Raw genomic sequence first — 72,089 nt, 5'->3', positions numbered from 1 at the left:
CACTTGAGATATGTTTTGGCACTCAACTCACGGATTCCCGAGGTGACATTGGGGTAATCTATGCATAGGGGTTGATGCACGTTCTCGTCTTTGTTTCTCCGGTAGAAATCTTGGGGCACTCTTTGAGGTTCTTTGTGTTGGATTAAGTATTATGAATCTGAAATTGCTTGATGCAAATCGTATAATCAACTCACGGATACTCGCAGTGACATTGGAGTATCCAGGTGACATTAGAGTTGGTTGATGTGTATCATATGGTGTTATTTTAGTACGAACTCTTGGATAGATCGATCAGAAAGAATAGCTTGGTGTTATTTTAGTACGAACTCTAGGATAGATTGATCAGAAAGAATAACTTTGAGGTGGTTTCGTACCCTACAAACAATTTCTTCTTATGTTCTCCGCTAGATAGGAACTTTGGAGTGATTCTTCATCGCACGTTGAGGGATGGTTATATGATTCAGTTATATTAGCATTGTTGAGAGATTGCACTAGCGAAAGTACGGACCCTAGGCCTCATTTTCAAGCATTGCAATACAATTTGTGCTCCATTTCATCAATTGCTACCTTGCTGTTTTTATGGTTCCTATTACAAAAATCAATATCTACTATCATTACTACGCTTTTATTACCATCTCTTTGCCGAACTAGTGCACCTATACAAATTACCATTGTATTTGGTGTGTTGGGGACACAAGAGACTTTTTTTTATTTGGTTGCAGGGTTGTTTGAGAGAGACCATCTTCATCCTACGCCTCCCACGGATTTATAAACCTTAGGTCATCCACTTGAGGGAAAATTGCTACTGTCCTACAAAACTCTGCGCTTGGAGGCCCAACACGAGTCTACCAGAATAAAGTTGCGTAGTAGACATCACTAGTTCACCATAGACCTATGGGTTCGTAGCATGTAGCTAGATGGTTTCTTCTCTCTTTTTGATCCTCAATACAGTGGTCTCTTGGAGATCTATTTGATTTAATGACTTTTTGCGGTGTGTTTGTTGGGATCCGATGAAGTTCGAGTTTATGATCAGATCTATATCCATGAATATTATTTGAGTCTTCTTTGATCTCTTATATGCATGCTTATTTATAGCCTCGTATTTCTTCTCTGAATCTTTGGTTTAGTTAGGCCAACTCGATTGATTTTACTTGCAATGGGAAGAGGTGCTTTGTGATGGGTTCGATATTACGGTGTCCTCACCCAGTGACAGAAGGGGTAGCGAGGCACGTATGTATCGTTTCTATTAAGGATAAAAAGATGGGGTCTATTCGTACATGAATAGATCTTGTCTACATCATGTCATCGTTCTTATTGCATTACTCCATTTCTCCATGAACTTAATACACTAGATGCGTGTTGGATAGCGGTCGACGTGTGGAGTAATAGTAGTAGATGCAGAATCATTTCGGTCTACTAATCTTGGACGTGATGCCTATATACATGATCATTGCCTTGGATATCATCATAATTATTTGTTCTTCTATCAATTGCCCAATAGTAATTTGTTTACCAACCATGTGCTATTTTCTCGAGAGAAGCCACTAGTGAAATCTACGGCCCCCGGGTCTATCTTTTATCGCATTTGCTTTCCGGTCTATCTTTTGCCGTATTTGTTTTCAGATCTATTACTCCAAAAACCCAAAAATACCTTGCCGCACTTTTTCTTTACTTATTTTATTTCGTGTTTTATTCAGTTCTATTTATCCAAACTACCACAAACCAATCTATCTTTTTACCATGGAGGGATTGACAACCCTTCTTACGCGTTAGGTTGCAAGTATTTGTTCTTTGTGTGCAGGTACCGTTTACATAGTGTTGCTTGGTTCTCCTACTGGATTGATACCTTGGTTTCACAACTGAGGGAAATACCTACCATAGTTGTACCGCATCATCCCTTCCTCTTTGGGGAAATACCGACGCAGTTTCAAGCCGCACAAAAGGAATTTCTGGCGCCATTGCTGAGGAGACATCATCAACATTTATTAGGTTCCTAATCACAAATCTCATCTCCTTGCAATTTAAATTATTTGCCATTTGCCTCTTGTTTTCATCTCCCCCACTTCACAAAAAATTGCCTTTTTATTCGCCATCTTTTTCGTTTGCCTTTTTCTCGTCAGATATATCTTTTTGCTTGCAATCTTGTTTGCGTAGTCATGATGTCTCAAGAAAATACCAAATTGTGTGATTTTTACAATACCAACAATAATGATTTTATTAGCACTCTGATTGCTCCTCCCGCCACTAGTGCAGAGTCTTGTGATATCAATGCCGCTTTGTTGAATCTTGTCATGAAAGATCAATTTTTCGGTACTCCTAATGAGGATGTCGTGTCCCATATAAACACAACCATAGAATTTTGTGATATGCAAAAGAAAAAAGATGTGGACAATGATATCGTGAGATTAAAATTGTTTCCTTTCTCTTTGAGGGATCGTACAAAAATTTGGTTTTCTTCTTTACCTCGCAATAGTATTGATTCTTGGGATAAGTGCAAAGATGCTTTTATTACTAAGTATTTACCGCCCGCAAAAATTATTTCCCTTAGAACTAAACTCATGAATTTTAAGAAACTTGAGCATGAACATGTTACACAATCTTGGGAAAGAATGAAATTGATGCTAAGAAATTGTCCTACTCATGGTTTAAATCTTTGGATGATTATACAATTTTTTTATGCGGGGTTGTATTTTCTTTCTAGAAATCTTTTCGATTCCACCGCAGGTGGTACTTTTATGGAAATTACTTTGGGTGAGGCTACTAAATTGCTTGATAATATTATGGCAAATTATTCACAATAGCATACCGAAAGGGCACCTACTAGTAAAAAAGTTAATTCAGTGAAGAAATTAGTACTTTGAGTGAAAAAGTTGATGCTCTTATGAATTTGGTTGCTTGTAAAAATGCTCCTATTGATCTCAATGATGTTCCTTTGTCTACTTTGATTGAGAAAAATAGTGATCCCATAAATGTGAATTTTGTCTCGCAAAACAATTTTAATAACAATGCTTATAGAGGTAAATTTAATCCTAGGCTTTTTCCTGGAAATTCCTCTAATAATTATGGCAATTCCTATGGTAATTCTTCTTACAATAATAATAGGAACCCCACTGATCTTGAGAATAATATTAAAGAATTTATCAATGCTCAAAAAATTTTCAATACTATATATGATAGAAGAAAAGTTGAATAAGATTGATGATATGTCTACAAGCATTGATATAATTTCCCATGATGTAAAAAATCTCAAGATTAATTTTTTCCACCTAAGGTTGTTATCAATGAATCAACTAGAGCTTTATATGTTTCTATGGATGAAAGTAAGAAAATAACCGCTATGCTTAGAGCTAAAAGAGAACTTTTAGAAAGAGTGTTTTCTACCGATTGCTTTCATAAAAATGATGATGATCTTAAAGTGATTGGTGTTTCTTCTATTGATTCCTTGTTTAGTAAGATTAAAATTGATGATAAAGGGACTGAAGAAGAGTCAACTTTAGCTAGAGGGCGTCCCGATGATTCGGAGGGTGAAAATCTTGATGAGAAAATTGATAAAAGTGGGTTTGGAGAGGTCAAAACTTTAGCTAGTGATGTGCCCACTCTTTTGGATTGCAAAGGCTTTCATTATGATAGTTTCACTTTGATTGTATGTATTTCTTTGTTTTAATCCATGATAAATTCACCCCATGCCTATGAACACAATAAAGCTTTTACTAAACATATCATAGATGCCATGATGAAAGCTTTAGAAGAAAAGTTGGAATTAGATATCTCAATTCCTAGAAAATTATATGATGAGTGGGAACCTACCATTAAAGTCAAGATTAAAAATTATGAGTGTTTTGCTTTATGTGATTTGGGTGCTAGTGTTTCCACAATTCCGAAATCTTTATGTGATGTGCTTGGTCTTACCAACATTGAAGAATGTTCTCTTAATTTGCACTTGGCAGAGTCTACTATTAAAAAGCCTTTGGGAAGAATTAATGATGTTCTTATTCTTGCAAATAGGAATTATGTGCCCATAGACTTTATTGTTCTTGATATTGATTGCAATCCGTCTTGTCCCATTATACTTGGTAGACCGTTTTTACTCACTATAGGTGCCGTGATTGATATGAAAGAAGGGAATATTAAATTTCAGTTTCCACTAAGAAAGGGTATGGAACATTTCCCTAGAACAAGAATTAAGACACCATATAAATCAATCATGAGGGCATCCTATGGGGCGAAAATTAAAGATGACAACACTTGAATCTATGCATTATGCCTAGCTAGGGGCATAAAACGATAGCGCTTGTTGGGAGGCAACCCAATGAATAAAATTTATTTTTGCCTTTTTCTTTCTGTCCTTGAGTGTTTTCACAATTATGCTACTGTTATGATTGTGTTTGTATGTTTTAATTAGTGTTTGTGCCAAGTAAAGCCTTTGGGATCATGTTTGGTGATAGTTGATTTGATCTTGTTGAAAAACAGAAACTTTAGCGCCCAGTAGCAGAATTGTTAAAAATCAAAGAAGCATTCTAAAATTCTGAATTTTTTACACCATACACTACAAAAAAAGACACATCCGTGACATTTTGGGCCGAACGAATTTTTTTTCTGTCATACATATGACACTTCTATGACGATAATTGTGACAAAACCCGGTATCACCATAGATGTGGTGGGCTCCTACTTCTATGACAAAAAATCATGACAGAAAATGGGCTTTTCGTCCTTGGCGGGCCGGAGACGCAGCTGCATGACATTCTTTGGGCCGTCCATGACGGAAAAAACCATGGTAGAAGCGAGGGCGAGGAAAATTTCAGGGAGTTCCCGGTTACGGTGGGAGGTCGGGGGCCGAGCGATGCGCATTTCTCTCGTACACGTACGTGCGTGTGTGCGAGGCGTTGGCTCTAACTGAACCCGAGCGAGGCATTGGGCTCTAACTGAACCCGAGCGATTGCACTGCAGGCTATGCGTTACTGAACCCGAGCGATCGATCGATGGCTGTTAACTGAACCCGATCGAGCGATTCCTTCGCTACTGCTGCTAACTGAAGCCGATCGATGCTGCCTCTGGATGAACAGTGAGCGTTGCTGGGGGGTTTGGATGAACAGTTCCCGGTGGGGGTGGATGAACAGGACCCCGTGGTGTTGCCTCTGGATGAACAGGACCCGATCGATCGAGCCGGTTGGGGCTGGATGAACAGGACCCCGTGGAGGGCAGGATGAACAGGACCACCCCGTGGAGGGCAGAATGAACAGTAGACGGTGGAGGGCTGGATGAACAGTAGCCCGTGGAGGGGTGGTTGAACAGGAGCCCGTGGAGAGGGCTGGTTGAACAGTAGCCGATGGAGTAGCGCGTGGTGGAGGCTGGATGAACAGGAGCCCGTGGATGAACAGTCGCAGGTGGAGGCTGGAGGAGGTCGACGGTGGATGAACAGTAGCCCGTGGAGGCTGGCGGGGGTCGACGGTGGAGATGAACAGTGTCCCGTGGAGTCACGTTTTGCGGTACGCCACACCCCTCCCGATGAACAAGACCCCCGTTTCGACCGTAGCGCTCCAACACAAGTCCGTTTCCTCCGTTTTGCGGTACGCCACACCCCTCCCAATCAACATGACCCCCGTTTCAACCGTAGGAGGTCCGTTTCCTCCGTTTTGTGGTACGCCAGACCCCTCCCGATGAACAGGATCCCGTTTCAAACGTGGCCGGTCAAACAGAAGGCCGTTTCCTCCGTTCTGCAGTACGCCAGGCTTCGTTTCCATCGGCTGTTCCGTCCAAGCCCTCCCGATGAACACGACGACGCATTCCGTTCCGACCCAGCCGGTTGGCTCCCACGCGTTCCGTTGCCTCCCAATGAACACGACGCATTCCGTTGCCTCCCCATGAACACGACGACGACGCTGTTTCTCCGTTCCGACCCAGCCATGTACACGAGCCCTGGCCGTACGTATGCGCGAGTAGGCGTTCGAGACCCCGCCCGTATGTACACATACGTGGCCGTATTTTCTTTCTTGCACCCTGGCCGCTGTACGTACATGTACATGCTACGTGCGCGCCTCTACTACGACACGTACGCGCCTCTACTACGACACGTGCGCGCCTCTACATCCACCAGTATATATGTGCGTACACGTTCGCGACCAGAATGACAACGCTACGTACCCTTCGACCAGGTGGGTCCCGACTGTCAGGCACTTCCTTGCCTGCGAAGATGTAGCTGGTGGGTCCCAGCAGTCAGGGGGGCGAATCGTTTTTTTTTGCCCGGACGCACTTCCTTGCGTGCGAAGATGTAGCTGGTGGGTCCCAACAGTCAGGGGCAAACGTTTTTTTCGCAAAATACGGTGGCCCGTCCGGTGGGTCCCAGCTGTCAGGTGGAGGAATAATTATTTTGCACGTAATAAGGAGGCACTTCCTTGTTGCGGCCGTGGACCCAGCTGTCAGCCTCTCCACGTACAGTCCATGTCCGATGGAAGCCGTTCCTTGACCACGTTGACCACGCCGCGGCCGAGAACACCAGGGCGGTGGATGACGGCGAGGCCTAGGAAGGGGACGACGCGGAGTCGGGGAAGACGCGGCAGTGGATGCCCACGCGTAGAGGAGTACGAGGGTTCACTGGTTCGCTGTGGTGTGAGGCTGCCGTCGCCGCAGAATAACAGGGGGTGTGGGTGAGTAGAAAGATGGCCTGGCCAGCGGTGGGAGTAGTAGGGGGCGGTGAGGCCTCCGTCGCATCGCAGCCGGCCACGGGAGGCAGGAGCACGAGGCACGACCGGCGCTGGTTTGGGCGGCTGGAGCAAGAAGACCAGAGGTTGAAGAAGCACTACGGCCGTTGGCTGGACATCGTATGGTCACTGGAGCTAGAATCGTGCATATTGACTAAGTTGACAAAGCCCCCCGTCCCCGTCAACTTAGTAGGCCCACAAGTCAGCCTGCCACTATACTGGGTCCCAGCTAACAGGGGGTGTATTCATTTTTTTTGTGCGTAATAAGGAGGCACTTCCTTGCGTGCGAAGATATAGCTGGTGGGTCCGAGCTGTCAGCAGCGGTAACGTTTTTTTCGCGAAATACAGAGGCCCTTTCGGTGGGTCCCTGATGTCAGGTGGAGGAATCATTATTTTGCGCGTAATAAGGAGGCATTTCCTTGCGTGCGGCCGTGGACCCAGCTGTCGGCCTCTCCACGTACAGCCCACTTCAGATGCATGTCAGTCGTTGACCACGTTGACCAGGCCACGCCGAGAGCACCAAGGAGGTGGACGACGGCGAGGCCTAGGAAGGGAACGACACGGAGGCATGGAAGACTCGGCAGTTGTTTCCCACGCGGAGGGGAGTACGACTGTACGAGGGTTTTCTGGTTCGTCTGCCGTCGCCGGAGAATAACAGCAGGTGTGGGTGAGTAGAGGGATGGCTAGGCCAGCGATGGGAGTACGGTGGGGCGGTGAGGCCTGTGCGGCAGCACAGCCAACCGCGGGGAGGAGGGAGCAGGCAGTCCCACCGGCGCTTGTTTGAGCGGCTGGAGCAGGAAGAGCAGAGATTGAAGAAGCACGACGGCCGTTCGATGGACATCCAACAGTCACTGCTTGTGCGTCAACCTTTTTTTAGGAAAGCCTCAAATCTGTGGAAAATAGCATACGGCCCATCTGCCATTATTTCTAATAATTTACAGCCCATTTGCTAATTCTTAAGGCTTTTTTGGAGCCCATATTATTTTTGTTAGCATTACAGCCCATATTGTGGCCACGGTTAAAAAATTATACGAAATTTTGCATATTTCGGTGCGGTCCGAACTGTTTTTAATCCCAAAATTTTGACTCACATTCAAACTGATTTTAAAAATAAATGTATATCAATATAAAATCCAACAAATTCTCCACGCATAAAAATTAATGTAATTTAAAATCTCGAAATGAAAAAAAAAGATATTTGAAACTAATTGCTGGTTTGATGTGTTTTAAAAATGTACAACCCATTTCTCATTACTGATAGGCCATTTTCTCGGCCAGCCGAATGAAGCTCTCCTCGTCTTGAAAGATTTGCAGCCCAACGGGCCTGACAAAGCGACTTACTTGGCAAATCACAAAAAACTGGGCTGTGGCCGTGGACCCAGCTATCAGCCTCTCCACGTACAGTACTCTTCCGATGGAAGTCGGTCGTTGACCACATTGACCATGCCGCGCCGAGAGCACCAAGGCAGTGGACGACGGCGAGGCCTAGGAAGGGGACGACGCGGAGCCGGGGAAGACGCGGCAGTGGATGCCCACGCGGAGAGGAGTACGAGGGTTCACTGGTTCGGCTGCGGCGTGAGGCTGCCGTCGCCGCAGAATAACAGGGGGTGTGGGTGAGTAGAGGGATACCCTGGGCCAGCGGTGGGAGTAGTAGGGGGCGGTGAGGCCTCCGCGACATCATAGCTGGCCACGAGAGGCAGGAGCACGCGGCACGACCGACACTGCTTTGGGCGGCTGGAGCAAGAAGACCAGAGGTTGAAGAAGCACTATGGCCGTTGGATGGACATCGTATGGTCACTGGAGCTAGAATCGTTCATATTGACTAAGTTGACAAAGCCCTCCGTCCTCGTCAACTTAGTAGGCCCGCAAGTCAGCCACCCACTATGGTGGGTCCCAGCTAGCAGGGGGTATTCATTTTTTGGTGCGTAATAAGGAGGCACTTCCTTGCGTGCGAAGATATAGCTGGTGGGTCCGACCTGTCAGTGGGGGGGGGGAACGGTTTTTTCGCGAAATACAGAAGCCCTTCCCACGTACAGTGCACGTACAGTGCGTAATAAGGAGGAACTTTCCTTGCGTGTGACCATGGACCTCGTGGGTCCCAGCCGTCAGGCTCTCCACGTACAGTCCTCTTCCGATGACTCTCGTATGTTGACCACGCCGCGCCGAGCACACCGAGGCGGTGGACGACGGCGAGGCCCCAGACTGGAACGACCCGGAGATGGGGAAGACACGGCAGTGGAGTCGCAGACGGAGAGGAGTGGGAAACTTGACTGGTTCGGGTGCGGGGTGGGCCTACACTCGGCAGAGAATAACAGGAGGTGCGGAGTGGAGGGATGGCCTGGCCGTCGGCGGGGTAGTGTTTCGCTGAGGAGCGCAAAACAACGCCGCTGGACGCCGAAGGCTGGAGCAGGCGGTTCCGGCAGCGCTGGGGGAAGAAGACGAGAGATTGAAGAAGAATGCCGGCCGTTGGATGTAAATCCAACGCCTTCTTAGGCTTCGACCTACTGGCCCACATGTCAGCCAGTCCATTTGTTTTTTAGTCCATTTGGTGGGCTGGGTGAAACAATGATGTAGCATCTATGCAGCTCGTTTAAATCCCATTTGCATTTTTCTCGAAATCCGCGGACTTGCTGGGCTGGGTGAAAATATCATGTTGGGCTAGACGAAGAAATGTTATAAAAACATAAACACATGATTGCACGTCAGTAAAATCTCTGCAAGCTTATGTACGCAATCACTAGGAGTTAACTTGCCAAGTTATATATAAACAATTATTATTATTATTTTGTAAGAACTTTCAACTTACGAAATAAAATATCATTTTAATTTGATGAGTTAATAGTACGTGGGGTATTATTATTTTTTAGGCTAGACGTGGGACAGTTGAGTTGGTTCTAGGGGGAAGTACTGGGAGAAAACTTAGTTTACATCGGAAAAGAAAGTGGGAGAAAATTCAGAGACCTGCTGGGTCCACCTGAGGAGGGGAATATGTTGGGAGGAAGGATATTCAAAGCACGGCAACCGAGTGAACTAGATTTTTTTACAGACAAGTGAACTAGTTTACATACATAAGCAAATAGCCACTAAAAAAAGCAATCAGGTTAATGGGTTCTTAAATGAAATATTTCGGACAAAACAGATAATTACGACACATAGGCTAATGCATGAAACACTCAGATGATAAAGGTGCTTATAAACAGATAAAGTACAACATCTAGACCTTCCTGGCACGCTTGATCATGACGCTGCAGCTGTCCGTGTACTCGTCAGTTACGGGAAGCAGACACGCCCTCATGTCCAAGATCTGCCTGTACATGTCGTAGCATGCGTGTGCGTCCTTGGCCGCGTAGGTTATGTAGGCTAGATTCAGAGGTACCTCCCACGTGTTCAGGTCGTCTTCTTTCATGTTGGCGTATCAGGGGTCGATGATGGTCTCAGCGAGGTCAACCACAGAGTCCTTCTCCTGCCCATTGTTGTTGATCTTGTATTGCTTCTGGATGTCGACAAGCTTGTTGCACCAGATGGCCGAATCGTCGCGTTCTTCCTTCTCTCCACCGTCGCGAAGGTGCAGTCGGCGCTGCCGATGAAACGGGCGAATGCTCCAGAACCTGGTGCAGCCATAGGACTGAGGCGAGGCGGAGCTTCACCGAGTCCGTATCGTTGGTGTACATCACATTCAACTTGGTGCAGCCATAGGACTGAACGGCGAACTCAAAGGGGAACTCCTTGCTAAAGTCCATATCCAGAAGGCTCACCCCTCGCATCGCCATTGGAGTCTCTTCGAGTGAACGAGTGTGTAGGCAGCGGCAGCAGTTTGTTTTTCAGCTCTTGGGGAACTGGATTCAACAGTAAGCTGAGTGTGTACAGGCGACAACAGTTACTACCCCTCCCTCGTCCGCTGCACGCCCGGCAGAAGATGCACCCTCGGCCACACGTCGGTTCATGAGCGGGTCTGTATTGGTACTGTAATAACAGGAGTTAGTGGTCACTTTACTTAAATTTAATTAGCTTTAATAGAAATTTATACTTAAAACAAGCAATGCATTCGCTCGTTCTATCAGTGCCACAGGATCAACATGCACAACAATTAGAATTATTATTCTCAGGACGCTCACGATCAGCACATTTGTCGCACTTTCACAAAGATAATACTACCAAGTTTGAACTGTTCGTTATGGTTGTTGTCCTCTGCATCATCATGCCGTGTTTCCCAGCTTGCAAGATTCAAAACCAACAAATAAGATCCAAATAATAAGTACAACAAAGATGCCTACACATCTCATTGATTCCCAGCTTGCAAGATTCAGAACCAACAAATAAGATCCAAATAATAAGTACAACAAAGATGCCTACACATCTCATTGATTCCCAGCTTGCAAGATTCAGAACCAACAAATAAGATTCAAATAATAAGTACAACAAAGATGCCTACACATCTCACTGATTCCCAGCTTGCAAGATTCAAAACCAACCCATTAGAGCCTTTTGATAAAGTGAATATTGGGATTAAATCCATCTTGGCTAGCCATGTCATACAATCGAAGAACTTGGCGAATGCTCTTGACCGTCACAACATCTGTAGTTGAGTATTCCTGTTTGCATAGCGCAGATAATAAAGAGCATGATTACTATAATAGTGGCACTAGTGGAAGTCAACCTGCAGCTCCACCCGATGATTCAATTCATGCCACTTTTTCTGCAGTTCGCCTGAAATGAAGCAAAGATTGCATCATTCAGCTACGACTCATCTTGCAAAGGCTAATAAAATGTTGCATGAGATTACCAGCAGAATTTGACGGAGATTTTGGAAACTCCAATCACCATTTTGTGCAGTTCCACCAAAATTGAGAGATGTTGCCCATGTAAGATTTTAGTTGAACTGCACAAGACACTCATTCCAAATAAGTGTTTTGTGCAGTTCACCAAAAGGTCACAATAGCAACAAGGTGAAATGGATATCCCTATCTGCACAAAAAGATAGAAAGTAAACAGTTGCTGGTCAATAAGAATATACGAAACATATACAAAATGAAAAGAAGCATCTTAATTATGTTCACGGCAATCACGCAAGGACAGTAGAAATTTTAAAATGTCAGCAATGCTTCATGTTACCAGAAGCATTACGATCAACAGTGAGATTCCTCAAATATGGGATTACTTTAATGGTGGCATTGCTTGTTTACCAGACACAGTAAATCAACAACAGCTAAAGAGTTGGTTTAAGGGCATGGGACCGTGGGGACACCAGGACACTCAGCAGCATAAAGGAGCAACTTACTTATCATACTGGGGAAAACAGCAGGAGTGCCATTTGTAACACAGTTTAATTGCATCTTATCACTGAAGGCATTAGATTAACAATAACACTGGTTAGACATGTCCCTAAGGTAACAGTGTGATCGCTTCATTTTACATGCGCCCTTACATTAACAACAGCAAAAGGTTGGTATAAGGACATGCGACAGTGGACGCATCAGCACAATGTACCTACAAGGAGGCATAAAGTGGTGATGCCGAGTTTGTTCATGCTATGTGAGGGCACCAAACCTAATCCTGGAGACCTTGTACTATGTGAGGGCAGCAAATCTAATCCTGGAGACCTTTTACTATGTGAGGGCAGCAAATCTAATCCTGGAGACCTTTTACTATGTGAGGGCAGCAAATCTAATCCTGGAGACCTTTTACTATGTGAGGGCAGCAAATCTAATCCTAAGACCTTTTACTATGTGAGGGCAGCAAATCTAATCCTGAGACCTTTTACTATGTGAGGGCAGCAAATCTAATCCTAGAGACCTTTTACTATGTGATGGCAGAAAATCTAATCCTGGACATACTCTGTTGACTTGTCCACCAGCCGCCACTTTCTATCCTTTTTTCAACCAATAATAGATCTGTTCCTTATCCAGTTTGTACTGCGTTTTCCCATTATTTCCCTTTTCAAGCAAGAGACCGGTTGGGTATCCGGTCTCTACTACTTTCACCATATTATTTCCTCTTTGAATCAAGTCCTAGATTCATGCTACAACTTTCCCCCCTTTCTTCGTTGTTTGAACAAAGCCCTAGATTCGAATGCATGAAGTAGCTTTACCTCTAATAATACTAAAAATTTAGGTGGCTTTGGAAGAGCTGATGGGAGTAGAAAAAGATGCACATGCAGACACGTGGGGAGCTGGGGCAGTAGAGCAAGGCCGCTTTCGAATAACTTATACCTGAGGGTCGCCGGGATGTCGACGGCGGCAGGTCGGATCTGCGGACAATACAGCAGGCAGGAAGAAGGGTCGGAGGACCTCCCGAGCCAGCGCTGTGTCGGAGCGAATGGCACGGGCAGAGGATCGGGCCCCTCCGGCAGCTGTGGGTTTCCTCCCTCAGCGGCGATGACCGCGTGAACGATGCACCTTTTAGTCCTCTACACACACCGGCCGAAGGGATCCGGCCGGATCTGTGACCAGCGGTGAGCAGAGAGAAAATGTCGCTACCGCTGTCTTCTTTATATCTGGAGAGGATGAGAGAATGAAGAGAGCAACCCTAGTAAAGCAAGCGCTCAGGCCCCTGCGTCCATATATAGTGGAGTGATTATCTTTTCTCTCTCCACAACAAGCGTTTCAATTTGTGTACGTGGCATTAAAGAAAAGAAACTCTCTATTTAAGGTGACTACTGTACGACTCCTACTTACAACTAGTAGTACTACAGTATTGTTCACTTGTGCTCCCCGCCCCTCCATTCATTGAACAACCCCACGGGTGAATAAACATACAGTAAGTATTGTATTTATATAGAACGAACAAGCTCGAACTATTTTCGCGTAGTTAAAAGTTGAGGGCGGGGCTTTTCCCGGGCAGTACGCGCGGCAGTTTTCGGGTAGGCGGTTTGACAGAGAGGCGAGGAGGGTGAGCGAGTGGGTCTGTGCGATTTGACGGCGCGTTACTGCTGGAAAGACTTGTGATATGACCACTCACTATAGTCATGCATTACTGGCGCTCCGACCGGGGTGATGCCCCCCTTCCGTTCCGCGCTCTAATCTGGTGCATGACATGTCGACCCGGATGCTGGCTCTCCCACATGTCGGAGTAGTAAGAAGGAGCAAAGAATGATGCGGTATATACTAGTACTATACTAGAGTACTACTCAGGTCGGAGGAGTGTGAACCACGGCAGCCCAGTGAACCAGCAGTGCGAACCACGGTAGCCCAGTGAACCAGAAGTAGAAAACAATGTGGTGATATGGCCATAAAAAACAATGTGCTACGGTCCACACTGTAGCATGTACAGTAACACTCCTCTTTGTTTGGATCCCTGAGTTAGAGCTAGTTTGGGTTGAAATAGCCTCAAATTATCGAAACAAGAGGGGTTAGTTTGAGCTAGTTTGCTCTAACCCAGCTAAAAAAACTAGCCCGGTGGAGAGGTTCTAATTGGGTTAGTTATCCTCGGGCCCACTAAAAGAGAACTAAAAAAATCTCCCATGCCCGCACCAGATCGCTCCCCCCCTCTCGCACGACTCCTCTCTGTTCCCCATAGGGCCGCTCGCCCTCTCTCTCCTCCGGCCGCCTCTCCTTCTGGCCTCCGCCGCCCTACTCCGGCCGCCCTCTCCCTCCGGCCTTCGAAGGTCGCCCCGCTCCCCCTTCACTAGTCGTTTTTCTCCCTCTGTCGTGCACGACAGCGGCGCATCTACCAGGGAGGTCGCGAGAGGGGTGAGTTTGTTCGTTCCTTCTCTGTCTCACAGCCATATCATTGATCTTGCTTGCTCTAGCGCTAATTTTGATTTGGAAAAGTAGATCCTGATCAAACTTGGTATAGATTTGTGGTGCACGCATGGAATTGTTTGATGCTGCTTGAGGAGGTAATAAATCTTTCTAGAGGCCCAAAGATTCAGGTCACCTTTCTAGGTATTTCAATTTCAGGCTTGCATTATTTCTAGAGGCCCAAAGATTCAGTTCACCTTTCTAGGTATTTCAATTTCAGGCTTGCATTCTTTCTAGAGGCCCAAAGATTCAGTTCAACTTTCTAGGTATTTCAGTTTCAGGCTTGCATTGTTTCTAGAGCCCAAAGATTCAGTTCACCTTTCTAGGTATTTCACTTTCAGGCTTGCATTATTTCTAGAGGCCCAAAGATTCAGTTCACCTTTCTAGGTATTTCAGTTTTAGGCTTGCATTATTTCTAGAGGCCCAAAGATTCAGTTCACCTTTCTAGGTATTTTAGTTACAGGCTTGCATTATTTCTAGAGGCCCAAAGATTAAGTTCCCAGTCGGCGGCAAGCGGCCCTGCTACCCATGCCGGTGTCAACCTCAACTCGCAAGGGCCGGCGTCGGAGGGGTTCCCGGGGCTTGGGCTCTACAGAGCCTTCCTCCAGAGCGACGATGGCGAGCTCCTCCCTCGGTGCGTGAGGGGCTCCGGGCTCCCTCCCTATCGTGAATGACTTCCATGATGAGTTAGCTCATTCTTTGTTTCATGAAGTGTTTTTTATTTTGTGAAGCTTGATTGACGACTTGTATGTTTAAGTGGGATATATCATTTGTATGGACAAACTAAAAATTATCATGTTTGGCATGCTTGATTTGTATAGATGGTTCGTTTATGTCAATTGTGAGAGGGAGGAGGCCACAGAAGAGCCGGCCCCACCAAGAGGGTGCTTGGATCCATGGGACTTATTTTAGTCTGAATAAAAATAGTCTATTTAAGAGGCTAAAGTTCCAAGCACCCCTGACTAAAGAGGGGCTAAAACTAGTCTTGAGACTAAAAATTTTTAGTCAGGGGTACCCCTACTCAAATGTGGACTAGTCCTCTCTCTCCACATTTAACTCCTCTCCTTTAACACATGCGAGTTCTGGATTGGAGGGTTTGGAGGATAATAAATGCTCATTAACTTGATTTTAGTCTCTTTAGTATTTGGATCCAAGCATGGGTGAGGCTAGCAAGTTTTAGTCCCACTACTTTTAGTCAAGGAACTAAAACGTATCCAAGCACCCTCCAAATCCGGCAGGAAATAGGGTCCAAAGTAGTCAAATGATTGAGATAGAGCATTTATTGTCAATCTAACCCTGCCATCCATACACCTCTTTGGTTTAGAGTTAGTTCAGGGTTAGAATCTAAGTCTAACCTCTAACCGAGTTAGAGTTCTCCTCGTCTCGGTTCATCGCCATCATACTTTCCCCATTCCTGTGTTTTCAGTATCCTGCGAATCAAAGAGGCCCTTTTTTTGGGAAAAATCAAAGAGGCCCTTAGACTGGTTTCGGTCCGGTCATTTTTTATAAACGTGTTATGTTCAAAATTTAATGAACGTGCTCCGGTTTCCACGAAAATAATCCGGTTTCATGTAGTAATTCATTCATTTATTTATTCTTCTGCGAGGGGTTTGCATGTAATTCGTGAGGTCTGAAATGTAAAGTACCCCGGCATATGCTCCGAGTCGTGCATGCACTACGACCCAGATGCTCTATGTCCCACATGTTGGCGAATGGGAGCACGTGGAAATAGCCTAGGAGTACATATAGGAGGATAAATGCGTGAAATAATATGTACTGTGAAGCATAGCCGCGGTTCGAAAAGGAGACCTAAAGTGATGACAGCTATAGTTCGCACGCACCCAACTAGTGGTACTAGACATACGACTAATTTTTCCCTCAAAAAAAGAGAGGCACGAGTGCTCAGTACTACTATTCTATAAACACGAGTCCCATCTGACAACAGCGTCTGTGCTACAGCTAGCTCTCCTCCCTCGTTTCTCTCTTCTAATTCTAAACTCGGCCGACGCCCGGTGGGCGGGGTGGGTTTGCTCAACTGCGGCCCCACCTCACAGTGAAAATGTTACGACTAGAATAAAAATGCCATATACTCCCTCCGTTCATAAATATAAGCCTTTTTAGATACTATTTCAAATGGAATACATCATACAGATGTATGTAGACATAGTTTAGAGTGTAGATTCACTCATTTTGCTCTGTATGTAGTAGTCACTTGCTGGAATCTTTAGAAAGACTTATATTTGGGAACGGAGGGAGTACTATACTAATAAAACATTAAGGCCACGAGGCGATGCAGTGCTGATTACAGGAGGCAAGAAATGCATCCATCGACGACGTCCACCTCCTCGACTCAGGGCGCCGGCCCACCGAACGGCGCCTAAGTAGCAGCGGCTTTCGTGGCCAGGTCGACGTGCTTCTGAACAATGGCGTCCAAAGATTCCAGCCGCTGGAAGAAGGCCAACGTCTTTCTGTCCTCGCTTGCCTTGTAGTGGCCTATGTAGACGATTTCCTCGTAGACGTGGATGTGCAGGTCGACGGTTTCTTGCATGGCGAGGCGCTGCGCGGCGAGCGCGGCCTCGAGGTGCACATTCTTCATCGTGACCTCTAGCACCAGCAGGGCCACCAGGGCTTGAAAGAATTCGTCACCATGGAGGCCGATGAGGGTGGCAGGCAATGAGGAGCCTGGGCGCGCGGGCTGGAGCAGTACGGCAAGGTCGTCCGCGCGCTTCTTGACGGCGGTGAACTTGCGGATGGAGTTGACCATCATGTCGTCCATGCGAGAGGCGAAGCCGGTGTCGGCGAGGGCTACGATGCCTGCGGTCGCCAGCACCGTCTGGAAACGCTGCGCGGTGCGGGGCCGCAGGCCGGCGCCTTGGATGATTTGGCACAGCCGACTGCCGCTCGCGTCCATCGCCTCCATAGGTGCTTGTGGCTTCTGGTCACCTGGTCTTGGATTGGAGTGAGCAGTGTTGCGCAGAGATTTGGGAGTAGATGGATTGGAGTGGTGGGGCGCCTTTATTATATGAGAGTCCAAAATGTGTTGCATTCACATCGTGCTGGCTCTATTCTGCTTCTCCAATTAATTCCCTCTGCATGTAATTGAGGATGCATCATTGACCGTTCAACGTCTCGGGAACCGCTACCCTCTCCCTCCTTGGCATTCAAGCACCTATGGACCCGTCGACGATGAGGTGCCTATGGTGACTTCGTAAATTTCAAGATGATAGTGACGTGCGTGTGTGCGTTCATAGGGGTGAGTGTATGCGCGTGTATATGAGCGCTTGCGTCTGTACTGTGTAAAAAAACGTAAATGCGTGTCAAAAAGAGACTAGTCAGTATACTCAATATTGTGCACCTCGGAGAGGAAAACGATAGAACTAGTACGTATTTATTTACGGTGCAGATTCACTCATTTTACTCAATATGTACTCCATCTCGGTGTAGTCTAGTCACTTGTTGAAATCGCTAGAAGGGCAAATACTCCTTTCTGGTTTACAGGGCTATACTAGCAAGTAGTTATACGTACTAGTACAATAGTGGGCTCACATAGCAATTTTGTCTCATGCAAGAGCCTGGCTATATGTGTGCTCCAATGTTCGCAACTGCAACGTTCGGTTTGCGCTTGGCTCTTCGCCTCTTCGAGAAGACGAACAATGATGTTACTACTACTGCTTCTATAGTGTCGAATCCACTGCTGCATGTCCGTCCACCGCGAGCGGGACGGATAGCTTGTTGTAGAAGTACTACTAAGACAAAGCCTGTCCTCGTTTGCGAGCAACCGCGGGCATGGGTGAGGGAGAAGGCGTGTAGTAAATCAAGCTTCTCCTCGTTGTATGAGTTGACGCGACACATCATAGCACTGGCCCCACATGCTTGCCTCTAAACTTGGCTGAAAGACCCGCAGTGTACAATATATTTGCTGCAACCTCTAACATTTACCCACCACAAATTAAAATATATGTGGTCGTATGCATCGTTCTGATGCAAAGGCCGGGGAGTCCCCCTTTTTTGAAAAAAAAAACAAATTAAAATATATATTCCTGTCTTGACCAGATGAGTGTGCAAACTACAATCACCAGGGTGTCAGGTAGGGCCAGAAGACTATTTTTTTTAAAAAAAAAAAAAACTTCGAGACGGCCACATAGAATGGAGCCGACCCCAACGATTTTAAGCTTACAGGCACGGTACACGCTATCCTAGACTACTCTACACATGAAACTTCCACACGACCGTCCGGGCTGCGCTTGGCTCTTCGCCTCTTCGGGAAGTCGAACAATGATGGAGTACTACTGCACTGGAGGAGTACTACAGTACGCTTCTGTCCATCTGACACCGATTGAACTGCTGCATGTCCACCGCGTGCGGGAGGGAGAGCGTGTAGCGAAAGCTTCTCCTAGTCTTGCCAGCCACCACGCTCATGGGCGAGGGAGGGACGCTCCTGCCTTTGTGTGTATGACAGGTGGGCCTGACAGGTGTGTGGCCAACCTGTCATACAGCCAAAGGCAGGTGCAATTAAGTCCGCGAGGGAGAGGATAATCAAACTTCTCATTGATGTACGAGTTGACGCGACACATCAAAGCACTGCACTCGATATATTTCAATAATTTGTGTTTACTGATGCATTAATTACAACGCATGCATGCATGCCGTGACTCTCCTTTTGATACTTGCATGTGTTGATTTAATGCACCTTGATGTAGTATAAAATATGTGACGGTAAAGCTTTGTAATACCCCGGCCCAAGTCGAGAGATGGTTGTGCACGAGGAGGGCGAGATCATGCAGACCGAACAGGACCCGACGATGGAGCTCTCTAAGGTCTCGATGGACCTCACCGTGCTCCACTACCCCTTGTGCCTCCGTCCCTTGACGCCTCCAGTGTATGAGGTTCAAATACACCTCATACATTCGGCTGATTGAGCAAGGTGCAGGTTTCTTGATTGATGTGTTGTTCGATTGATTTCTGCAGTGCAAGGGAGGGCACCTGGCCTGCGCGGACTGCCGCGTCGAGCGCCCCGGGAACCAGCGGCAGTGCCAGAAGTGCGAGCGCGGCGGTGGCTTCGACGTGCGGAAGACGGCGGTGGACTCCGTCCTTTCGTCGGTGAGGGTGTAGTGCCCGCACGAAGGCTGTGGGCTCTACGTCACTTACCACAAGCTCGCCGATCACCAGAGCATGTGTCTGCTCGCGCCCTGCAAATGCCCCGTGCCCGTCTGCGGTTACGAAGGCCCGCCGCCGGCGCTCTACCACCACATCAGCACCGCGCATCCCATGCCCGTGCACAGGATCCAGTATGGCAAGGTGCTCCAGCTGCAAGTGCCACTGTCGGAGCCACGGATCTTGCTGTTCGCGGAGGAGGACCGCCGCGCGTTTTTCTTGGTCGGCGGCGTGCTCGACATCGGCGCGCCTATCGCCGTGTCGGTCGTCTGCATCAGAGCGGGGGCGTCCCCACTGCCGCACTACGTGGCCAAGCTGTGGGCGAACGGCCCGCCGGGGGAGCCCAAAGGCACGACCGACGCCGTCAAGGTGGAAATGGAGGTGACAAGCAGCAAGGATCCCGGCGACGTCGACGTGCAGGAGCTGACCTTCTTGACAGTTCCGCCCAAGCTGCTGGCCGGGGCTAAGCTTGTGTCCCTCCACATTCAGTTTGACAAGCTCACGTCCTAAATGTTTCTACAATGCCTTCTGTTTATCTTAGTAATATGCTAATATAGGGATTACCTTGGTCTACTTTAGCTTAAGAAATGGTGGGTTTTGGTGGCGATGCAGCAATTACTTCGACATCAGATCAGTAATTTCCAACAGTCGAACGGATATTTTGTGTCTGTTGGATATAAAGTTCCTTTGGGTAAGAAGTACTACTTGTCATCAAAATGGATAAAAGGAGATGTATGTAGACGTATTTTAGTTCTAGATACGTCCCTTTTTATCCATTTTGATGACAAGCACTCCCTCCGTTCCACAATACATGCCTTCCATTTGTCAAAATATAGATGTATCTAGACATGTTTTAGTATATAGGTACATCCATGATAGAGCCAATCGGATGGTTGAGAACACTACAATTCGTAGCTACAGATGCGTGTGTGACTCCCAGATGCAGAGGCCGGGGGTCATCATCCTCCTTTTCGAGAAAAACAGACGCGTGTGTGAGAGCTCGCCACGCGGCTATTCCTGTCGAACGCCCCATTAACCGTAAGATATGTATACGACGGTGCCAGTTATTGCACGTACACAGCAGTACTCCCTCCTTTCCGGTTTATAGGGCTTAATTCAAAAATCTCACCAACCAAGATGGTGAGTGGTGGAATATTTTTTGTAGTTTGCAAAAGCACCTAATTAATGCTCTTGTTTTTCTCAAAAAGTTATGTTTATCAATGCATTAATTGCAATGCATGCATGCATAAAGTACATGCATTGGTCAATTTTCTCTTAATACTTGCATGCAATGATTTAATGCACCTTGGAATCTGAACATGTGTTGGGGAACAACCAAATTGAGCCTTATAAAATGGAAAAACTAAAATTTTGAGATAAGCCCTATAAAACCGGAAAGGAGGGAGTAGAAAAAGAAGTACTCCATCCGGGAATAGTGCCGCACTTCGAAACTAGAACCGTCAATAAATTTTGAGCTTGCGTCTCGTCACATTCCAAATTACTCCACGCTATATTGAATTGCAAACCTGTTCACACCGATCACAACCTAAACGGTTTCCCACTTAGGAGCGTATTAGTACCACGCTATATTGAATTGCAAACCTGTTCACACCGATCACAACCTAAACGGTTTCCCACTTAGGAGCGTATTAGTACTCGGTTATAAATACTAGTATGCCAAGATGACTGCACATTCCTCCTCAACTCCTCATCCACAAAAACAAACAAGTCATTCAACATCCTTCCCTTGCGTCTGCCATGGCCAGCGTGAGTTCTGGGTCGAGAGATTGCCACCAGGGAGAGGCGAGCATGGAAGCGGAAGCACGAGAGATGTCCCGCCTCGCTGCGAGAGCAGCCGACATGTCCCGCCGCGCGGAAGTAGCAGCACAGAGGTCCCGCCGCGCCGCTGAAGCAGCACGGAGGTCCCGCCGCGCCGTCGATGCAGCAGACTGGTCCGGCCGCGCCGCGGAAGCAGCAGAGATGTCCCGCCGCGCCACGAATGCAGCAGAGATGTCCCGCCGCGCCGCGGCGGCCTGGGAAAATTTCTCGCGGGCAGGCGACGACTGTTACAGGTGCATGCATGCGATCGTCCATAGCCAGATGGATCAGATCTCCGGCTGGGCGAGGTTGCAGGATGACATGAAAGCCTCGTTTGAACAGGCTACCGGCGTCATCCGGCAACTAAGGGAGGGCAATGAGAGGCTCTGGGCCGAGCGCGACCTGCTGAGGGAGAAGATCGTCCGAAGTGCAGACCAGCAGGAGGAGACCAGTGCCTTGTTGAAGAGGACCGGCGTCATCGTCAAGAAACTTATGGACGAGAATGACATGCTCCGCAACGAGTGCCAAAGGCTGGTGGAGGAATCCGTGGATGTTCTCAAGCAGCGTCTTGAGGACACGAAAGAGCTCATCGCCGCTCGCCGCGGAGACTAGTTCCCGCGGCCTGCAGCAACGCATCAAGAAAGTAGAGATCAGCGAGCCAGATCCTTGTCTTCCTTCTTCTTTTGCCCTTGTGTATTTCGGGCGTAGCCGCATGTGGCTTTTTAATTATCTTTCTAATTATGTAAGACAATTAATCGTCCTTATCTTTCTGTGGAAGATCAATGTTGCGAGGCTGGAATGAAGAAAACTCTTGCTGTGGCGACCCTGGCGTTGCTGTTCTTCTAGTTGCTGCTGGGCTTCCTTCAGTTTCCTGGTTTCTTTTGATGTAATAATCGGTTTAGGATGTGGATTGTGTCGTCGGTTGTGAAATGTTGGGTTCTAGCGCGGATGTTTGGCCTTTGTTGGCCTCTTGGGATGTTGCGATTTCAATCTGGTAGCTTTTAGTCCTTCGTGTTAGGCTGGAGTTGTGCTGAACTTCTTGTGAATTGTGGTGGTTTTCAGTAATGAAAATCGGAAGGGGCAAGCCCTTCTTTGATCAAAAAAAATTAATCGTCCTTATATATTCATCAGTCTTGCTATAAGTCGCAGTAGATGCTATATAGGTCCGTCGGATCTTACATCAAGATCCGTGCTTTCAGATTTTCTTTTTTCTCTCTTAAATCTCAGTCGAGTGAGACATAGCCACGCCATTAAACAGAGGCTCGGGCGCCATTAATGGAGACCTTGGGAGAGAGGTGGACGGCAGATGGAGGTCAAAGGGCTCTCCTCCCGATAAGCACGCGCAGGGGTCTGATCGCACGCCTCTCGTACTCAAATAGCTACCCTGCACGGCGCCTCCTAGCTAATAAAAAATGGGGACGCGTGGCGGCACGTAAATGGTACTAGTAAGTAGAACGCCCACGGTTTCAATAATACTTGTGTTTCCGATTGTAACGTGACAGCACTTGTTCCAAAATGACTTTGTTGATTGTTAATGTGTGCGCCTTCGCAAATCGGACTGCAAATTTACCACAGCATGTTGGTGCCATGTCATGGCACCAAGCCAAGTTTCATTATTTTCATGCGTGTTTTGGATTTACAGGAATTAAAAAACTAAGTTTCTCAATGTTTCCAACCCAGCCACGACGCCCAGAATTTTGAATTTCATTCCCATTTCTTGCATGGAACCTAGAAATTTACCCGAGGACACACATGTGATTTTTCAACCAACTTTGGTGCACTGGAACATGTGCTTGTATTTCAAATTTGAATTATGCACACAAAGGTGACACGTTCCCTCCCAGAACCACGAGCCTTCTTGAGAGAAGCTCCGATTTGCAAGAAGCTTATACCAAAATTTGTTCCTATTCGGCCAATTTTTTTACCACGGCATGGTACTACCATGACATGACACCATGCCAAGTTTCATGATTTTAAAACCAAGTTTCTCAATGTTCTCGACCGAGCCACGATGCCCAGATGTTTGAATTTTATTCTCATTTTTTGCATGGGACCTACTCCCTCCTTCCATCTATATAGGGCCTAATGTGTTTTTCAAGACAGCCTTTGACTATTGACAAGATTAATAGCACATGAGATGTATACTATGAAAATTATATTATTGGAAGCTCCTTTGACATACAAATTTGAAGGTATGCTTTGTGTAAGTTGCATGTCATATATTATTGCTCTAACGTTTGGTCAAAGTTAGCCTCGAAAAACGCATTAGGACCTATATAGATGGAAGGAGGGAGTAGAAATTCACCCGAGGACACAAATGTGATTTTTCAACCAACTTTGGTGCACGGGAGCATGTGCTTGTAGTTCAAATTTGAATTATGCACATTAAATGACCAAAAACTCAATTAATGTGTAAATAAGGCCAAACGAAGCCGGAATAATTCCAAAATTTAACAGGGCACTCATGTAGTTCTATGTTGCCTTTGTAAATAAACTCAAGGGGGACAACGTATATCGTTTCGCACTCAAAGGTGGCACGTTCCCTCTCAGAACCACGAGCCTTCTTGAGAGAAGCTTCGGTTTGCAAGAAGCTTATACCAAAATCTGTTCCTATTCGGCCAATTTTTTTACCACAACATGGTAGTACCATGACATGACATCCATGCCAAGTTTCATGATTTTCAGACGTGTTTTGGATTTACAAGAATTTTAAAACCAAGTTTCTCAATGTTCTCGGCCGAGCCACGATGCCCAGATGTTTTAATTTTATTCTCATTTCTTGCATGGGACCTAGAAATTCACCCGAGGACACAAATGTGATTTTTCAACCAACTTTGGTGCACGAGAGCATGTGCTTGTAGTTCAAATTTGACTTATGCACATTAAATGACCAGAAACTCAATTAATGTATAAAAACGACAAACGAACCCGGAATAATTCCAAAATTTAACAGGGCACTAATGTAGTTCTATGTTGCCTTTGTTAAGAAACTCAAGGGGGGGCAGCGTATATCGTTTCACACTCAAAGGTGGCACGTTCCCTCTTAGAACCACGAGCTTCCAAATCGGCCCAATTTTTTTACCACACATGTTAGTGCCATGACATGACACCATGCCAAGTTTCATGATTTCCAGGCGAGTTTTGGATTTACATGAATTTAAAATCAAAGTTTCTCGATGTTCTCGGCCGAGTCATGACGCCCAGATGTTTGAATTTCATTCTCATTTCTTCCATGGGACCTAGAAATTCAACCAAGGACACACCTGTGATTTTTCAACCCACTTTGGTGCACCGGAGCATGTGCATGCAATTCATATTTTGATTATGCACATTAAAAGTCCAGAAACTCAATTAATATTTTAGTCATTTTTTGTGTTCTAAAATGCCTGCCGGCTCGCGGAAGGACGTGTTGCCGGCACACGCGCGGATTCAATGAAGGCAGGCGGGGCAGTCTTAAGCTGGTTGCATGCGGCGAGGAGGCGTGCTCACCCGGGCCTGCAGCGAGTGCGGCCCTCTTGGTCGGCGCGCCGGTTCAATGCCTGCGCTATGAGAGGTCGCGTCCGTGTCAGAGCAATCACTCCCTCCAGTCCTTTTTTGTTTGGGTATAACAAAATCTCGTTTTCCATTCACATTTTACAAGTAAAATTCATGGACAAACTTTGACCCAAAGTAGGATGGGACTAGTAAACCAGAATGGAGGTAGTAGTTTTTTTTAATCAAAGAAGGGTTTCCCCTTCCAATTTTCATTACTGAAAACCAGCATCTAAATCTAAACCATAGTATTTGCCCTAGAACTACCAGGTTCAACATCTCGCAACATAAACCCATACAACCTCCATCGCCAAAAAAACATACAACCATACGCCAAGGAGGTACGTAGTACTATGAATTCCATTTTCGCTCCATACCAATCGTTCTAAAAACTACTTACTACTTATAACGCGCCATTGAAAATCGGAACTCTTAACCCCGCTAAAAAACAATATTTTAAACGTGGCTACTCGATCTGTGGCAACTGGTGAGCCACCGCGCTCCAAGTCGTTCACCTGTGGTCCCGACCATCAACTCCTAAGGATCAAATTATCACGCGAGCTGACTATTCCTACAAAGGTGCTCCACCACGTACCCGGTACCCGCGATGCAGCAATCGTGCACCTAGGGTTTTAGGGTTTATTTGTTAACGTCGCCTTTACGTAACACTCATGTGTGCGAGACAGCGAGAGGCCGACTACGTGCGTGCGCCTCTTCTCTTCGTATATGTACTCCACCGTTTGTCTGGTGTCCAAAAAATTATAATAACTACTAGCAATGTGCCAATGCGTTGCCACACGATCAAAGTAGATTAATACATATTCACCGATTTGATAGAAAAAAGTCTAGTTTTGAAATACGTATATCACTAAAAATATGTTATGTTTCACTCAAAATATATTCCTTTGGCGGTTTTGATGAGATAAGGGAGGAATGTTGTTGGTTTCAAGATTCGAGAAGTGGTATATGTCTAATTTCTACTCTTACTAGCAAGATGCCCGTGCGTTGCACGGAACATCAAGATCTTGTGGGAGAAAAGGATGAACGAGGGAAGGCCTTATCTGCAAATGTGGTGAAGAGTGCGGGTAAATTGCCATATTTTCCTTCCTATCCGTCAGATATAAATTGGACGACCTACATTGCAGGATGGCAGGCCCACCATCATCACCAACTCTATTTTTTATCCCTACTCTTATAAAAAGCATCGTCGGTGATGATCGTGTGCCTTCCATCCTGCAATATTGGCCGTCCGATCTATATCTGACGGATAGGAAGGAAACTATGGCAATTTTGCAAAAAGATACCCACACCCCTCTCCACATTTGCAAATAAGGCCTTCCCTCATTCATCCTTTTCCCCACAAAGATAAACTACTCATACAAATGCATCTTGATGTTCCGTGCAACGCATGGGCATCTTGCTAGTTGTTGCAAAAAGCCCATGTGTGTGAGAGAGAGAGGGAGAGTGGAGGAGGACGAAGTGCATGTGTGACAAAGACACAAGGAGTGTGTGTGCGATAGGTATCAGCTTAAAATGAGGCGATAGTGTGTGTGTGCACGATCGAGACTGAAGATGAGCAGGGACATTTGCAGTGTAGAGGCCTATACGGTCGGTTGTGATGGACACTTTGAGCCTCTTTGATTCGTAGGATCTTGTAAACATAGGAATAGGATTTGTAGTGGCCTGCCCACTTTGAATCCTATAAGAATAGCAAGGAAATGCGGGGAGCTGTGTCACCTTTGAGAGTTACACTGATATTAACAGTACCGCACCTTCACTTGAAGAGAGCTAGTATCCGAAGCCTTTCTAGCCGTACCGGCAATACTAGCACATATATTCCAGCAAGTTCCACTTTGCTGATTTTACTCTGATGCTTAAGGTTTTCCCGTTATATCTACACTATGATCTGTGTAGCTGCTTTGTGTCGCACTAGCAGCAGTCCACTCTTGAAGCTAAACACTGCAATGACTTACAAAATTGGCACCAAGGCATTGAGTGCCATTCTGGATGCAATGAAACTCATACGCTCCCCACCTGTTGATTCTTGTTCAAAATATGATCCTAATGACTATTCTAACCTCGAGGAGTCAAAGGCAGATGGCTTGTCCTGTTCACCCATCAAGGTGCCTGTTCTCATTTGGCAATGTTTTATTGATTGCGGGTATCTTGCATATGTTGTCGTGCATTTCTTCTACTTTGTTGCACCGCCATCTGCTTAGTTTACTCATCATATATGTCGAGATGCCATGCCCATCCATTATCAATACATATTCCATCTATCATCATACCATGTTTTTTCACTCAAATGTTATTCTTGTGCATCAGACATCAAAAAGGAAGAGGGTGATTGCCGAACCTGAAGGAGCACCAGCAAAGTCCTTGAAAAACATGGTGGTGCCGGAGAAATCAGACAGCACCCCACTTATATTGGTTGTACAACCAGTGACACAAAACGTAGGACCGACTCCAGCAGACTGTACCCATACTTCACTGGCCACACCACTAGCCCCACCACACAGGACCTGCACTCTAGCAAAAGGTATACTGATTTCATTTGCCATAGCACCAGCTGTACCACAGAAAAATCCCACTCCAGCAAAAAGTACAGCAAGTCCACCGGCCGAAGACCTATCCCAACTGCAGAGACGGCCAATTCCTGCAGATTGGAACCCCATTCCATTTATTCCCAGTTTAAAAGACAATGCTTTCAATGTTGTTAGGGACTACGTGCATATATTACCATCATGGGAAGATTATTGTGAAGACAAACACCATTTTCACATCTTCCTGTCCAACTTACATGTAAGTGCTATTATTCATGGTTATTATTTTCCTGTTTTCTGCTGATTGAACACATCAATGATTTACATTACATTGTTGTAACTAGGCGAGGGTCAATCTGGATAGTCATGACGAGCAAAGCTTGCGTGTGCTTTTCAAGGAAGCATTGCAGCAGTATCGGTGTTACCTGAGGAAATCACACTTTGATGGCAAGTCTATAAACGAATTTCCGGTGAAGTCTCCTGTGCTAAATTTAGAAGACATTGAATGGAAAAACCTTGTTATGCACTGGTCTCGTTCCCAGGATGAGGTACTGTCTATGAAATCACATGACAATTTGAACTTCTACTTTTCCGCATGTGCCTTACGGATCTTTTTTGCAGGAAATCTGCTCGAAGAAGAATTCCGGTTTGACAAGAACGACAGGATATCGCAAATATGCTGCCCGCTGCTTTGCTCTTGTTAGTACCTATTGTCCTGTATCACTGTACTTGCATACATGCCTGTTTCATTATGTGACAGCAGTATGCATGATAGCTTGCTTATCAATTGTTCGCTCCAAATTATCTGATCTGTATGAATGGTTACATTAGTGTAGAATATATCCAATGCCAATGTTTTTTTAGCTCTGCATTGTTCTTGTAAGTACATGTTGTCCTTTATCAGTGTACTTATAATGATAGGTAGTTGTTCATGTACCATCACTCTGCAGCTTATTTTCCTTTGCCCTCCATTTTCTACACATCAGATCTATATTTACTCTTACCATAAGGTTGGTACTAAAGAAGTTTAGCTGTGCATTGCTCTTGGCTGTACCTTTTGCCTGTATCGCTGCACTTACATTTATAGGTACTTGGTTATGTAGCATCACTCTTCATCTTATCTTAAATATTCTCCATTTTTTCGTATATTATCACATCTATATTTACTCTTAACAAAATGTAGAATAAAGGCAATGCTTTTGAAGAAGATTATGTGGTAAACTTCTTGAATTGCCCCCCCCCTTAAGCATGGACAAGGCCTTTATAGAGCCTGTCTTCACCAATAATGTAAGTTTGTCCATCTCAAGCCTTCAAACTTTGTTGTATATATTTGGTTAGGCATGACTGCAACGGCTGTTTATTTTTGGTGTTTGCATCAAATTGCTTGTTTAAAGTTTATTATGTAGTTCATAAACAAAATTTTGTCCTTTCTCAATTTAAGTTTTCAGTTGTACAACCAAGTTCCTTCTTCATACCATGTAAATTAAACTATACAGAGCAAGTGATCTTCTTTTGCACTGCATGTATGCTTCTGTTCTTCATCCGTAATCTAGTGGTGTGGTGAACCTACCCACTACAGCACAATGTCTTAACTATGAACAATGTCATATCATTCTACTATTATTTAAACCGTCTCTTTATTTACCAATCTGAAATGGTATAAATTGACAGCACACTAACCATTGATACTTATGAGCTCTTGATCTGTAATCCAGTGGTGTCGTGAAGCTGCCAACTCCTTCACAATGTCATTTCCTGCCATGTCTTGACCTGAACAATACCATATTGTGTTAATGCAATTTTAAACTGTGTCACTTTATTCGTCAGTAAGAAATGTAATGAATTGTCAGCACTGATACTTTTATGTGCAAAACATGTCATCTGTCTGCTTGTTTATCTTTCAGAGTGAGGAAGATATAAGTGTTGAACAGGCGCAGTCTCATCATCTTGCTCAGCTGCTTGCGCTGCAGCTCCCCAGCAGGGCTAACCTTTCTTGAACTCTATTGAAGTGCTGTCGGTTTTGTATATTATTTTGTCGGCGTGTTTATTTGCACTGGTGGTGATCTTTGATGCCCAGTGTATGTAATCTGCTGTCTGCTTGTGCTTTATTATCATAGTGGTGAACTTTGATGCCCAGTGGATGTAATATGCCGTAATTTCTTTATTGTATAGTCTAGGTTTTTTCTTATTCACGATGCTGCAGTTATTTTACTGTATATATATCCTGTCTTCGCAGTAAACCGGCCAAACCGTAAAATTACGGTACATAATCGGGCCGTCATGCAATCACGATGTAGGTTGGGCCTGAAACGTGCCGAACAGCTGACGGGCCGGCAGCAGCCCGAAATGAACCCCGGCCCATGATTGTGCGAATCAAATCACGGGCTTTTAATAGGCCAAAATTGTCTCGGTCCTTGTTTGGCCCAATCAGATATCGACTGCGAGCAGGCCGGATGCAAACCGGGCCGTAGTTACGCCCAACTATATGACGGGCTTTTAACAGGCCGAAATTAATATAGGGCCGAAATGTTAAACGGGCCCTTAACAGGCCAAAACTAATATCAGGCCGAATTACTAAGTGGGCCCAAAAGCATAGTGTCCAGTTGACGGGCCGAATCTGATATGGGCCATAATTGAGCCCAAAGCCTTTTAAAGGGCCGGACCTGATCTGGGCCGTAATTTGGCCCAGAACGTGGTAGGCTTTTAACGGGCTGGATCTCATATGGGCCACTATTAGGCCCGGAGCGTGGCAGGCCATTAATGGACCGGATCAAATATGGGCCGGCATTTGGCCCAAAACATGGCAGCCAGTTAATGGGCCGGCCTACTAGGGTCCTCAAAATCTTGTGGGCCTACAGCTGGGCCGGCCCATTAATGTCGGCGAAATCTCGTGGGCCTTTAGCTGGGCCGGCCCATTATGATCCGCAAGAATCTTGTGGGCCTTTACCTGGGCCGGCCCATTATGGCACACAAAAATCTTGTGGGCCTTTACCTGGGCCGGCCCATTATGGCCCGCAAAATCTTGTGGGCCTTTAGCTGGGCCAGCCCATTATGGTCCGCAAAATCTCATGGGCCTTTAGCTGGGCCGACCCATTATGGTCCGCAAAATCTTGTGGGCCTTCAGTTGGACCGGCCCATTTAAACTTGATGGGCCGGTCCACATGTCAACATATCATAGGCGCGTCTCGCCCATTGGATGAGTGACACCTGTGCCAACGCGGACCTGACACGTGTCTCCTCCAGCCAATGATGATTTTACACGTGGAAAATCCCCATTGGTCGGGGCTGTTAACGGGTTATCGGATCCAAAACCTGACCCGATAGCTTAACGTTGTTCCGTTACGGTGGATGCCACGTGTCGGTCACCCTTGACGAAAGCACTTTTGTGACACGCGATTTATCGTCATGGAAGTGGACACTTCCGTGATGATAATTTTGGTAATGTCATGGAACACTTCTACGACAACACAGGTATGACTATCTTAATTTTGTCATAAATTTGTCATGGATGTACATGCATGACAAAAAACGCGACCTACTGTGACAAACACGTATCATCACGGAAGTGTATTTTTTTGTAGTGATATTGATATACAAATTTCCTACGTTGTCATAATTTTTCAAAAAATTGGAGTTACATAAGTATGGACAAAGTCCAGATTACTACAGACTGTTCTGTTTTTGACAGATTCTGTTTTCGTTGTTCTCTGTGCTTATTTTGATGAATCTATGGTTTGTATCGAAGGGTATAAGCCATGGTAAAGTTAGAATACAGTAGGTATAATGCAATAATAAAATATGAATGGGTTTGCAATAGTATTTAGAGTGGTGATTTGCTTTATTATACTAACAGATCTCACGAAGGTTTTGTTAAGTTTTGTGATTGAAGTTTTCAAGTTTTGGTGAGTTCACGATGGATGAAGGAATAAGGAGTGAAAAGAGCCTAAGCTTGGGGATGCCCATGGCACCCCAAGTTAATATTCAAGGAGAACCAAGCAACTAAGCTTGGGGATGCCCCGGAAGGCATCCTCTCTTTCTTCTAACAACCATCGGTAATTTTACTTGGAGCTATATTTTTATTCGTCACATATCATGAGTTTTGCTTGGAGCGTCTTGTATTATATGAGTCTTTGCTTGTTTTTCTTTTTAGTTTTCACGAGTATCCTTGCTGGACACACCTATTTGAGAGAGCCAAAATTATGCTATGATTTGTTAGAATTGCTCTATGTGCTTGACTTAAATTTTTTTAGCTACGAAATTGCTCTAGTGCTTCACTTATATCTTTTTGAGCATGGTGTGCTTTAATATTTTTGAAGAAGATCTCTCATGCTTCACTTAGATTTATTTGAGAGTTAGATATTTTTTGAAGAAATTATCTCATGCTTCACTTATATTATTTTCAGAGATGAAAATTTTTATGCTCATGTTCTTCACTTAAATTTGTTTGAGCCTGTCAAAAGCAATTGCATCATATGAAAGTAGTCCCAAAGTGATAGATATTCAAGAGGTATAATAAAACTTTCATGAAGATCATTGGACAAAATAAACTTGATTCTTTGTAATAGTTTTGAGATATGATGATAGTAGTATGTGGGTCATGTTGGTGAGTAATTATGCTTTAGTAAGAATATTGGTGTTAAGGTTTGTGATTCCCTATGCAAGCACGAAAGTCAATAGTTATGCAATGAAATTGCATCCTACTTGTGGTGCATTATTCTTTGTTAGTTATGCTTAATGCTCATTTATGTGAATTTGCGTTTCTTGGTTGGTTGCTTCTCAACCTATTTGCTAGCCTCCACTTGTAGTAAGTAGAAATACTACTTGTGCATCCAAAATCCTTAAATCCAGTTTCGCCATATGAGTCCTCCATACCTACCTATATGTGGTATTCCCGTGCCGTTCTAAGTAAATTTGTATGTGCCAACTCTAATTTTCAAAATGAATTTCCTTTTTGTGTGCCCGTACCGCTCATGAAGCGACAGGGGTGGCCAATATTTTCCATGCTAGATGTGTTATTCTCAAGATGAGTGTTTATTCAGTTGTCATTGCACGAGAGTATGGCGGTAATAGCCTAATAGGGATGCCCAAACCTAAAATGAAAAAAGAAATTTACTTTATGTTGTCAAATAATAAATTCCTTGGAAAGTGTTGGTATGGACGGTACCCATTGATACGGTTAGCCGTGGAGTATGAAAGTATGGTGGAAAAAGAAATAATCTTTAATTTATGTTTGGGACCACCTATAATATATCCAGCATGGAAAGTGTTGGGAATTACTCGGTCGTTTTTGTTGATGGGAAAAGCATGCCTCTCAAAACATTTTTATCTCTCAATCTAAGCTTTGAGCTCTGGCACCTCTACAAATCTCTGCTTCCCTCTGCGAAGGGCCTATTTATTTACTTTTATGCAATTTTTATTTTTTGAGTCTCCATCTTCTCTTATAAAGCACCAACTAGGGAGCACTGTGATCGTACTTGAGCATTGGATGTAGCCAATATTCGAGTGTGTTTCATGAATGGATCAATGATTGAGCATGATGGGCTAGGCATAACTTTATTTAGTGTTGATATTTTGAAAGACATGGTTGCTTGTTGATATGCTTGAGTATTGAAGTTTTCATGTCAAAATTGGACTATTGCTTTGAACCATCTAAAATTCCAAATGTCCATGCTACAAAAGAAAAGAATATGTGATGAACATGTTAGGCAGAATTCCACATCAAAAATTCTGTTTTTATCATTTACCTACTCGAGGACGAGTATGAATTAAGCTTGGGGATGCTGATATATCTCCAACGTATCTATAATTTTTGATTGTTCCATGCTGTTATATTATCATTCTTGGATGTTTTACAATCATTTTATAGCAACTTTATATCATTTTTGGGACTAACCTATTGACATAGTGCCCAGTGCCAGTTGCTATTTTTTGCTTGTTTTTTACTTCGCAGAATATTCCTATCAAACGGAGTCCAAACGTAGTGAATGTTTTTGGAGATTTCTTTTGGACTAGAAGACAGCTTGGGAGCCAAGAAAGCACCTGTGGGAGGCTCATGGGGCCCACAAGACACCAGGGCGCGCCAGAGGCCCCTGGCGTGCCATGATGGGTTGTGGGGCCCACGGGGGTCTCCTCCACTACCTCTCAGCTCTATAAATACCCAAATATTCCAGAAACCCTAGGGGAGTTGACAAAACACAATTCCAGCCGCCGCGAGTTCCAGAACCACGAGATCCAATCTAGAGCCCTATTCCAGCACTCCGCTAGATGGGAACACGACCACGGAGGGGTTCATCATCCTCATTGGTGCTCCTCCGTTGATGCGTGAGTAGTTCACCATAGACCTATGGGTCTATAGGCAGTAGCTAGATGGCTTATTCTCTCTTTTTAATTCTCAATACAATGGTCTCTTGGAGATCTATTCGATGTAATGACTTCTTGCGGTGTGTTTGTTGGGATCCGATGAAGTTCGAGTTTATGATCAGTTCTATATCTATGAATAGTATTTGAGTCTTCTTTGATCTCTTATATGCAGGATGATTTATAGCCTCATATTTCTTCTCCGAATCTTTAGTTTAGTTAGGCCAACTAGATTGATTTTTCTTGCAATGGGAAGAGGTGCTTTGTGATGGGTTCGATCTTATGGTGTCCTCACCCAGTGACAGAAGGGGTAGAGAGGCACGCATGTATCTTTTCTATTAAGGATAAAAAGATGGGGTCTATTCCTACATGAATAGATCTTGTCTACATCATGTCATCGTTCTTATTGCGTTACTCCGTTTCTCCATGAAATTAATACACTAGATGCATGCTGGATAGCGGTCGATATGTGGAGTAATAGTAGTAGATGCAGAATCATTTTAGTCTACTAATCTTGGACGTGATGCCTATATACATGATCATTGCCTTGGATATCGTCATAATTATTTGTTCTTCTATCAATTGCCCAACAGTAATTTGTTTACCCACCGTGTGCTATTTTCTCGAGAGAAGCCACTAGTGAAATCTACGGCCCCCGGGTCTATCTTTTATCGTATTTGCTTTCCGATCTATCTTTTCCGTATTTGTTTTCAGATATATTATTCCGAAAACCCAAAAATACCTTGCTGCACTTTTTCTTTACTTATTTTATTTTGTGTTTTATTCAGATCTATTTATCCAAACTACCACATATCAATCTATCTTTTTACCGTGGAGGGATTGACAACCCCTATTACGCGTCGGGTTGCAAGTATTTGTTCTTTGTGTGTAGGTACCGTTTACATAGTGTTGCTTGGTTCTCCTATTTGATTGATACCTTGGTTTCACAACTAAGGGAAATACCTACCGTAGCTGTACTGCATCATCCCTTCCTCTTTGGGGAAATACCGACGCAGTTTCAAGCCGCATCACCCGTTTACACTGGTTAATGGACGTGAAGGTCTCATAGATCATCAAGACCTCGTCTTCATCTGAGGTTTGTTCCATGTGGTGGGAGGTACCCGTCAGATCAGTGGGTCCCCCCTTTGCTACTTGCCTCAACACCCAACAGTCGCGAAGGCTGTGGGTCGGGCAAGAGTTGATAAGGATAGTGTGGATCAGACATGGCTTATCCAGAAGGGTTTTTTACATCTGTGCCCCTGGTTCCTTCTCTCTACTCATTCATCCCCGCTCTCTTAACTTTTGCTCAATTTTCCCCACTCCCTTTCCAGAAACCCTCATAACTGGGCACAACGGACGTTGCCATCGGGTCAAAGGCTTGACCATTAACTCTGACTAGTGGGGCCATGCTGGACTGTGTTGTCCGTTCGAGCTGACAAGTGGGGCCGCGTTGGGTGGTGTCGCTGTTGGACCGTTGGGCCATGGTTTCGTTGGGCCGTCCCTTGCATTAAACGTCTGCGCGCGTTGCCAGGACAGAAGCCTGCTATGCATGCACCCAGCAAACCCTGCCTGCATGCGTCGATCGAGCCTGCATGCGCCGATACCACGATCCCACGATGCACTGACCGAGCCTGCATGCGCCGACTGAGCCTGTCTGCACCGATGCGTCCGCCACGATGCACTGACCGAGCAGCTTTCTTGCACGCCAGCCGCCATGGATGCAGCGACGGTCACTGCCACTGGTTCCTCTCTTCTAGCTAGGTGGCTACATATTTGTGGCTTGTGTAAAAAAAGAGCCACTCCCTTGCTTAGTTGTACTCATTCATCCCTACTAACAAAGCTTGCTTGCATGCACTAGGTGGTTACTAACAAGGGAACCCTACTAACAAGCCGAGCTCTCTAAGAAAATAATCAACAAATATGTAGTCCCAATATGTAGATAGGGCAAACAAGCCCATAGCACGATCACATAGCTCAAACTAGGAAGAACATAAAAATAGAATAGATAGAAAACTTAATAATAGAATTTAAGAAAAGGGGCAACAAGCCCAAAGCAACTCCAACATAGTTCAATTACAACTTAACATAAAATACACTAAAAAAGATAGAGGGTTTAGAACCCTAGCCGCCGCCTTCTCCACCTCGCTCCTCCTCCGGGCGCCCTTTTCACTGCTCCTCCGGGGCGTTGTCGATGGGGTACAGAAGAGTGTGCATGCGCGTCGCGGTGGGGAAGATGTTTTTGTACTCCGTGAACCTGTTGTGGGTGGTGAAAGCGATGAACTCGGAGCCACACCAAAACACCCGGCCGAGGAGGTAGAAGGCGTCGAATGTGTTGGTGAAGTGGGCAAGGAGAGCAACCACCACCCGGTTTTGGATGACCTCCTCGACGCGGAACATCGTTGGAGATCCCCTCATGAGGTGGTGGTAGCTGGACGCGAGGAAGAACTCGGTGAAGTTCCTTGCGGTCCTCAGCCTTGATATCGCCCACACACGTAGTGTGCGATCAACATACACGCCGGTAGGGTAGAGCCTCTCCGGCACGGCGTGGGTGGGAAGCGGTAGGTTGGTCCGGTGTACTGCATGGCTGAGGGATGTGCAGAAGACGGAGAAGGGGTCAAAGAGCAAGAAGGGCAGATGGATGAGGGATGGCAGAGGCAGAGGGTGGCTTAAATAGCCATAGTGCTACGTGTTATTTGGCCGTGGCAATAACGGGGTCAAATGTGAAGTAACCCGTTTTCAAACCCACCGCAACATCGGGAGTGTACACGCGTGGGAAACGGTGGTTTGAAAAAGAAGAAGAAAAAGAAGCTAATTGCACGCGTGGGAATCCATGATCATATATATTATATGAACAAAAAGAGACAATTTTTTAATAGTTTATGGCCATTTTGCATGATAAATATAAATTTGGCCCTTAAAAATTGGTCATTTGCTACGCAATGTCAATTGATTTCAAACGATGCAAAAATACAGAGCCAGCACATTCACAAAAAACAGAGCAAACGATGCAAAAATACAGAGCCAGCACGTTCACAAAAAACAGAGCAAACGATGCAAAAAAAATGACGCAATTCGACGGCCCAACCAGAGTTTGGTTTCCTTTTGGGCCCAATAACGTTTTTTTTTCACGGAGTCAGTGGTGGGCGAGCAGCCGAGCACAACGAATAGGATCGCCTCTCGCGGATCGCCCCACGATCCAACGATGCGGAGTCGTCCTTGTGATCCAACGACGCGGAGCCTGCACACAGCTAGCCCACCTAGTTCCTTCTAGAAGGCCAGATCTAAGGGCTGCCGCTTGGCGCGAGGGTATGATTGGACCGCTGACGTTGGGAGCTATGGTTAGGCGAAACCCCGCGGGGTTTTGAGGGGTTTTGAGTTGGTCAATGGGGTTTCGAAGGCTTTGACTGAGCATAACTAATTTAAAAAAATCAAAAAATATGAAACCTTCGCCGTTTGTCGTTTTATAATACACACTAACGAGGAAAAATACTAAACTTGGCCTATGGTCATTTTCATGAAAAAACCCTAGCTGGCACGATCGAGGTCAAATGAGCACCATTAATTTAAAAAAATCAAAAAAAATATAAAACCTGCGCACAATGTTGTCTTATGTGACATGTTACCAACCAAAAATACTAAACTTGGTCTATGGTCATTTTCATGAGAAAACCTTCACACATATGAGCTATCACCTACATGATTTCATAGAGTTCAAGGAGAGGAGGTGGTGTTGCCTTCTGTTTTTGGAAAATTTAAAAAAATCAAAAAAATCACTAAACCTTTATTTTAAAGTGAATAAGAAGGATCTGAAGTTAGTTTTCCATTTTCATATTTCAAAACTTGGCCTATAGTTTTTATATTAATGTTGTCTTATGTGACATGTTACCAACCAAAAATCATAAACTTGTCCTATGGTCATTTTCATGAGAAAACCTTCACACATATGAGCTATCACCTACAAGATTTCATAGAGTTCAAGGAGATGAGGTAGGGTTACCTTCTATTTTTTGAAAAATAAAAAAAATCACCAAACCATTATTTCCAAAAATATGAAGATTAATTCAATAGGTGTTAATAAAAAACATTTGGCCCATTTAGAGTAGGTCCAAAACCTTGATTACAAATGGGTTGTTTACCCTTGCCTGGGAGCTTATTTGGAGCATATTTCTCAAATTCAAATTTCTTTGACCTCCTCTAAATCACCTCAAATTTTGCACACGTGATCTCCTACACAAACATAGATAGTTGATAATACATCTTCATTAAAATGTTGTTTTTTCTCTGTTGTTGGAATATTTGATAAAAGGAAACCCTTGATCAAATGATGGATTGCAACATATTTGCAGCATATGTGTGATCATTGCAGCACCTGAACTTTCAAAACACTGAAACAAATCATAGCAGATAAATTTAAAAACACAAAAATACCCAACATAGATAGCCACATGCATATAAAATTCATCCAACCACCAAAAGGTAACCCACATCCTGTTCACAAACATAGTTCACCCACATAGTTCAGCAAACAACCTAAAGTACTTAAAACACATCATAACATCATAATCATCAGGGAAGGGGAGATAGGACTTTGGCTAGGGCAGCATGCTGCCCCATGATCTTGTAGTCCTCGCCGTGGATGGCCACATCTTCTGCATGAGCTAGAAGGTGAACGGAGCAGTCGGACTTTGGCTTTGGCTTGGTGGTGCAGTAGGGGCAGCGCCAAGTTTTGGTCTTGCTCTTGTAGTAGTAATCCACGCCCTTGATCCTGATCTTCTCCTCTTCCTTCTCTTTGAAGGAGGCAAAGTTGCCGCGGTCCACATCCACATCTTCCCCAGAGACATACTGCACACACAAATGAATTACATTAGTACATTATAGATTCATGGGAATACACCATGTCAAACGAACTATCTGAACAATCTAAATTTCAAGTAGGCTTACCTCATACTCTTCATCGTCACCATACGCTGGATCGTACGGGTCGTCGAAAGTATAGTCTATATTCCTCCTCTTCCCCCTACCATCATCCTCCTGAATATACAATTACATCCATCACTAGTAAATACATAAGCCAATTGAAAATTTAGATATGCACAGATGACACATTGATCATAGGGCTAATATACTATGATCCTATTTGCATTTTCCATTGTCATGCACACACATTGAACAACAGAGCTAATATAACTACATATTGAAATTTAGATATGCACACTTGATCATAGGGCTAATATACTATGATCCTATTTGCATTTTCCATTGTCATGCACACACATTGAACAACAGAGCTAATATAACTACATATTGTGGACATATTGTGAACAACAGAGCTAATATAACTTGAATCAAATAACTTGAGTAGCATTAAAAACCCCAATCTGTGAGCACTAAAAACAAATCTAATAAGCATCATAGCATTAAAAACCCCAATCTGTTCACAACATCTAGCATTTTTGCAACAAATTATCCAAATCTAAAAACAAATCTAAAAAACCCAATCATTGCAGCACCTAAAATCATAGTTCACAACATCTAGCTAGCATTTTTGCAACGAATTTATCCAACAAATCCTAGTCCAAAAACCCCCACCCCCAACCCTAAAAAAAACCCCGGCCCATCCATCAAACCAACTACTCTAACCATCTGAACTACTGTATGAATCACAATCGAACTAACTCTACAAGCTAAGCAAGTGCAAATACCTGCTCCTCCACGGCAGGCGGCACAACGGGGGCATCGGGATGGACTGCGCCGCTCGACGCCATCACCTTCTGCAGTGATGAGGCGGAGCCCGCCACATCCGCGGCGGTTGCGAGTTTCCCCGCACTGCCGTGGACGCCGCCAACATCCGCGGTCACCGCGCCCTGACCCTGCAGCTCCACCACATCTCCGGCCGCTGCGCCGGCGTCGCCACGAGCGTCGGCCATCTGACAGATGGAGGCGATGAAGGTGAGGAAGAGGATGCGGTGGGGGAGAGCGAGACGGTGCGATGGAGGCAGTGCAGGAGAGCGAAACGACGCCAGTGGGGGAGAGGAAGACGATGCGGCAGCGAGGGGATTTGGGGGAAAATGGTAGGGGCGATGGAGGTGGTTGCCCTCTTTATATGATGGGACGTTTCGGGCATGTCCATGGACACGTGCTACCCCACGACCACGGTCTTGCATGCGCCCATGTATACGCGGCCCCACTCGTCAGCTAACGGTCAAAGCAATTGACCTGACGGCAACGTCCGTTATAACCAGTTATGAGGGTTTCGAGCAAGGGAGTGGGGAAAAGTGAGCAAAAGTTAACAGAGTGGGGATGAATGAGTAGAGCTAAGGAACCAGGGGCACAGAAATAAAAATCCCTATCCAGAAAGCCGTCCAGGGTAGTCCCGGGTTGACCAGAGGATTTCTTTTTCTTCCGAGGTCATTTGTCTGGGGTGTTCCGTTTCTGAAGCCCACGCCGAGGTACTTATTCATGATGTCTCAGATAATATTCACAAATCAAATTTGTATTTTTCTCGGCGAGCCAGGCATCTTCAATGGCACAGAATCGGGACACTAGCTCGGATAACTCCGGGAGTGTTTGAACGCAGCGATGAGCAAGGGCATTCGAGATGCCTTTATCCTTGCATCCGCGCTGGAAAGCAACAATTATGTCCGAGTCTAGGTAATTTGATATCTTGTCTTTCATAGACAAGAATCCAGCCCAGTACTGCCTGATTGATTCGTAGGGGAGTTGTTGCATGTAGGCCAGATCCCAGATGTCGGGTGGGCTGGAGTCGTCGGGGCGGTACTCTACGTGGGAGGTTAACGGATGAGTTTCGATCTCAAAAGATCATGGGTTTGAGACCATGTTCTTCTTATCCGATGTCGAGTTTGTGGCCGTCGGGTCGGCCGCTACTGGTAGGCCGCCATCCAACTCACTTTCCAGGAAGTATCAGCCCCTTGCCTTTCGGGGAATTCCCCGCGGGGACCAGGGAATGGTCATGATTCACCTCAACTTGATGTGGAGGCGCTTCGATGACCGAAACTTCGGGCGCGCGAGTGAGCCCTACAAGTTCGGGGTCGTTGATCGGCGATCCCGTCGATCGCACAACGAAACTCTCAATGAAAGCATCAGTGTTGGTGCCAAAACCGGCAAAGCTCGGGGTAGGGCGTCCCGAGCTGTGGATCTTGGAACGAGGGTAAGAGGAATGAAGGAGACGAGATTTACGCAGGTTCGGGCCCTCTTGATGGAGGTAAAACCCTACGTCCTGCTCTTGTTTATATTGATGAAGATGTATCGAATACAGAGTTGATCTACCTTGAAATTGTAATGTGTGGTCTAACTCTAGGGCTAGATAATGATTTTGCGTTGATGTCCCCTCTACGGGCTAAACCCTATGGCTTATATACACGCCAGGGAGGGTATCTAGGGTTACAAGGTCGGTAACTAGGAGCTAGGCAGCGATAGAGATCTTGGAGTATACGTCAAGTCTTCGGGGGAGGCAGTCTTGATCACGCCTCCTACATACGGCCTTGGAGTCCATCTCAACCATGAATGAGGGCTCGTTGGCCTAGCCCGAGGATCGTAAGGCGACTAGGTTACTACCCCCTTATCCATGACACCGTCAGGAGGCTTATGTGTGATAGAGTGTATCATATCACGGGGTTTGGATGCACCAGCGAAGATTGCACCAACTCTCAAGGTGAGAAAGGGCAATGCATGGTACCGAAGAGGCTAGCAATATGCGAAAAAGTGAGAGTACGTATAGTCCATGAACTCACATTAGTCATAAAGAACTCATATACTTATTGTGAAAATTTCAAAGCCGTCGAAGCAAAGGATTACTTGCATTCCCCTAGTGGGGAGGTTGGGAGGAGTTAACCATCGCGCGCCCCCGATTTAGACAACACAAAGGATCAATCGATGATAAAATATGCTCCGACCTCACTACTAATGTCAGCGGCCACCACTTTACATGCGTGAAGATTTACTTGTGTAAAGACTTACTTCCGTTAACACCATTATTAATAATCAACTTTAATTATTTAACTAGCATGCCCTCATATTACCACCTCAATATCGCAAAATTATTGCAAGGAATCAAACATATCGTATTTAGTGATCTACAAGTTTTAGGTAGGATTTTATGACTAACCATGTGAATGACCAATTCCTGTTTAACTCTCTAAATAGATATAAGTGAAGCATGAGAGTTTAATTATTTCTACAAAAGACCATGCTTTAATAAATTTAAGTGAAGGAAAAGAGCATTCTACAAATAACGGTTTTCCAAATGTAGAGAAAGGAGCATCCACACTTCAAATGATATAAGTGAAGCACATGAAGCATTCTATACAGCCATACTCAAAAGTGAAGCATTGTATAAATCAACCAATGACTATCCCATACCAGCATGCTGCATAAAAGGAAAGGGAAAATAGACACACAAGATGCTCCAAGAATTTACGCGTATCATGTGAACAAAACAAAAACGAAGACATATCGATAATTGTCGAATAAGAAACATGGGATGCCTTCCGGGGCATCTGATGAAGCTATGTACCTAGGGTAGGGTCATAGGCCTGACCTAAACACCCTCCCCTAGGACATCACCCTAAAGTCAGAAGCATTCAAAGGATAGCATTATCCACTCGACCAGAAGCATTCCACTCGGAAGATTCAATGTCACTCGATCATAACAGAAACCACTCGACAGACAGAAGATCTAAAGTCACTCTGCATAGCAACGATCGGGCGTTTACTCCATAGACTTAATGGTCATTTATGTCACTTTATTATAGGCGTTACCTGTAACGCCCTCTCTTTATGTACATTGAACCCCTTGTAACGTGGGCTGGCTGGGGTCCTGACGCACTCTATATAAGCCGCCCCCCTCCACTGGCACAGGGGTTCGGACCCCCTGTAACACACACACACACACGCATAATCCAATCGACCGCCTCCGGGCTCCGAGACGTAGGGCTATTACTTCCCCCGCGAAGGGCCTGAACTCGTAAATTCGTGTGTACAACTTCGCCATAGCTAGGATCTTGCCTCCTCATACATACCCCCATTCTACTTTCAGTCTTAGAACCACGAAAGTTGGCGCCTACCATGGGGCGGGTGTCTTAGCGACTTTTTGGTGAAGTTGCAATTTTTCTGATTCCCGTCATCATGGTTTCCGGCGGTGGCTTGGCTGAGGGCCGCGTGATCCGTCTCGGCGCGCTCTTCTTCGTCGCTGACGACTCCGCCTGGCTACAGGAAGCTCCTCTCGACGTCGAGGCGCTCCCCGTCTGCGGGGCGACGCACTTCCGCACGTGCGTCCGCAGCTTCCTTCTCCGGCAGCCGTCGACCCAGTATCGGTCGGCTCCCATGGTGTCCTCGCTCCCCACTATACGCCGGTGCAAACGATCCGGCCGGTCACGGCTTCAACGGTGGGTGAGACACGCGGTGGCCCGTCAGTCGGCCGCCCCACAAGTTGCGGCAATCGAGCCCGACGAAACTCTCTACGGCCTGTTCGACTGGCTCCGTAGAGACCGCATCCGAGTGCGATAGCAGCGATCCCGCGGCTGAAGTCTTGATGGTCAATGGACTACGCAGTCCTCCTGGCTTCCCCCGCGACGACGGCGGTGATGGCGGCGGCGATCCGCCCGAGCCCCTTTCTTCGCAGCAGAGGGAAGAGCTTCGCCGCCGCAATATGGATGCACTTCACACTCCCATCGTTGGAGAAACCCCCGAGGCCCGGGCCTTGGAGGAGGCGCGCCTGGCCAACCTGGCTGAGCGCACTCGACTGGAGAACCTCCAGCATGCTCTCGACGAGCGTGCTCGGCAGCAGATCCCCGAATCCAGTCGACGACAGCTTTTTCCACCTCAACCTCAGGTATACCGCACTCCGATTCAAAATCTCACAGCAGCGGCCCGTATAGCAGAGTCAATTCAGCCTTCCCAGTCGGAGGCTGGCAGAGGTTTGATGCAGATCCGGGCCTTACTCCGGGCAGCCGGAGAATAGAACACAGCAGTATCTCAGTCACGGATTAGGATTCATAGCAGATCTGTGATGGCAGACACAGTTCAGTCGGCTCACAGCCCAAGATCGCCCCCACGGCGTGAGGGATGTGGGCACCGACAGGATCAGTACAGAAACCACGATCAATATGATCACCGACTCGGCCATCATGACCGTCGTCAGATCCCTACACCTCCTCCGAGGAGTGGGTCATATGTGCCTCGGCAGCATGATGACAGACGCCCTCAGATTGGCGAACGAAGAATACCAGTCGACCCAAGGGAGCCGGGCTTCGATGCGAGATCAATTCTCGTTCAAGGTCTGGTTGACAGGAACAGGGCGCACAGAGAGGGCCATGACAGAAATCACCCGACTGGCGGCAGAGTGCATGTTTCAGGTCCAGAGTGTTTCAGCAGAGCCATCAGAGCCGCAGTGATTCCTCCCAACTTCAGGTTGGCGACTGGAGTCAGCAAGTTCACTGGTGAGTCCAAGCCTGACACTTGGCTTGCGGATTACCGAGTGGCAGTACAGATCAGTGGCGGCAATGATGAAGTGGCCATGAAGCACCTTCCTCTGATGTTGGAAGGCTCAGCCAGAGCATGGTTGAATCAGTTGGCACCTGGCAGTATATTCAGTTGGGAGGAACTCGCCCGAGTGTTTGTTAAAACTTTTGAGGGTACTTGCAAACGACCAACAGGGTTAGCAGAATTACAACATTGCATGCAAAAATCGAGTGAAACTCTGAGAGATTTCATTCAGAGGTGGACCACTTTGCACCACACAATGGAAAATGTGTCCGAGCATCAAGCAGTTTGTGCCTTCAAGGAAGGCGTAAAGTATCGAGAACTAGTCCTGAAATTCGGTCGGACAGGAGATATGTCTCTGACTCAGATGATGGAAATAGCCATTCGGTACGCAAACGGAGAAGAAGAGGATCGACTCCGCAGTGGAAAGAGCAAACCAGTCGGTCAGGGCACCGGTGGAGGTACTTCCAATCGGAAGCAGAAGCGTAAGGCCGAGTCAGCTGCCCCTGGTGAAGCTTTAGCTGTGGCTCAAGGAAAGTTCAAGGGGAAGCCCAAAGGGCCCTAGACCCCCAAGAAAGTAAAAGATCAAGCCGGAAATGATGTGTTGGATTTACCATGTCACATTCACACCAAGAAGGATGAAGAGGGTAATCTAATTTACCCTAAACACACCACTCGACAGTGTCGACTCCTGATCCAGCAGTTCCGAGAGAAGCAACCCAATGAGAAATAAAAGGAGTTGGACAAAGATGAGGATAAGGAAGAAGATGATGAGGGTTTTCCCAACGTCAATTCCACTCTGATGATTTTTGCTGATGTTGAGAGCAAAAGTCGATTGAAAGTCATCAACAGAGAAGTGAACATGGTTGCTTCGGCAACGCCCAGTTATTTGAAGTGGTCCCAGACTGCCATCACATTCGACCAGTCTGATCATCCAGCACGTATAGCCACCCCTGGGAGGCAAGCGTTGGTGGTCGACCCAGTTGTTGAAGGCACTCGACTGACCAAAGTGTTAATGGATGGTGGTAGCGGCCTAAATATTATTTATGCTGAAACCTTGAAGGGAATGGGCATTCTGATGTCCAAGCTTAGTGAAAGCAATATGAGTTTCCATGGCGTTATACCTAGCAAGAAGGCTGAATCACTCGGCCAGATTGCCCTTGACGTGGTTTTCAGTGATTCCAAGAATTACTGCAAGGAAAAGTTGACATTTGAAGTAGTGGATTTCCAGAGTGCTTATCATGCTATTCTAGGTAGGCCTGCTTATGCACGTTTTATGGCTCGACCATGTTACGTGTACCTCAAATTGAAGATGCCTGGTCCCAGAGGAGTGATCACTATCACTCGCAATCGGCAGAAAGTAGAAGAGTGCTTCCAGAAGGGCTCAAAAATCGCCGATGCACAAATGGCAGCAGTTGAAATGCAAGAATATCGGAACAATGCAGATCCGAGTGATTTGCTGCGAGCCAAGAAGCCTGCCGTAGATTCTGCATTTCAGTCGTCCGGTGAAACAAAGCCGATTCATATTCACCCGACCGATCCCAATGCCGATCCCACTCATATTTCAACAACACTGGACAGCAAATAGGAAGAAGCGCTCATCCAGTTCCTCCATGAGAACTGGGGAATCTTTGCATGGAAACCTTCTGACATGCTAGGTGTATCCAGGGGACTGGCTGAGCACCGTCTGTGAGTCGACCCAAAAGCAAAACCTGTCAAAGAGCATCTCCGTCGGTCCGCCGTGGAGAAGAGAAAGGCAATCGGCGAGGAGTTGGCTCGGCTTCTGGCAGCGGAGTTCATCCAAGAAATTTACCACTCCGAGTGGCTCGCCAATGTTGTCATGGTCCCCAAGAAGGACGATTCACTTCGTATGTGCATCGATTTCAAGCATATCAATCAGGCCTGCCCGAAAGATCATTTTCCTCTCCCCCGCATCGACCAGATTGTCAACTCGACTGCGTGGTGTGAGCGCTTGTCTTTTCTAGACGCATATTCCGAGTATCATCAGATCCGACTGTATGGACCCGATGAAATAAAAACGGCTTTCATCACCCCATTCGGGTGTTTTTGCTATGTCACCATGCCATTCGGTCTCAAGAATGCTGGCGCCACATTTATGAGGATGATTCAGAAGTGCCTGCTCACTCAAATCAGTCGGAATGTGGAAGCATATATGGATGACATTGTGGTCAAGTCACGAAAAGGTTCCGACCTGCTGACTGACCTCGCTGAAACATTTGCCAACCTGAGAAGGTATGATATCAAGGTTAATCCGTCGAAGTGCACATTCAGAGTCCCAGGTGGAAAGTTACTCGGTTTCCTCGTTTCTGAACGGGGGATCGACGCAAACCCTGAGAAAGTCTTGCCTCTTTACCGACTGATGAAGAAATCTAACAAATTTGAGTGGACTGGTGAAACTGACGCAGCATTTGCAGAGCTCAAAGCCCTGCTTTCCACCCAGCCAGTGCTTGCTGCCCCAAGCAGCAAAGAGCCTTTATTGCTTTATATTGCAGCCACTGGACAAGTTGTCAGTACAGTGCTCACGGTCAAGCGGGAAGAAGAAGGAAAAGCCTATAAAGTTCAGCGCCCAGTGTATTATGTTTCGGAAGTTTTGACTCCATCCAAGCAGAGATATCCTCATTATCAGAAGCTTGTCTATGGAATCTACATGACCACGACGAAGGTTGCTCATTATTTCTCTGATCACTCAATTACAGTCGTCAGCGACGCACCATTGTCTGAAATTCTGAACAACAGAGATGCAACTGGTCGAGTGCCAAAATGGGCGATTGAACTCCTTCCATTGGATATCAAGTTTGAGGCAAAGAAAGCTATCAACTCCCAAGCAATTGCAGATTTCCTTGCCGAGTGGGTTGAGCAACAATTGACGACTCAGATTCACTCGGAGCATTGGACCATGTTCTTTGATGGATCCAAGATGCTGAATGGTTCTGGTGCTGGGGTGGTATTGGTATCCCCCCGAGGCGATAAGCTCAGCTATGTTCTCCAGATTCATTTTGACTCCTCCAATAATGAAGCTGAATATGAAGCACTTCTGTATGGGTTGCGTATGGCCATTTCACTCGGCGTCCGTCGCCTCCTGGACTACGGCAACTCGGATTTAGTGGTTAATCAAGTGATGAAGGAGTGGGACATCAGAAGCCTGGCTATGACTGGTTACTATAATGCAGTGAGAAAATTGGAAAAGAAGTTTGAGGGGTTAGAGCTCCATCATATACCCCGACTAAAAAATCAAGCAGCTGATGACTTGGCAAAGATAGGTTCCAAGAGGGAGGCCATTCCCAGCAATGTGTTTTTGGAACATATTCATACGCCTTCAGTTTAGGAAGATCCTTTCACTGAAGAGCCCCCACAACTAAAGAGTGCCACCGATCCGTCTGAAGTCGAAGTCCCAGCCGTGGTTGACTTGATCATGGAGGTTTTGGTCATCACTCCCGACTAGACAGTGCCATACATCGCATACATTCTTAGGAAGGAACTCCTACAGGATGAGGAAGAGGCTCGACAGATCGTCCGTCGATCCAAAGCCTTTACTGTGATAAGAGGACAGTTGTTCAGAGAAAGTGTAACTGGAGTCAGCCAGAAATGCATAACACCAGAAGAAGGTCGATTGATCCTCAACGACATCCACTCGGGGACCTGTGGTCACCATGCATCCTCTTGGACCATTGTGGCCAAAGCATACCGAGCAGGATTTTATTGGCCACGAGCAAATGAAATGGCGAAAGAAATAGTCAACAAATGTGAAGGTTGCCAGTTTTACTCCAACATGTCTCACAAGCCTGCATCAGCCCTGAAGACCATTCCCCTCATTTGGCCTTTTGCTGTTTCGGGGTTGGATATGGTTGGGCCTCTGAGGACCGGTAGGAGCGGCTTCACTCATGTGCTCGTGGCAGTCGACAAGTTCACCAAATGGAATGAATCCAAGCCTATCAAAAATCTTGAAGCCAGTACTGCTGTCAGCTTCATCAGAGAGTTAGCATTCAGATATGGTGTACCGCACAACGTCATCACTGACAATGGGTCGAACTTCGATCCTGATGAGTTCAGAGCTTTCTGCGCTTCCCAAGGCACTCGAGTCGACTATGCTTCAGTCGCTCATCCCCAGTCGAATGGACAAGCTGAAAGAGCAAACGGATTGATTCTCAAAGGACTGAAACCCCGATTGATGCATGATCTCAAGCATGCAGCAGGCGCCTGGGTCGATGAACTTCCATCAGTGCTTTGGGGATTGAGGACAACTCCCAATCGGTCGACTAGCCGAACTCCATTCTTCTTGGTCTATGGAGTTGAAGCTGTACTTCCGAGTGACTTGCTTCACAATGCACCGCGAGTCGAGCTTTTCTCAGAAGATGAAGCAGAACAGGCTCGGCAAGATGTAGTTGATCTCCTGGAAGAGGAGAGAAAGATGGCCCTGATTCGGTCGACCATTTATCAGCAAGACCTACGTCGACTCCACGCCAGAAACATGAGGGGTCGAGCATTTCAAGAGGGAGACTTGGTTCTTCGAGTGGATCAGCAAAGACCACACAAGCTCGCTCCTGCTTGGGAAGGCCCCTTCATTGTCACCAAAGTGCTCCACAACGGAGCATACCACCTCTACCATGTCGAGCACAATAAAGACGAGCCACGCGCTTGGAATGCGGAGCTGCTCCGCCCCTTTTACACTTAAGCATTCACACTGTCGAGATGTAATGAGAAACACCTTCTAGTTTGATTATCAAAGACATAGTTTTACAGTCTCCTAAATGATTGTTGTTCCTTTTTTATATGCTCTAAATCCCCCAGTGGGTGCCTTAGATGCGAATCCGCTTCGCCTAAGTTTAAAAAATCTAGCCGAGTGAAGAGCAAGCCTCTCACTCGGAGGCTTAGCTGCGAATCTGTTTCGCCTAAGTTTGTAAAATCCTACCGAGTGGTGAGCAACCCTCTCACTCGGGGGCTTAGCTGCAGTCCAGTACTCGCCTAAGTTTGTAAAATCCTGCCGAGTGAAGAGCAAGCCTCTCACTCGGAGGCTTAGCTGCGAATCCGTTTCGCCTAAGTTTGTAAAATCCTACCGAGTGGTGAGCAACCCTCTCACTCGGGGGCTTAGCTGCAGTCCAGTACTCGCTTAAGTTTGTAAAATCCTACCGAGTGGTGAGCAAGCCTCTCACTCGGGGGCTTAGCTGCAGTCCAGTACTCGCCTGAGTTTGTAAAATCCTATCGAGTGGTGAGCAAGCCTCTCACTCTGAGGCTTAGCTGCAGTCCAGTACTCGCCTAAGTTTGTAAAATCCTACCGAGTGGTGAGCAACCCTTTCACTCGGGGGCTTAGCTGCAGTCCAGTACTCGCCTAAGTTTGTAAAATCCTGCCGAGTGAAGAGCAAGCCTCTCACTCGGAGGCTTAGCTGCGAATCCGTTTCGCCTAAGTTTGTAAAATCCTACCGAGTGGTGAGCAACCATCTCACTCGGGGGCTTAGTTGCAGTCCAGTACTCGCCTAAGTTTGTAAAATCCTACCGAGTGGTGAGCAACCCTCTCACTCGGGGGCTTAGCTGCAGTCCAGTACTTGCCTAAGTTTGTAAAATCCTACCGAGTGGTGAGCAAGCCTCTCGCTCGGGGGCTTAGCTGCAGTCCAGTACTCGCCTGAGTTTGTAAAATCCTACCGAGTGGTGAGCAAGCCTCTCACTCTGAGGCTTAGCTGCAGTCCAGTACTAGCCTAAGTTTGTAAAATCCTACCGAGTGGTGAGCAACCCTCTCACTCGGGGGCTTAGCTGCAGTCCAGTACTCGCCTAAGTTTGTAAAATCCTACCGAGTGGTGAGCAACCCTCTCACTCGGGGGCTTAGCTGCAGTCCAGTACTCGCCTAAGTTTGTAAAATCCTGCCGAGTGAAGAGCAAGCCTCTCACTCGGAGGCTTAGTTGCGAATTCGTTTCGCCTAAGTTTGTAAAATCCTACCGGGTGGTGAGCAACCCTCTCACTCGGGGGCTTAGCTGCAGTCCAGTACTCACCTAAGTTTGTAAAATCCTGCCGAGTGGTGAGCAACCTGTTGGAAATATGCCCTAGAGGCAATAATAAATGGTTATTATTATATTTCTTTGTTCATGATAATTGTCTATTGTTCATGCTATAATTGTGTTATCCGGAAATCGTAATACATGTGTGAATACATAGACCACAACATGTCCCTAGTAAGCCTCTAGTTGACTAGCTCGTTGATCAACAGATAGTCATGGTTTCCTGACTATGGACATTGGATGTCATTGATAACGGGATCACATCATTAGGAGAATGATGTGATGGACAAGACCCAATCCTAAGCATAGCTCAAAGATCGTGTAGTTCGTTTGCTAGAGCTTTTCCAATGTCAATTATCTTTTCCTTAGACCATGAGATCATGTAACTCCCGGATGCCGTAGGAGTGCTTTGGGTGTGCCAAACGTCACAACGTAACTGGGTGACTATAAAGGTACACTACAGGTATCTCTGAAAGTGTCTGTTGGGTTGACACGGATCGAGACTAGGATTTGTCACTCCGTCTGACGGAGAGGTATCTCTGGGCCCACTCGGTAGTGCATCATCATAATGAGTTCAATGTGACTAAGGAGTTAGTCACGGGATCATGCATTGCGGTACGAGTAAAGAGACTTGCCGGTAACGAGATTGAACAAGGTATTGGGATACCGACGATCGAATCTCGGGCAAGTAACATACCGATTGACAAAGGGACTTGTATACGGGATTGATTGAATCCTCGACATCGTGGTTCATCCGATGAGATCATCGTGGAACATGTGGGAGCCAACATGGGTATCCAGATCCCGCTGTTGGTTATTGACCGGAGAGGCGTCTCGGTCATGTCTGCATGTCTCCCGAATCCGTAGGGTCTACACACTTAAGGTTCGGTGACGCTAGGGTTGTAGAGATATTAGTATGCGGAAACCCGAAAGTTGTTCGGAGTCCCGGATGAGATCCCGGACGTCACGAGGAGTTCCGGAATAGTCCGGAGGTGAAGAATTATATATGGGAAGTCCAGTTTCGGCCACCGGGAAAGTTTCGGGGGTTATCGGTATTGTACCGGGACCACCGGAAGGGTCCCGGGGGTCCACCGGGTGGGGCCACCTATCCCGGAGGGCCCCATGGGCTGAAGTGGGAAGTTAACCAGCCCTTAGTGGGCTGGGGCGCCCCTCCTTGGGCCTCCCCTGCGCCTAGGGTTGGAAACCCTAGGGGTGGGGGCGCCCCACTTGGCTTGGGGGGAAGCCACCCCCCTTTCCCCTTGGCCGGCGCCCCCCCCCCCCCATGTAGATGGGTTCCAGGGCCGGCGCCCCCCCCCTCCAGGGGCCTATATATTGTGGGGGGAGGGAGGGCAGCAAGACCACAGCCCCTGGCGCCTCCCTCTCCCCCTGCAACACCTCTCCCTCTCGCAGAAGCTTGGCGAAGCCCTGCCGAGATCCCGCTACATCCACCACCACGCCGTCGTGCTGCTGGATCTCCATCAACCTCTCCTTCCCCCTTGCTGGATCAAGAAGGAGGAGACGTCGCTGCTCCGTACGTGTGTTGAACGCGGAGGTGCCGTCCGTTCGGCACTCGGTCATCGGTGATTTGGATCACGGCGAGTACGACTCCATCAACCCGTTCATTGGAACGCTTCCGCTCGCGATCTACAAGGGTATGTAGATGCACTCCTTTCCCCTCGTTGCTAGTATACTCCATAGATGGATCTTGGTGATGCGTAGGAAATTTTTAAAATTCTGCTACGATCCCCAACAGTGGCATCATGAGCCAGGCCTATGCGTAGTTACTATGCACGAGTAGAACACAAAGCAGTTGTGGGCGTAGATGTTGCCAATTCTTCTTGCCGCTACTAGTCTTATCTTGTTTCGGCGGTATTGTGGGATGAAGCGGCCCGGACCGACCTTACACGTACGCTTACGTGAGACAGGTTCCACCGACTGACATGCACTAGTTGCATAAGGTGGCTAGCGGGTGTCTGTCTCTCCCACTTTAGTCGGAACGGATTCGATGAAAAGGGTCCTTATGAAGGGTAAATAGAAATTGGCATATCACGTTGTGGTTTTACGTAGGTAAGAAACGTTCTTGCTAGAAACCTATACAAGCCACGTAAAAACTTGCAACAACAATTAGAGGACGTCTAACTTGTTTTTGCAGCATGTGCTATGTGATGTGATATGGCCAGAAGATGTGATGAATGATATATGTGATGTATGAGATTGATCATATTCTTGTAATAGGAATCACGACTTGCATGTCGATGAGTATGACAACCGGCAGGAGCCATAGGAGTTGTCTTTATTTTTGTATGACCTGCGTGTCATTGAATAACGCCATGTAAATTACTTTACTTTGTTGCTAAACGCGTTAGCCATAGAAGTAGAAGTAATCGTTGGCGTGACAACTTCATGAAGACACAATGATGGAGATCATGATGATGGAGATCATGGTGTCATGCCGGTGACGAAGATGATCATGGTGCCCCGAAGATGGAGATCAAAGGAGCAAAATGATATTGGCCATATCATGTCACTATTTGATTGCATGTGATGTTTATCATGTTTTGCATCTTATTTGCTTAGAACGACGGTAGTAAGTAAGATGATCCCTTATAATAATTTCAAGAAAGTGTTCCCCCTAACTGTGCACCGTTGCGAAGGTTCGTTGTTTCGAAGCACCACGTGATGATCGGGTGTGATAGATTCTAACGTTCGCATACAACGGGTGTTGACGAGCCTAGCATGTACAGACATGGCCTCGGAACACACGCAATACACTTAGGTTGACTTGACGAGCCTAGCATGTACAGACATGGCCTCGGAACACGGAAGGACCGAAAGGTCGAGCATGAGTCGTATAGAAGATACGATCAACATGGAGATGTTCACCGATCTTGACTAGTCCGTCTCACGTGATGATCGGACACGGCCTAGTTAACTCGGATCATGTTTCACTTAGATGACTAGAGGGATGTCTATCTGAGTGGGAGTTCATTGAATAATTTGATTATATGAACTTAATTATCATGAACTTAGTCTAAAATCTTTACAATATGTCTTGTAGATCAAATGGCCCACGTTGTCCTCAACTTCAACGCGTTCCTAGAGAAAACCAAGCTGAAAGATGATCGCAGCAACTATACGGACTGGGTCCGGAACCTGAGGATCATCCTCATAGCTGCCAAGAAAGATTATGTCTTAGAAGCACCGCTCACCCATCCCAGAGAACCAAGACGTTATGAACGCTTGGCAATCACGTGCTGATGATTACTCCCTCGTTCAGTGCGGCATGCTTTACAGCTTAGAACCGGGTCTCCAAAAGCGTTTTGAGAAACATGGAGCATATGAGATGTTCGAAGAGCTGAAAATGGTTTTCCAAGCTCATGCCCGGGTCGAGAGATATGAAGTCTCCGACAAGTTCTTCAGCTGTAAAATGGAGGAAAATAGTTCTGTTAGTGAGCACATACTCAGAATGTCTGGGTTACACAACCGCTTGTCTCAGCTGGGAGTTAATCTCTCGGATGACGCGGTCATTGATAGAATCCTTCAGTCGCTTCCACCAAGCTACAAGAGCTTTGTGATGAACTTCAATATGCAGGGGATGGAAAAGACCATTCCTGAGGTATATTCAATGCTGAAATCAGCGGAGGTGGAGATCAGAAAGGAACATCAAGTGTTGATGGTGAATAAAACCACTAAGTTCAAGAAAGGCAAGGGTAAGAAGAACTTCAAGAAGGACGGCAAGGGAGTTGCCGCGCCCGGTAAGCCAGTTGCCGGGAAGAAGTCAAAGAATGGACCCAAGCCTGAGACTGAGTGCTTTTATTGCAAGGGAAGTGGTCACTGGAAGCGGAACTGCCCCAAATTAGCGGACAAGAAGGCCGGCAACACCAAAGGTATATGTGATATACATGTAATTGATGTGTACCTTACCAGTACTCGTAGTAGCTCCTGGGTATTTGATACCGGTGCGGTTGCTCATATTTGTAACTCAAAACAGGAACTGCGGAATAAGCGGAGACTGGCAAAGGACGAGGTGACGATGCGCGTCGGGAATGGTTCCAAGGTCGATGTGATCGCCGTCGGCACGCTACCTCTGCATTTACCTACGGGATTAGTTTTAAACCTCAATAATTGTTATTTAGTACCAGCTTTGAGCATGAACATTGTATCTGGATCTCGTTTAATTCGAGATGGCTACTCATTTAAATCCGAGAATAATGGTTGTTCTATTTATATGAGAGATATGTTTTATGGTCATGCCCCGCTGGTCAATGGTTTATTCTTGATGAATCTCAAACGTGATGTTACACATATTCATAGTGTGAATACCAAAAGATGTAAAGTTGATAACGATAGTCCCACATACTTGTGGCACTGCCGCCTTGGTCACATTGGTGTCAAGCATATGAAGAAGCTCCATGCAGATGGACTTTTGGAGTCTCTTGATTACGAATCATTTGACACGTGCGAACCATGCCTCATGGGTAAGATGACCAAGACTCCGTTCTCCGGAACAATGGAGCGAGCAACCAACTTATTGGAAATCATACATACCGATGTGCGCGGTCCAATGAGTGTTGAGGCTCGCGGAGGCTATCGTTATGTTCTCACTCTCACTGATGATTTAAGTAGATATGGGTATGTCTACCTAATGAAACACAAGTCTGAAACCTTTGAAAAGTTCAAGGAATTTCAAAGTGAGGTTGAGAATCAACGTGACAAGAAAATAAAGTTCCTATGATCAGATCATGGAGGAGAATATTTAAGTCACGAATTTGGTACACACTTAAGGAAATGTGGAATAGTTTCACAACTCACGCCGCCTGGAACACCTCAGCGAAATGGTGTGTCCGAACATCGTAATCGCACGCTATTGGATATGGTGCGATCTATGATGTCTCTTACCGATCTACCGCTCTCATTTTGGGGCTATGCTTTAGAGACTGCCGCATTCACTTTAAATAGGGCTCCGTCGAAATCCGTTGAGACGACACCGTATGAATTATGGTTTGGGAAGAAACCTAAGCTGTCGTTTCTAAAAGTTTGAGGATGCGATGCTTATGTCAAGAAACTTCAACCTGAAAAGCTCGAACCCAAGTCGGAGAAATGCGTCTTCATAGGATACCCTAAGGAAACCATTGGGTATACCTTCTACCTTAGATCCGAAGGCAAGATCTTTGTTGCCAAGAACGGGTCCTTTCTGGAGAAAGAGTTTCTCTCGAAAGAATTGAGTGGGAGGAAAGTGGAACTTGATGAGGTGATAGTCACCCATTCCGAACCGGAAAGTAGCGCAGCGCGGGAAGATGTTCATGTGGTGCCTACACCGACTGGGGAGGAAGTTAATGATGATGATCATGAAGCTTCGGATCAAGTTACTGCTGAACTTCGTAGGTCCACAAGGACACGTTCCGCACCAGAGTGGTACGGCAACCCTGTCCTGGAAATCATGTTGTTAGACAACGGTGAACCTTCGAACTATGAAGAAGCGATGGCGGGCCCGGATTCCGACAAATGGCTAGAAGCCATGCAATCCGAGATAGGATCCATGTATGAAAACAAAGTATGGACTTTGACTGACTTGCCCGATGATCGGCGAGCCATAGAAAACAAATGGATCTTTAAGAAGAAGACAGACGCGGATGGTAATGTGACCATCTATAAGGCTCGACTTGTCGCTAAGGGTTATCGACAAGTTCAAGGGGTTGACTACGATGAGACTTTCTCACCCGTAGCGAAGCTGAAGTCCGTCCGAATCATGTTAGCAATTGCCGCATACTATGATTATGAGATATGGAAGATGGACGTCAAAACGGCATTCCTTAACGGCTTCCTTAAGGAAGAATTGCATATGATGCAGCCGGAAGGTTTTGTTGATCCTAAGAATGCTAACAAAGTATGCAAGCTCCAGCGCTCAATCTATGGGCTGGTGCAAGCATCTCGGAGTTGGAACATTCGCTTTGATGAGATGATCAAAGCGTTTGGGTTTACACAGACTTATGGAGAAGCCTGTGTTTACAAGAAAGTGAGTGGGAGCTCTGTAGCATTTCTCATATTATATGTGGATGACATACTATTGATGGGAAATGATATAGAATTCTTGGAAAGTATAAAGGCCTATTTGAATAAGTGTTTTTCAATGAAGGACCTTGGAGAAGCTGCTTATATATTAGGCATCAAGATCTATAGAGATAGATCAAGACGCCTCATTGGTCTTTCACAGAGTACGTACCTTGACAAGATATTGAAGAAGTTCAATATGGATCAGTCCAAGAAGGGGTTCTTGCCTGTATTGCAAGGTGTGCAATTGAGCACGGCTCAATGCCCGACCACGGCAGAAGATAGAGAAAAGATGAGTGTCATCCCCTATGCCTCGGCCATAGGGTCTATAATGTATGCCATGCTGTGTACCAGACCTGATGTAAACCTTGCCGTAAGTTTGGTAGGAAGGTACCAAAGTAATCCCGCCATGGAACACTGGACAACGGTCAAGAATATCCTGAAGTACCTAAAAGGACTAAGGATATGTTTCTCGTTTATGGAGGTGACGAAGAGCTCGTCGTAAAGGGTTACGTCGACGCTAGCTTCGACACAGATCTGGATGACTCGAAGTCACAAACCGGATACGTGTATATTTTGAATGGAGGGGCAGTAAGCTGGTGCAGTTGCAAGCAAAGCATCGTGGCGGGATCTACATGTGAAGCGGAGTACATGGCAGCCTCAGAGGCAGCGCAAGAAGCAATCTGGATGAAGGAGTTCATTACCGACCTAGGGGTGATTCCCAATGCGTCGGGCCCGATGACTCTCTTCTGTGACAACACTGGAGCTATTGCCCTTGCCAAGGAGCCCAGGTTTCACAGGAAGACCAGGCATATCAAGCGTCGCTTCAACTCCATTCGTGAAAGTGTTCAGAATGGAGACATAGATATTTGTAAAGTACATACGGACCTGAATGTAGCAGATCCGTTGACTAAACCTCTCCCTAGAGCAAAACATGATCAACACCAGGACGCTATGGGTGTTCGATTCATCACAATGTAACTAGATTATTGACTCTAGTGCAAGTGGGAGACTGTTGGAAATATGCCCTAGAGGCAATAATAAATGGTTATTATTATATTTCTTTGTTCATGATAATTGTCTATTGTTCATGCTATAATTGTGTTATCCAGAAATCGTAATACATGTGTGAATACATAGACCACAACATGTCCCTAGTAAGCCTCTAGTTGACTAGCTCGTTGATCAACAGATGGTCATGGTTTCCTGACTATGGACATTGGATGTCATTGATAACGGGATCACATCATTAGGAGAATGATGTGATGGACAAGACCCAATCCTAAGCATAGCTCAAAGATCGTGTAGTTCGTTTGCTAGAGCTTTTCCAATGTCAAGTATCTTTTCCTTAGACCATGAGATCGTGTAACTCCCGGATGCCGTAGGAGTGCTTTGGGTGTGCCAAACGTCACAACGTAACTGGGTGACTATAAAGGTACACTACAGGTATCTCTGAAAGTGTCTGTTGGGTTGACACGGATCGAGACTGGGATTTGTCACTCCGTATGACGGAGAGGTATCTCTGGGCCCACTCGGTAGTGCATCATCATAATGAGCTCAATGTGACTAAGGAGTTAGTCACGGGATCATGCATTGCGGTACGAGTAAAGAGACTTGCTGGTAACGAGATTGAACAAGGTATTGGGATACCGACGATCGAATCTCGGGCAAGTAACATACCGATTGACAAAGGGAATTGTATACGAGATTGATTGAATCCTCGACATCATGGTTCATCCGATGAGATCATCGTGGAACATGTGGGAGCCAACATGGGTATCCAGATCCCGCTGTTGGTTATTGACCGGAGAGGCGTCTCGGTCATGTCTGCATGTCTCCCGAACCCGTAGGGTCTACACACTTAAGGTTCGGTGACGCTAGGGTTGTAGAGATATTAGTATGCGGAAACCCGAAAGTTGTTCGGAGTCCCGGATGAGATCCCGGACGTCACGAGGAGTTCCGGAATAGTCCGGAGGTGAAGAATTATATATAGGAAGTCCAGTTTCGGCCACCGGGAAAGTTTTGGGGGTTATCGGTATTGTACTGGGACCACCGGAAGGGTCCCGGGGGTCCACCGGGTGGGGCCATCTATCCCGGAGGGCCCCATTGGCTGAAGTGGGAAGGGAACCAGCCCTTAGTGGTCTGGGGCGCCCTCCCTTGGGCCTCCCCTGCGCCTAGGGTTGGAAACCCTAGGGGTGGGGGGCGCCCCACTTGGCTTGGGGGGGAAGCCACCCCCCTTTCCCCTTGGCCGCCCCCCCCCCTTGTAGATGGGTTCCAGGGCTGGCCCCCGCCCCTCCAGGGGGCCTATATATAGTGGGGGGGAGGGAGGGCAGCAAGACCATAGCCCCTGGCGCCTCCCTCTCCCCCCGCAACACCTCTCCCTCTCGCGGAAGCTTGGCGAAGCCCTGCCGAGATCCCGCTACATCCACCACCACGCCGTCGTGCTGCTGGATCTCCATCAACCTCTCCTTCCCCCTTGCTGGATCAAGAAGGAGGAGACGTCACTGCTCCGTACGTGTGTTGAACGCGGAGGTGCCGTCCGTTCGGCACTCGGTCATCGGTGATTTGGATCACGGCGAGTACGACTCCATCAACCCCGTTCATTGGAACGCTTCCGCTCGCGATCTACAAGGGTATGTAGATGCACTCCTTTCCCCTCGTTGCTAGTATACTCCATAGATGGATCTTGGTGATGCGTAGGAAATTTTTAAAATTCTGCTACGATCCCCAACACAACCCTCTCACTCGGGGGCTTAGCTGCAGTCCAGTACTCGCCTGAGTTTGTAAAATCCTACCGAGTGGTGAGCAAGCCTCTCACTCTGAGGCTTAGCTGCAGTCCAGTACTCGCCTAAGTTTGTAAAATCCTACCGAGTGGTGAGCAACCCTCTCACTCAGGGGCTTAGCTGTAGTCCAGTACTCGCCTAAGTTTGTAAAACCCTACCGAGTGGTGAGCAACCCTCTCACTCGGGGGCTTAGCTGCAGTCCAGTACTCGCCTAAGTTTGTAAAATCCTACCGAGTGGTGAGCAAGCCTCTCACTCGGGGGCTTAGCTGCAGTCCAGCACTTGCCTAAGTTATTAAAATCCTACCGAGTGGTGAGCAACCCTCTCACTCGGGGGCTTAGCTGCAGTCCAGTACTCGCCTAAGTTTGTAAAATCCTACCTAGTGGTGAGCAGCCCTCTCACTCGGGGGCTTAGCTGCAGTCCTGTACTCGCCTAAGTTTGTAAAATCCTACCGAGTGGTGAGCAACCCTCTCACTCGGGGGCTTTGCTGCAGTCCAGTACTCGCATAAGTATAAAATACGTTCCGAGTGAGAACCGTCCTTCTCGCTCGGGGATTTGGCCACACGCTCCATCCCGATCCGCAAGGACGACGAGGTGTAGGTCGACTGCAACCTTCTCCTTAGAGTTGCGCCATAAATGCAATGTGCGCTCCATCCCAATCTGCAAGGATGACGAGGTGTAGGTTGACTGCAACCTTCTCCTCAGAGCTACGCCATAAATACAATGTGCGCTCCATCCCGATCCACAAGGACGACGAGGTGTAGGTCGACTGCGACCTTCTCCTCAGAGCTGCGCCATAAATACAATGTGCGCTCCATCCTGATCCGCAAGGACGACGAGGTGCAGGTCGACTGCGACTTTCTCCTCAGAGCTACATCACAAGTACAAAGACTATTCCGAGTGAAGAGCAAGTCCCACTCAAAGACAAACGCAAGCATATTCAGAGATAAACCCAGTTCAGATAAATCCTAAGATTCCGGACCACGAATTAAAGTACTCGGACATCAAGCCTGAAGGGTTTAACGGTTACAAAATCACTCGGCATTCCGAGGCAAATTTAAGGTGAAGCATAAAGTTTGTTCACTCTGCAGGAGGAGGACTAGCAGGCTCGACAAACTCGTCCAGATCAATTCCGTCTGCAATCCGAGTGGCAGCAGCAATGAAAGTTTCCATGAACGATTGGAAGTCGTGCCTTCTGGTATTGGCAACCTTGATCGCCGCCAGCTTTTCTTCTCGAGCTTCTCTGCAATGGACACGAACAAGCGACAGAGCCACGTCAGCACCGCATCGGGCAGAAGATTTCTTCCATTCTTGCACTCGACTAGGGATCTCATTGAGTCGAGTCATCAGAGACTCGAGGTCATTTTGAAGCGTCACCCCTGGCCAGAGTGTTGTGTCGATGCGCGACACCGCGACCTTCAGACGAGCGAGGTAGTCAGCAACGCCAGCAACACGAGATTCCAATCGGAGCACGTTCATGGCAGCTTCGTCCTTCACGGGAGAGAGGATGGGGTCCAAGCTTGTTTCAACTCGCCCAGTTTCTTCCTCAAAGTTTTGGCAAAACTCTACACACACAATGCAACAATGAGTCGATGATTATATGTTGAGTTGATAGCAACAAGCTAGTCGAGCAAAGGAAGGCACCTTCAAGCATGATGAACAACTTCTTGGCAAGCCCTCCCAGATAATTTTCCAAGTCGTCCCTCTTGCGGGCAATGTCTTCAATCTTGTCGGTCAGAGCCCTCTTGTCCTTCTTCAGATGAGTCACCTCCTTGTTGGCTTCATCCAGGGCAGTCTTCAGCTTGGCATTCTCTTCCTCCAGTTTGCCAACTGAAGCCAGCTTCTGGTCGACGAGTGCAGTTTTCTCTTCGACTGCTTTCTGTGCGGCTGCAAGATCCAGATCCTTCTACGCCAGAGCCTGGTTCATTGTTTCTGAAAGAAATAGTGCTCGGTTCAGATAAAAGCAAATAACACTCGGTTCAGGAACAGATCAGTCGACAAGTTTTTCGTACCAACGGCTTCATCCTTGGCCTTCTGCAAATTTGTCCTGGCCAGCTCCAGATCGAGGTTGAGCTGAATCTGCTTCTTCTCCAGGTCAGCAAAACGAGCTCCAAGTTCGCAGGATTTCTGAATCAAAAGACGGTCAGTCGACAGATGAAAAAGTTGGTTACTTCAGAGCAATAGAGCGATAAATTCAACAAGTTCTAAGACTACTGCCGAATCAAACATCCAACAGTAGTCTCAGGGACTACACCCAGTGGGTGCACTTAGCGTGCCCCCACTGGTCCAGTTTTCACTCGACATGGTCCGCCCAGGCTGAGTGCAAAAAAAAAGGGAAGAGGTTGTTCTCAGACCATAGTCGACTGCCCGCAGTCGACCACGGTCTCGGGGACTACACCCAGTGGGTGCACTTAGCGTGCCCCCACTGGTTCAGGTTCCACTCGACATGGTCCGTCCAGACCGAGTGAAGAAAATTCCGATTCTCAGACCACAGTTGACTACCTGTAGTCAACTATGGTCTCAGGGACTACACCCAGTGGGTGCACTCAGCGTGCCCCCACTGGTTCAAAGACTCAATCGACATAACTTAGTCGACTCAAGATACAAGACTACTCACTGACATGTCAAAACACTCACTGGGTGTACAAATGCAAAACGCAGGTTGATGGGAAGATCCTTCAAGGAAAGTTTTCAGATAGCATATCCTAACAGAACAAGCGACGAGATAAACGAATCAGTCAGTGATAAGCCTACCTGGACGTTGCTCTGGAGAGCTGTGCTAGCATCGTAAGAAGCTTGGCTGGCTTCCCGGACCACCTTCATCTGCTCCATCATGATGCTCGCTTGGCGTATAGCCTCCTTGGCAGCACCCACTTGGTCCTCTGGGACGTGATGTGCAGTAAAGAGTGAAGGTGGATCGGCTGGAGTCTGTGCAGTCGACGCTGAGGGCTGAGCACTCGACAATGGTGCAGCAAGACTCACAGAAGTCCGATTGGCATCGCCGGCCTCCTGGGTTACCGGTTCCGTCACCGGTGTCGACTGAGACGCTTTGCCAGTTGACGTCTTCCTATTCCTTCTTCCCGTGGGCCTCAGCGGCACATCCTCGTCGTCGTCTGGAAGGTCAATGACATTGGGAGGAGCTGCAAAAATAATCAATCACCAGAATTCAGTCGACCAACAAAGCGGCCAAGAAATTAAAGACAAGATTACAAGAGTCGTACCCGGATTAGAGGTGACTGCATCTTCCATTTCCTCGTCTTCGTTCCTGTAAGCAGAAGTCCCAGAAGTAGCGGCACTGCAAATCTCAAAATTCAGTCGGTCAAGTTCGCCGAAATGAGTCGACGAAAGTTCAATTCATGCTAAATCAAGAAATCAAGTCCAACTATTACCCAGAAGCAATGGGAATGGCCACTCTGATCTTGGGTAAGGCCTTCTGCGGTTTTGACGGCGCGGCCTTCGATTGCTTCGGTGCCTTCTCAGTCGGCGCTGGAGAAGACGTCTTAGGGCGCTTTGACGACTGCCCCGTCTGCGCAGTCACTTTGCCACGGATACTTGCCGGATCGTGAGTATGCTTGGATCGCCTTTCCCTACGGGGAGGTGAGTCGACCTCTTCTTCATCACTCGGGTCATCACTATCCTCGTCTCCTTCTCCATCGGACTGCCATTCACCGCTCTCGCCTCCGCTCGCCTCCCCTTCCGGGTCCTGCTCCTGCTCTCCGTTGGGCGCCGAGTACATCTCAGTAAGGGCCTGGAAGATAACAAGTGAAACAAAAATCAGTCGGTTGGAAACAAGCAATTACATGACGAATCAAGAAAACACTCAGCAATTTAGAGTTGGACCTTGTCTGGTTCACGCGAGTTGTCGAGTGGAGGGATCCTCCTGGACCCCCTGGGGTTATCCTTGTTGCCAGTGATACCCCTCAACCACTGCTCCACTGTATCCTCGTCGACTTCCTCTGGGTGAATCCGAGTGGTATCGTTAATACCCGAATACATCTACATCGGATGGTCACGAGCTTGAAGCGGATGGATGCGTCGTATGAGGAAGACCTCCAACAGATCCATGCCAGTCATGCCATCACGGACGAGCTGGACTACTCGCTCGGCCAGCACCTTCACCTCTGCTTTCTCCTCCGGGGTCACTTTCAGAGCAGAGGGCTTCTTGACTCGAGCCATGGAAAAGGGAGGAAGTCCAGTCGACTGACCTGGAGTCGGCTGGTCTTTGCAGTAGAACCAGGTCGACTGCCATCCTATGACTGACTCGGGAAGGATCATGGTTGGAGAAGTGCTTTTACCTCTCATCTGAATCCCAAGACCCCCACACATCTGGATCACATGCGTCCTCTCATCACTCGGATTGGCCTTCTTGACCGACTGAGAACGGCACGTGAAAATGTGCTTGAAGAGACCCCAGTGTGGTCGACAACCTAGGAAATTCTCGCACATGGACACGAAGGCAGCAAGGTACACGATGGTGTTGGGAGAAAAGTGATGAAGTTGTGCATCAAAGAAGTTCAAGAAACCTCGGAAGAAAGGAAGGGGGCAAAGAAAACCCGCGGTCGACGTGAGTAGCGAGGAGAACGCACTCACCCTCCTGCGGCCGCGGCTCGGTCTCGTCCTCCGGGAGCCGCACTGATCCGTGGGGGATCAATCCCCCCTCGGCCAGATTGTCGATGTCGTCCTACCGGATCGTCGACCGAATTCAATCGCCCTGGATCCGGCCGCGCGGCAAGCTAGACCTCGACGAAGATCCGCCCCGGCTGGTCTTCTTCCCCTTCACCTTCGCCGTCGCCTTCTTCGCGCGCTCCAAGGCCACCGTCTTCTCCATCCCCATTGCAGCGGGCGGAGCTCGAGCAGAGCAGCAGCGCCGAGAGCAGAGGTGGTTGCGGTGGAGAATACGGAGGAGAAAGGGGGAGAATGGGAATGCACTGTGCAAAAAAACCCAGTCGGGCGCCTTATATGAGGTCGTTTCCGAGTGGCTGACCCGTGGGCCCAGGCGATCCTATCAAATCCCGCAACAGTCGCGCACGCGATACATGGCGAAAAAGGTGGCGCGGAGATCGAGGCGGCCCTGCCTAATCCATCCCGATTACTGTGGCCTCCTCCGCCCCACGCGCTTCCCAAAATTTGAATCCCGCGATATCCGCGAGCAGCAGAGCAGCCTGTCAGACTGGAGATTTTTTCCATATCAACACTCGAAGCCTAGCAATAAAAGTTCACTCGACAAAACCAAGAATGGATCAAGGCGACTGAAAAAGAAGTTAAAGTCATCATGTTGTTCATTGATCCCAACGAGTCGCTTCCAAGGTGGAAAATTTGAGTCGGAAGTATTTTCAACTCCTTCTCCACTCGAACCATGAAGCATTCGGGGGCTAATGATGAAGCTATGTACCTAGGGTAGGGTCATAGGCCTGACCTAAACACCCTCCCCTAGGACATCACCCTAAAGTCAGAAGCATTCAAAGGATATCATTATCCACTCGACCAGAAGCATTCCACTCGGAAGATTCAATGTCACTCGACCGTAACAGAAACCACTCGACAGACAGAAGATCTAAAGTCACTCTGCATAGCAACGGTCGGGCGTTTACTCCATAGACTTAATGTTCATTTATGTCACTTTATTATAGGCGTTACCTGTAACGCCCTCTCTTTATGTACATTGAACCCCTTGTAACGTGGGCTGGCTGGGGTCCTGGCGCACTCTATATAAGCCATCCCCCTCCACTGGCACAGGGGTTCGGACGCCCTGTAACACACACACACGCATAATCCAGTCGACCGCCTCCGGGCTCCGAGACGTAGGGCTATTACTTCCTCGGCGAAGGGCCTAAACTCGTAAATTCGTGTGTACAACTTCGCCATAGCTAGGATCTTGCCTCCTCATATATACCCCCCATTCTACTGTCAGTCTTAGAACCACGACAGCATCCCCAAGCTTAGACACTTGAGTCTCCCTGAATATTTACTTGGGGTGCCTTGGGCATAGCTAAGCTTGAACTCTTGCCTCTCCTTATTCTTCTCATATCGATACCTCCGAGATCTTCGAACACTTCATCCACACAAAACTTAACCGGACTTTTTATTAGAAGGGTTAGTACATATAACATCAAATTCCATCATGTCCTACTGTAACATTATTGTGTAGTTATAATCAAACATTACCCACTGTATGCTATCACAATTTTATGGCTCCCAAATCAATGGGGCTCGACAAGATTTCGAACATACACAGATAAAGACACTATAACAACAATATATGAAAACAGGACAATTTGTAAAGATGCAGACGAAGAATATACTTCTGTAACTCTAAAAATTCTGAAAAATTAGGACGTGATAAACAATTTGCATAGCAGTACAGTGTAAAAACTTCAGAAATTTTTGACGTTCCAGTAAAAATGTAAATTCATGCACTACAGCCAAAGTTTCTGTTTTTGCACAACACACACCAAACAAGCAATTTAAACACCCTAAAGGTAGATCTTGGTACATTATTTTTATAGTACAATGGATTTGTACAAGGGGATAATTTTTTGTTAGAAACTTTCATGAAAAATTCTACATTGTTTCCGTGAGCATGAACACAAGTGTTCAAGGTCAATCCTCACTTCTTCAATGCATAACTTTCCAATCGCTTCTCTTTTTGAAAAAGTTTTAGGTTTCCCTTTATATTTTTTTGTTTGTAAACCTTTTAAAATCACACAATAGAAAAAAATGACCCCCAAAACTTTCGGGTTGTCTCCCAGCCAGTGCTTTCTTTAATGCCAAGAAGGTAGGCATAAGGTGCTCAAGTAATCGATCCACCCGGATCCCAAGGTGTATCAAAGCCAATTTTAATTAACAATGATTTATAATTTAGTAGTGAGAACAAAGCGACATATATCATACAATGACGAAGTCTAACTCTCTTTGTATGCATCGACATGTCATAAAAGAACAATTCATGCACACCAAGTAAAGGCCAATGCATAGTGTAAACAGCTTCTTGCAATTTTATCGTATTGGAAACATAGAGAGTTAGAGATGTGGTTCCTCTCTTATAATAATTGCAAGTAGGAGCAGCAAGCACATGCATATTATATCCATCAAAATCATCATGTGTAGTGATAGAACGCAACCCGTCAATATAATTCTTAATAAGTGCAAACTTCTCCGATATAGTGTAGTTGGGGCAATTCAAAAAAAATAGGACTATCATGTGTGGGTGCAATAGCAACAATTTCATGTTTAACATAAGGAACTATAGCAAGTTCATCTCCATAAGCATCATTCATATTTGCATCATGGCCACAAGCATAGCAAGCATCAAGTTCATCAAAAAGGGATATTTCAAACGAATCTGAGGGGTCATAGCATTCATCCCTCAGTAAGCACGAAGGAAAATTAAACAATGTATGAGTTAAAGACTTACTCTCATTAGAAGGTGGGTACGGGTAGCTAATCCGCTCTTCCTCCTTTTGTTCTTCATTCTCCTCCTCATCTTTTTCATCTAATGAGCTCACAGTTTCATCAAATTCTTCTTGCATAGGTTCCTGCAAAATATTAGTCTCTCCCAGGGCAGCAGACATTCTCTCAGTAAATTCATTAATATAAGAATTAGAAACATAGTTTTCATAGCAATATTTAAGTATGGCACAATTTTCAGATTTGTGAAGAGTAGCATCATACTTTTCAATCATAGAAGCAATTTCATATGCACCTTTAAAAGCAATAGATTCTTCAATTTGTTCAACATCATAGTAATCATATACACCATTAGCATAAGAAGCCAATGTTTCATTATCATTAAATTCACATTGAAAGGGAATGTGTGGAGTCTTCATCTTAGAACAACAAGTATAATCACACGTAGAACACATATTCCAAGCATACAGTCGCAACATTTTAATTTGATCCCATAAGTGTTTCCATTTTTGAGACAAGCGATAATCCCTAAAGTATTCTCGGTGATCCAAAGTATCTCCCATTATAAAGTTGAATGGGGATTTATAAGGATTATCAAAGTAGTATTTAATATTTTCCACATAATGAGCATCGAGGGTTTTGAGGTTCCCCATCTCTATGTCAAAGCCCGGAGAAAGAGCAAGAAAACGGATGCGCTAACGCGCAACGGCTTTCGCGCTAGTTGCTCAAAAAATCGTATAAAAATCAAGCAAGAAAACTAAAGAAAGCGTTAGCGCATAGCAAGCACAACTATATTTTTGTATTTCGTGTTCCATATCCATAATTAAAGATATAAAACAACTTAGAATAGGAAATAAAAAGTAATAATTAGTGATAAAGCAAACAAGCACACACGAGAATATTCCCCCTACGCTATTACTCCCCGGCAACAGCGCCAGAAAAAGGTCTTGATAACCCACAAGTATAGGGGATCAATTGTAGCCTTTTTCGATAAGTAAGAGTGTCGAAGCCAACGAGGAGCTAAAAGTAGAATTAATATTCTTTCAAGTTCTATCGACAACCGATACAATTCTACGCACACCAACGTTTGCTTTACCTAGAAACAAGTAATGAAACTAGAAGTACTTTGTAGGTGTAGTAGGGTAAGTTTGCAAGATAATAAAGAATGTGAAAATAAACTTTAGATGCTGTTTTGCCAAAAGAACAATTAATTTAGTATAGAAAGCGTGGAAAAATGGTGGTAGGATTTGCAGAATTGTCCCTAAGCAATTGGCCAAGTTACTAGACCGATAACAAGTTTTTATGTGGGAGAGGCCACTGCTAGCATGTCATCCCTTACTTGGAATTCTACGCACTTATGATTGGAACTATTAGCAAGCATCCGCAAATACTAAAGTTGATTAAGGTAAAACCCAACCATAGCATTAAGATATATTGGTCCCCCTTCAATCCTGTATGAATCAATTTCTATGGTAGGAAGAAGTTTGCGTCAGTCTTGCCCTCCAATGCATAGTCCTATCAACATACCACTAGCCCTACGGTGTGATCCATGTGCGTGCTCATATGGTGGGAACCAAAGGACAACAACATAACCACAAGCAATTTAAACCAATCATAGAAACTCGCCAATTACCCTTAGGACAAAAAATCTACTCAAACATCATAGGATGGCAACACATCATTGGATAATAATAGGAAGCATAAAGCATCATGTTCAAGTAGGGGGTACAGTGGGTTGTGGGAGAGTGAACCGCTGAATATAGATGAGGGGAGGTGATGGAGGTGTTGAGGAAGACGGCGGAGTTTTTGGAGTAGATCGCCGCCATGATGGTTCCCCCGGCGGGCTCTCCGGTGCCACCAGGAGAGAGGGGGAGAGAGCCCCCTCCTTCTTATGATTCCTTGGCCTCCCTCCTAGATGGGAGGATGGTTTCCCCTCTGGTCCTCGGCAGTTATGGCTCCCGGAGGGCAGGAGACCCTCCGAGATTGGATCTCTCTTTATTTCTCTTCTGTTTCTCGTTCCTATTTTCTGGCCCTTCAGTGTTTCTTATATTCCCGGAGATCTGTAACCCTGATTGGGCTGAAATTTTATCATGATTTTTATCCAGAAATTATCTTTCTTGTGGTGAAAGGAGGACCCCAACTGACTTAAGGGGGAGCCACGATCCTGCCCGGCGCACCATAGGGTAGGGGGCGCGTCGTCTGAGCTCATGACTCCGCGAGCATCGTCTCGCGTTTACTCCTTTTCCCAACAATCACATATATTCCAAATAATCTCCGTAAAAAATTATCGCGCTTGGACTTTGTTTGATATGGATTTTCTGCGAAACAAAAAACATGCAACAAACATGAACTGGTACTGGCACTGGATCAATATGTTAGTCCAAGAAAATCATAAAAATTGTTGCCAAAAGTATGTGAAAGTTGTAGAATATTGGTATGACACAATCAGAAATTATAGATACGAAGGTGACGTATCACCCACAGGGGTTGTATCGAGCGGGGACTCCCCCAGACACCCAGGTCTATGCCAAGATCTCTCACTCCCCGCTATTACCATAGCCGATGTACACCTATCAATTCTCATAGAGGCTCTAATCTCAACCTTGAGAAATTCAGGGAATACAACAATGGTCCCCTCGTCCTCCAAACTCGTGTCTGATTATTTGGTTGTTCACTTATTATTTTACCCTTGTTTAGACCGGATTTTCTCAGATGATTTTGGGACAGTCACTTCAAATTGCCTACTAATAAATAATAAATACAAATGATTGCAATCTCCTCTCTTTTATTGTTCCTTGTAGAAGTGGTCTATTTTAGGTGCAAATCGAGCTACTAAAGGAATATTCTAGGTGTGACGATCAATGAAAATCAACTGGGTGAGCGTAGTTGTCTCCAGAGAAGAAGATGGTGCCCTGTACAAGCATCGGCTACTCAAACCACGGTTCATACCCCATCGCGCCGCCTTAGTGTTGTAATACCTGACAATTTCCGTGAATGAACCCAAGGTCAATTCGCCTCGGAGGCGCTCGGAAAGCCTATTCTGCCCCTCAGCACTATGTAAAGGAGAAGCAAACTATTCGCCAAAGGGTATGACAATTCCCTCCTCCAACTCCCTGCAGTCACCATCACCGTTCCCATCTACAGCAACCACCATCTCCAAAGCCATCATCTCCATATCCATAGCCTCGATCTCAATTAGTCATAATACTTGTAACTGAGAGTACATCGTGATCGGGAGCATTGTAAGACCTTCAATCATTCATCTTAAAATATTGATTTCTACAACGTCTTCTGCTTGTTATTTATTCGCGATGTGTGAGTAGCCCCATCGAGCTAAGGGCTAAGGCATAGCCTCGTGGCCTCATGAACATTATTTCTATGTGTTGCGCAATGATTGTATCTCTTGTCTCTACTCAATCCTAGGGCTCACATGAACCCCACAAACCAAAGACCGAAACAAGAATAGGTAAAGTGCATAGAGGAGTGGAAGGCTATGTTGAACGTTGGTGATAGTAAGATTAGTACGGTAGCTGGAATCGAGTCTTTGGGGTAGATAAGGTGCAGTCATTAAATGCCCAATGTATTGGTATGGTTTATCCTTAATAACTGAGGTAACCCTGCGAGTTGGAAGGGTCTTGATTGGACAATAGAACGTCAATATATGCAGCGGCGGTCGCTCATGGGGTTATTATGACACATCTCCCATAATAATTTATTGACAAGATATATGTAACAATGTTTACCAATGTCATGCTGTAATCTCAAACACATGTACATGGTTGCAGGTGAAACCTTAAGCAAAGACCTATTTCTTTATTGTTGTCTTTTTAATCACCTCTGCGGGAATCTAGAACATATTCAGATAACGAGTTCATGAAGAAATCTCCTCGCCAAGCAATGCTTCCCATGGTTCGATAAACCTAGGGTCTAGAGGGGAGAATGCTATACTTACATCCAAAACTGTATCGAAGGTAATCAACCCTTATTCTTTCAATCTAAGCCTTGTAAAACAATCTTCGCAATTCTTTCAATGCTCCCCCCTCCCCGACATTTCGCGCCACAATGAGGAACCTATGCCACCAAGCCCAACCCGTGGCGACGCCCGCCACAATAAGGTCAAGGCCTCCAGATCGAGATTTGGGCTCCACTGCTTCCAACGGCAGTGGTCCCGACAGGATCACCACCACCACACCCCTCGACGCCCCACAACCAAGAAAAGCAGCTATGAGCGCTGCTACGTTGCTCACTGCAGAACCGTGCAATCCTTCGTCTAGGGACCACCACCCCAATATTCAAGACCGAACTCTCTACCGTCATTAGATCGTGTGGCCGTCGCCCGGGGAGGGGAGGGCGGCTAGGCCTCCCCTTCCTTCCCCAGATCGATCCCGCCTCGGCTTGGACGGAGGTGGCATGGGGGCGAGCCCACGCGTTGAGGTGGAAGCAGGTCAAACCAAATACTCTCCGCTTCCTTGAGCTTCTTCTGGTGTCGTCTAGATGCTCTTGCATTTTTTGGTTAAGGACTTAAGCCTTGAGATGGAGAGATGCCGTTATATTTTCTTAGGGGTACCGATATGTTGTTGTTATCATGTTTTTAAGAGTTGATGCTTGGTGGACATGATTGGTTGAGTCCTAGTGGCTAAGTGTGGAAAATTGTCCTCTCTGGTTAGCAAAAATTCGACCACAACACTAGATTTGCTAAAAATAATCCTTGAAACAGGAAACATTTTTTATACTATATAAGGGGATACAAACACAATGAATATACAATTATGTTGTGATTGGTTCGCTCGTAATAGTCCTGTTAGTCTATAATGGTTGATTAATTTGTTTCAGAAAAATACTCCACTAGTAAATGTATTTCGATGTTGCTTCAACTGATGTATTCTTGCATTAATCACTGTGGAACAAGTTTCCCTAAAAAGCAAAATCATCGTTGTATTTTCTTTTACATATTTAGAAATTTATTAGACAAGATCTTCAAAGCCAATAGTTTCAACCAAGTTGTACAAGTTCCTTTTCCTCAAACCCAAGTTGTTGCACTCGTACCCTTTTATGTGCCTCATGACTGTTCTTGTGCAACCAATGGGCATAAGTTAATATGATTAGGAGGTAATTGTGATGGTTAACAGCCTGTCACGTACTCTACTTAACAAAGTAAGTAAGCTCCTACTCCCATTTTAAGAGATCGAAATCGCTGCAAGCAACAGCTATATGCGCCCAGTGGATACCCAACCAATGAATCTGCTTGCTATCAAATCAAAGTCGTTGCCCAACTTGACAGATATCAATAGTGCTGAAACGGAATCATGAATCTTTGCAGGTCAGAGCATGGGCACCATGAGAGGTGAGAGGAGACGACTTTCTTAAAGCTGGCAGAACAGTGACGCAAGTAAGAGCAGGGGATTGGCTCGAAACTTGTATTGCAGCTGGTGCACCGAGTTGCCACGTTCACCCGTTGGGGGACGCCGGTATGCCGGAGTTGAAGGGCGCCGTCCCATC

The sequence above is a fragment of the Triticum aestivum genome, chromosome 3D, assembly GCF_018294505.1.
Source record: "Triticum aestivum cultivar Chinese Spring chromosome 3D, IWGSC CS RefSeq v2.1, whole genome shotgun sequence".
Lineage (NCBI taxonomy): Eukaryota > Viridiplantae > Streptophyta > Magnoliopsida > Poales > Poaceae > Triticum > Triticum aestivum.
This window is presented reverse-complemented; position numbering follows the sequence as displayed.